The 72,089-nt window shown below is 38.6% G+C and overlaps 1 protein-coding gene across 1 annotated transcript; it reads left to right on the forward strand.

The window, feature by feature from the left end:
* Positions 1 to 14,243: 14,243 nt before the first annotated feature.
* Positions 14,244 to 25,061, forward strand: THOC3 (THO complex subunit 3). The gene is made up of 6 exons (XM_074212349.1): positions 14,244 to 14,678; positions 15,924 to 16,080; positions 17,537 to 17,741; positions 21,700 to 21,861; positions 22,161 to 22,261; positions 23,737 to 25,061. The coding sequence occupies exons 1-6, from the start codon at positions 14,412 to 14,414 to the stop codon at positions 23,898 to 23,900; spliced, it is 1,056 nt and encodes a 351-aa protein (XP_074068450.1). The 5' UTR covers positions 14,244 to 14,411; the 3' UTR covers positions 23,901 to 25,061.
* Positions 25,062 to 72,089: the final 47,028 nt, after the last annotated feature.

The following is a 72,089-nucleotide window of genomic DNA, read 5'->3' on the forward strand; positions in this document are numbered from 1 at the left end:
TCTAAATACTTTTAAGAACTTTATACTTGATTGTAAGGTATGGGAAACACTGACTCCGGACCACCTATCACAGAATGTCCTTATGAGACAAAGTCCTAATTAGGTCAAAGGAAGCTGAGACATAAGTTTAGAGTCATACCCCAGCTTTTCATTTGGGCTTTTTTGCTTCAATTATAGTGATGTCTTGTTGTTCAATGGAAAGACAAGAACCTATCATATCCATATCCTTTAAATCCAATCTCTTCAATTTATGTTCAATCCCTTAATTATCCTTAGAGAACTATAATTCTCAAGAGTTATCAATGTTATATCTTTTCTTATAGGGCTGTATACAATTTGAAGTTCTTGACAATTTTTTTTTTCTCATCTTGTTTACTTTTTTATGCATCCTCTTGAGTCTTATATTTGGAGAGTGAATTCTCTGTTTAGTTTTGGTCTTTTTATCAGAAAATTTTGTCCTTTTTAATCAGAAAATTTGAAGTCCTCTATGTTGTTGAATATCCATCTTTTCCCCTGACAAAATATGCTGAATTTTGTAGGGTAGTAAATTCTTGGTTGTAAGCTAAAGTCCCTTGCCCTCTGATATATGGTGTTCCAGGTCCTACTGTCCTTCAGTGTTGAAGCTGATAAATCCTGTATAAGTCTGATTGTGTTTCCTTTGTATTTAAATTGCTTCTCTTGTTGTTTGCAGTATTTTCTCCTTTTTTTGAGAATTTTGGAATTTGGCTAATCTCCTTGGAGTTTTCATACTGGGATCTCTTTTTTAAGAGGAGTTTTGTGAATTCTTTCAATTGTTAATGTCTTTTTTTTTAGGTTTTTTTTTTTTTTGCAAGGCAATGGGGTTAAGTGGCTTGCCCAAGGCCACACAGCTAGGTAATTATTAAGTGTCTGAGGCAGGATCTGAACTCAGGTACTCCTGACTGCGGGGCTGTGAAGGGAAAAAATCAGTTTACCTATTTTATAAGATCATTTCAAATACTAACCATCCAAGGCCTGATTGACTGATCCATGAACTCTACTGATTATCGGCAGCTGTAATTCCAGGAACTAGCCATTCCAGGAGCTGTTTATCCTTGAAAGAAGTTGGCTACCTCCTTCAGGATAAACGATTTAATTAAGAATATGCCCTTTACGAGTACATGGCCTTCAGCAGGTCACACAATCTACAGATGTTTTTTTTTAAATTTATTACTGAATACTGGAACTTAGCCCAAGCCTTGGCTTTATGCCTTCTTTGTCCTCTAATGTATAAAAATCACTTTCGGGTTAAAAAACACCGAAGCCTCACCCATGGAGCTGACGAGTTGCCTGGGATTCTCCCCTTCGGGTCTCACGCTGGATTGATCCGGGGCTTCCCCAGCATTGACTTTGAGAGACGGTGTTCCCCCGAAGTGGTGATGTTTTCTTTTTCTTTTTCCTCTATCTTAATAATTATTGTAATAGTTTTAATACTCTGTGTAATTGTGTATTGTTTGTGTCAGTGTCGTTCGTCTTATTGTCCTATTCCTTGTTTAGTTTAATAAATCCCTATTAAAATTTGTTGTATGAGAGTGTCATTTTGTGGGAGCAGATCCACGAACACTTAAAATCACAATACAGGCTGGTTGTATCCCCGTGCCACCTAGTCGCCCAGTTAATTTGTCTTCTTGTTCTAGCAGATCTAGCAGATCTAGCAGTTTTCTCTGCAATCTTGAAAGTTGTTTTCCAGTTTCTTATTTTGATCTAGGCTTTCTGGTAGTCCAATAATTTGTAAATTATCTCTTCTGGATCTATTTTTCAGGTCATTTGTTTTTTCTGAAAGGTCTTCAATTTTTTCAGCCTTTTTACTTTGATAGAATCTTGTAGTTTCATTGGTTTCTATTTGTCCAATTCTAATTTTTAGGGTTTTTTCCTTCAGTTAGCTTTTGTGTTTCCTTTTCTAGTTGGTTAATTTTGCTCTTTATTGAGTTGCATTCCTTTTCCAGTTGGTTATTTTTAATTTTTAAAGGAGTTGATTTCTTTGGTCAATTTTTCTTAATTTTTCTGCATGACTCTTTTTTCCATTTTTCTTCTTCCTTTCTTCTTTAGTTTTTAAATTCCTTTTTAAGCTCTTCTGTGAGCTTTTGGATTTGAGTCCAATTCATAGTCTCTTTTGAGACTTCTGGAAGTTCTCCAGGAGCTAATTTTTCACTGCTTTCTTTTTCCAAGGTGGCATTGTTATCTTTTTCCTGCATAGTGGCTTTCTTTAGTGCACACTTTTAGCTTTTTTTGCTCATCTTTTGTTGTTTGAGCTCTGCTCCTGGGGGGGTAGGGAGTATAGATCCAAGCTTTTTATGCTGAGGCAGGGGTCTGATGCCTGGTTTGTCATTGGCTAAGATATTTCCTGTGCAGTCCTGCTTTGCCTTTGCAGGGATTTGTTTCCTCTTTTATGTTCAGGTTTTGTCTATGCAGTGGTTTGTTCCCAACTCTGAACTGTCTTTTGCCCCATTGTTCCCAGGGTTCAGACTTTGTTTGGGTTTGGAACTCTCCCTGCTGGCTTGCTATATACTGTGGAGACCTACACTGTTGTCAAGTTTTTGGGACCCAAACCTGGACTGCACTATGACTGAAAGCCTCTCACTGACTTTTCTGCTCTCCAGCCTAGCTTGGACTTTACTTGCACTTTTTCCCCAAAGAGACAGACCCTCCACAATATCTACCATTGAAAACTTCTTTGGATCTTGTCTTTTTTGGGGTGGTATCTGTAGCTTGAATGTCTGTGCAGAGCCTTCGTTTGGCTTTGTGTAAGGAATAGCTCTGGGAGCACGCTAGCTTCCTGCCACCATCTTGGCTCTGCCCCAGAAGGCCTCCGTGAGTAACCATAAGCTCTCTTTTCTGGACCTGTAGTCTTTGTTCTGCAGCAGCTACAAGCTCTTATATGCTTGTCTCCTCCTCACTCTAGAACTGAGCCTACTCTATGATATAGATCTTTGTTTGGGCAAGGCCCACAAGGTACTTACATCCAACTGGTGGGGGTGTGTGTGTGAAGATAATGCATAAATAAGATTAAAAGTGGGGATAGAGTGAAGAAAGGTATCATCTACCACAAAGCAAGGGATGGTGGTGAAGTCTGAAGAGTAAGCAGATCACCTGGGATGGGAATGAAGCTTGGACCCAAAATGGAGGCTCCCAGGATGAAAATCACCAATAGTGGAAAGGGGCTGACACAGAGGAGGAATGTTCCAGGATGAGAAGGCCTTCAACACTAAGGGAAGTTCTAGGGTGAGAAGACAACTGAGTTGTGGTGGCCAAGTAGAGTTAAGAACACTGCAGGGAAGTGAAGCACCATTAGAAAGGAATCCATAAAGCATTTATTTATTAAGCACCTAGTACAGGATCTGCATTAGGCTAACTATGAAATGGTTGGTCCCTGCCTTCAAGGCATATATATTCATAATGTGCATTCTAAACTTAGGACATTTTGCATGCCTCTACTGTTGCTGGAGGATATTATAACTAGTGGAATGATGACAGGATACCAAATTCCTGCAGGTTTAGTAGAGTTGATGTATTCTTTGAGAGACACTGGAGAAAAAGATTTTGAATACTGCAGATGTATGGGAAGCCAGTTCCTTAACATGTCTTCAGTTTCTACCTTGCCTTCCTACAGATTTTGGAGAGAGAGAGTTTCCTTTTAGGTGAATCAGGATCTCTTTCTCTTGGTTCAAGCTGAAATACTATCTTGCTTCCATCAGATGAAATCATTTACTCTTGTGTGGTTTTCTTATTTATTCTCATTTGTATAACCACCATTTTTTTCTGTTTTGAGTACTTGTTTCTTTTTATGAGGCAAGGGGATTAATGACTTGCCCAAGGTCACACAGCTAGTAAATATCAAGTGTCCAAGACTGGATTTGAACTCAGGTCCTCCTGACTCCAGGGCTGGTGCACTATGCTTTCTAATTACCCCCTAATTACTTGTTATTAAATATCTGTGATAGTCATTACAACCATCCTATGGTGGGAAGGAGCCAAACTGACAGTTGTAAGTTTGAGGATATCTTTGACTCTTAAGGGCTATTGACCAGAGAAATGACCTTTATTTTGAACTTGTTGTACCCTGTACAGCAACATTTAGGTAGACATATAGCTATTTAGTTGATTTTCATAATTTGTGGTAGTTATTGTCTATAAAATCACCGGGGTCAAGGATTATTGAACATTGAACCATGGCTTCTAGAGGCAATATAGGATTAGGTTTTTGAGAGCCTCTGGTCACATCATTTACTTTAGTACTTTCCAAAGCTGCCTCATTTACAGATTAGTGAAGTTACTTTTTCTTTTTCTGGATATATGCTGTTATTGATTCATGAACACAACTTATGACTAATATCTCTGAATTTGCCTGAAGGAAGATTATCTAACACATGTCTTTTCTCCCTCAGGCATATCACAGCCTTTTTTTTTTTTAAGTTTTTGCAAGGCAATGGGGTTTAAGTGGCTTGCCCAAGGCCACACAGCTAGGTCTGTCATTAAGTGTCTGAGGCCGACTTTGAACTCAGGTACTCCTGACTCCAGGGCTGGTGCTCTATCCACTGTGCCACCTAGCCACCCCTTATCACAGCCTTCTTGTGCTTAGGAATACTAGACAGTACTTTGGCACTATCTTAGAGTCATTTTAAACAGTGAAGTCACCAAGAAAACCCACAAAAATGAGAAAAATAAAAAACATTGCATTTAGCAGACAACTAAAAGGATAATTGTTTACAATATAGAACTAAAACATGAAGGCAGAGAGTTGCCTGGAGGTTGTTGTACCTCAGCTGGAAATGTGAGTATAGAGAGATTCAAATTTTTGCCCTTATGTTAATGTTGAGAAATGATTATAAAAGTATGAATATTGATTTTGGAATTACAAATAAATGCAAATATGAAATCTGTAAATCATGGAGATCAATTATAATTCTACTCCACTACTCCTCTCAGGGACTAGGGAGAAAAAATTTGCCCAAACTTATAGCCCTTCTGTTCCTTTCCAGGCAGACAACAATCTCTCTCTTGTATAGGGGGCAATATTCCAGAGATATCACTTGGAGCCTCTGGAGAGAGCTGTATTTTGACACCTTATATCAACATCCATGTCTAACAAGGACACTCATAATCTTATGTATTCCATGGAGGAAATGTAGAGATAAAGGTATATACAAAGTAAATATGAGTTGATTTGTGAAAAGTTCTTTGGGGGTGTGTGGGTTAAGAATCCACTTAAAAAAAATATAGAGACTCCTCTGAGCAAAAAGGAAAGTTTATTTTGGCTTTTTCTCGAGAAAAGGGCACCCCCAAGTCTCACAAAGGTAATGAAGAACGAGGAGCTGCCCCAAGGCGACAGTCAAGCAAGATTATATGGCCTAGCACAATTCCCCCCTCCCTAGCCCCCTCTCCTCCAATCTGATTGGTTAAGGTTTTCAGAGTTACGATCTTTACACAAAAAAATCTACCCAGCAACAAAGAGAAAAATAAAAAGTTTTCATAAAATATTACCTCACCATCCGGATGTTGAGGGTATCAGAAGAGGATTTCTAATGACCTTCTGTGAAAGGAATTAATGTCTGAGTATGCAAGGTGTGCTTAGTTTAGCACTTATCAAACAAGAGACTGTTCTCATAGTCCATTATCAACTAGGTGGCTAACTAAGACTGCAAGTTCTCTTCTCTGGAAGTATTCTACTATTTTCCTCCCTAGCAGAATCGGGAGAGTGTCTGACTGGGAATGCAAGACCTCGCTCCCTCTTTTAAGAATAGTCTAAAGGTAATAGTCTGTCTTTGTTTTAATGATTTTTAACCCTGAGAGGACTTCACTAAGAATATTAACTCTTAAGAGGGAATATTCCACTCAATCCCTCCTCTTCTTTTCTAAATATATATACCTATATATTTTTTGGCATCTGAAGTCCTCTCACACTATCCTTGATACCCTCTCAGGTTCTATTCTCTCTCTCTTCCTGTCCACTTGGCACCCATCTTCTTTTTGGAACCCTGACCAAACAACCCATACACATATATCATAGACACAAGGGGGGAAGATGAACTCATCTGGTTTCTCCCTCTTTTCCCCCTGGAGACATTCAATATCTTTCTTTATCTGCAGAGTCCATTCCAATCTCCAATTGGGATGACTTGTTGAGATCTCCTCCTCTGGTAAAGGAAATTGCAGATTTGCAATCTTAACACAACATCCTATTAGACAGATTCATATTTTCATCATCAGATCATACAATTATAAAGCTATTAAAACTCACATTTCACATTGATATATATACTTTAACAAAAATACAATTTCCATAATTGTTTACTTCACAAGTGAATATGTTGAAAATTATCAAGTTACTTGAGTTTATACTATTTGCATTAGATGACCATCTTTGAACAAGAGTGTCCAGCAAGTGACATACAATCTCTTGCTCTTCATTAACATAACTCAAGTATCCTTAACTAAAATAAATTCTTCTTTCTTCCCAAAATGTTTCTTAACTAAACTATAGGTGATTCTTCTCCTGATATATTCAAATGACTTACATTCCCTTCTCAAAGTAGAATTTGAAACTACTACTGCATAGAAGTGTATCTTGAGATTATATAACCTTTATTCTTCTTATCTAAATATCCTTTCCCTAGCACAAAATAAAATAAAAGAGTCTTAATTCTTCTCTAAACACATAGCTAACAGCAGAGGTTAAAAACACATGCTGGCCTATCTAGTTATTAACTTCCACTTGACCTAAAATTTCTATATCAGATTGACTTTAATGATTTACTATAAAGATCTGGGACATCAAAGGAAAATTCCTTTATAGATATGATTTTGAGTGTCAGTTTCTAGACAGAGGTCATGTGAATAGTCAAATGCCTTAAGTCAAATTTTAGATTTATCTGGTGAGACATTATTCAAATGTCACATTTGGGGAAATCAAGTCAAAAGGGTCCAACCTCAGGCTGCATTAAAAAGTTGCCCCTTAGCCTTTTTCCTCCCAATATACCTGTCACCTGTGTAGTGTTCAAATCTCCTTTGGGCTTCCAGACTTCAAGAGAGCATTGACTCAACAACACTTCCCTTACAGATCATATCAAAGCCAATTAAAAGTCCCATGAGCTAAAATAGTAATTCCATCGAATTAGATCTCCAAGTGAATCCACTTCACAAGGACTAAATGCCAATTCCTTTTATTTAGTTTTTTTTTTCCCAAGGCAAACAGGGTTAAGTGGCTTGCCCAAGGCCACACAGCTATGTAATTATTAAGTATCTAAGACCGAATTTGAACTCAGGTACTCCTGACTCCAGGGCCGGTGCTCTATCCACTGTGCCACCTAGCCATCCCTAAATGCCAATTGTAACCTGGATTGGGGGGGGTCACAATCAATTAGTCCCCTTCCCCACACATATATCACCTATGTCTACTCTGAGTGTCCCTGTCATCAGAATACATTATATAGTGACTTTCTAAACATTCAAAAAGCAGTCAAGTTCCCCCAGCATCTAGAGTACCCTTGACATACAAAAAAAAAAAACTTCCTCACATATGTTTCATAATTCAACTAGAATGTCCATCCTCCTGGTGGCAGTAATTTCTAATCTGCAGACCCACATCCCTTTGAAATCACATCTGTTTATTATTAGACAAAGACGGTATATTAGAGACCTCTTGGCTAACCTGCTGTATTACAATAAATAAACACCTCCTTTGGCTAGGAGATTATTCTAAGAATTCTCACATAACAATTAGCTAGAGACTGTCACAAAAAATCACAAATGATTATCATTATTTTTTTTCCCACATTGCTTAGGTGCTTTTACTTCAAAGCAAACAACCACAACTTTGAGATTATAAATATAAATATATATATATAAATATATATATTTATACACATATTACCACAAAATTCCAATTTATATATATATATCATTTTCAAGTTCTTGTGCAAATAATTCTCTATAATAAACCTGTTTATTAGCCATGTTTGAAATACAAATTATTATTTTTCAGAATTCATTCAACCCATTAGAATATCTCTAAATTTAACAAACCAGTAATAAGTGTAACACAGTAAGAACTAGATTTCACAAAACAATCTTTCCAGCATTACATTTATACCTGGACCTACAGTTCTAGAGCAAGGTCCGATACATCATTTAAAAATTTCAGGGAACCCAGAGGGTATGTGATAGCTTCCTTCATTATTCCTACAAAGCATCAATTCCAGGTTTGACCACATTACAGTAAAATAGTTTATATTTCCAAAAGTAGATCACATGTTTGATAACACTCTTCAACATCTTATTTATTGATGTCATCTAATTAGGATTACATAGTTTTTTAATTTCCTAATCATTTTCCAAAGCCCTTCACATTTATACAACATTATTGGAACGGGTATCTTGCACTTACACTCTCCTTCTGAATCTGCATTTAGCATAGAGGAAGAAATCTGCAATTTTACTTCTTTAAAATTTAAACATTAAATCCTCAACCTGCATGAAACAAAGTTTTCAGGCTGACATCTCATTTTCTTAAAGCAAAACAAAACAACGGGTTTTCTTAAAGTTAACCTTATAATTATCTTTCACAAACCTCTTCTAAATTTGTGCTTTATAAGCTTATTTATCTCTTCTTCAAAATACACTTCTATTTTCAAAACAAAGAAAATAAGTTCTCTATGCATTTTTGCTTTTTATATATGATAATTTCAAAAGCCCAATGTACACTTTTTAACCCATGCTAGTGTTATATTTACATATATAATTTCTTCTTCTTAAATAACAGACCTCAATTCATTCATTGTTCATTATTGTAACACAATTTTCAATTTTCCCCCAAAATTGTTTAAATCTGTTCTTATACAAAGTTCACTAATTCTTTACTACAGATTTCAATTTCATGTAGTTTCCCTTTACTCCCTAGAATTTTGCAACGCAGAAAAATTTTTAAGACCAGTTGTTGCTAAAAATCCCTTTTTATGATTACAAGATTTTCTTTATACTTCTCTCAAATTCCAAAAGCTACATTCAAAACAACCTTAAATCATTTTCTTTTTCAAAGTCCCCCCCCCAAAAGTTGCAAATTCTTTTTTATCTTTATCAGTGCAATTCTAACTTCTCAATGCTCTAACTTAAAAGAGTTTTCTATCCTTACTGATCAACATTTCTTAATATTAAAACATTTTATGTTCTGGGAATTGGAGATTCCCCTCAATTTGAGATATTACAGTAATATATATTAAGTCTGAACCTTTACTATTTATCAGCACTTACTCACCCCTAGATTTTTTCCAGATACATGAACCATATACCCCAAACATATTTTGAATTGATTCCCTTTGTTTAGTAATTATAAAGCTTGATTAAGATAACTCAGTCTATCCTGACTGCCAGCCTCCACCAAGGCCACTCCGTCCCTATCTATTACAGCATTTCCATTAATTCTTTTTCCTCCTATGACTCTGGAGGAGCCATAAAACATTAAAAATAAAAAACCCAAACCCCTTAATTGAATCTGAAATCACCTCCCAAGGCCCCCCAAAATCCCCCAAATTAATCCTTTTACTTACACAATATCAAACCTGCTCAAATCTTCTGTCTATATGCATTAACCAATTTCCATACTTAGCAAATGATTCAAAAACCCCAATTGTCTCTATACCTTGATTCTTTTCCTAGTACTTTCAGAACCTCTTACATTTTTCCTTAATATTTTGTTCTACTATTCATTTTTTTTTTTTTAGGTTTTTGCAAGGCAATGGGGTTAAGTGGCTTGCCCAAGGCCACACAGCTAGGTAATTATTAAGTGTTTGAGACCACATTTGAACCCAGGTCCTCCTGACTCCAGGGCCGGTGCTTTATCCACTTTGCCACTTAGCTGCCCCTCCACTATTCATTTTCATCAACTCTTTTTAACTGTAGTTAATACTGTTCTGAACTGACTATATTAACCACAGACATGGTTCCACTTTCCAGAAAACATTTTCCATTCAAAGCATTTAATGTTTAATACTTCTTGATTTTAATTGGTAAAAACTTTTGAGAAGGGAAACAGCTACTTAAAAAAAATCTCACAGCCCAGTTGGAATCTTAGCTGCTCCCTTCTTCAGACAGAATAAACCACATAATTTTTCTCATAAGGAGGTAGGTCCAAAATCTTTCTTGGGGCTGTTTTGCTTTTAGGTCCCTGCCTTGTTCCATTACTCTCTGTAATAAGTAACATTTCTAGAAAACTATAATGTTGCCATATCATTCTGGTAAAAGATTAATTATTTAGTTTCCCTCTTCTATTTTAGAATTAACCTGACTCTCTTGATTCTCTGGGATTTACTTTCCCAAAACCTTTTTTCCAATTAAAATAACATTTCTATGATTTATTTAACATTTAGTAATTTTCATTGTCTCTTTTAACTTGACTTAACCTGTCTTTTTTTTTTTAAAGGAGGGATACCATTTTAATTTCATTTTGTCTTGTGTTATCTGTTTGCACAGTACTTCAACTTTGGCTTTGTCAAATCAATGAAATCCAGTGCTGAAGCATTTTGTTAGGTTGGTCTTAACCTACTACTTACCCAAAGATTGAAATGGTAACAGAAAATTGATTTGCATACAAGACAGGCACTTTATCTTTAGGCCTCATAATTCATTGTCAGTTGTGATGGTATGACTTCCTGTTCACAGCAAAGGAGGACTAGCAGAGGAGAAATCACTAAGTAAAGATTTCAATAGAGTTGATTGAAAGATTCTTGTACTGTGCCAAGCTCTAGTCTCTTATACCTAGGAAGTGTGTGCCTGAATGTGTCTAGTATAATTAATTTATAAAACTTTTCAGTACCTGAGAGGTCAGTTTTCCCCCCTCACAAACTTACCCACCCTTAATTGACTCTCATTATCCTTCAGTGGTTCTCCTTAACCCCTGCACAAGGCAGATAGACTGTGAAATGAATTGAACATCTAATGAGGAAAACATTCTAATTTGATGTAATATTTTTTAAAACCGTATCATTTATTGTGTTTTAATCAAAAAGTTTTCTACAGGGAGCTGTAAGATATTAAAAATGTGAATTTATTGTGTAAATAAGAATTCTTTGAAACAAAAAAAAACTACATATAGTGTCCTTTTTTGAACACAGATTTGTTTACTTTAAGAAAATATATTTTCTGTATATTTAACTCTGAGGATATTTATATAAAGATCTTTCATATGAAATCTTGACCTTAGTATCCTCTCTCTTTATCTTTTATAAGAAATGTGATAAAGCTTCTGGTGCCCATGGATAATTTTCTAGTTGAAACTCTGATATGGTCTAATTCATTAATAAAGAACTCATTTGATGACTCATCATTAGTTTCAGCAGAACTTGGAATAGCTCACTAAATCCCTTATACTATCCCCTTTTAATACATAAGGAGTCAAGCTTGGATTAGTTCAATTTTAACATGTCTATTAGTATTCATCTAGGTCTTAGCATCATGCAAAAAACTGTGCTACTGGAGCCCCTTGGGCTGTCAGGTCAGTCATAATTTTTCTGGTCCCTTATGTTTCTTATAAGATGGTCAGAATTTTAACCTGTCTTTTTAACTTGAAAATAAGGTCCCTTTGTCTTAATAAATTCCCTTTTGCTCCTGTTTCTCTCCCAAGATTGAGAGATAACAAACCAAAAAAAAAAAAAAAGGCCAGGCAAGCAGCCTGGAGAAAAGCAGCATGGAGGGGAAGGAGAAAGCATTCTAGCAACACAGAATTACAGTGAAAAAGCTGGGAAGAGAAAAAAGTCAACAGCATTTTATCATTTTCTGCACTTTTCCCTGATATTTTAGTTCCTTATTCCAATTACTAAATTGAAGTCCAAGGTTTTATCTCCTGGCACTTCAGGGAGGGATTACAATAATTTACTGCTGCAGCGGTGCTTTAAATTTGACCCTCCCATTTCCCCCCCCCCCCCCCCCCCCCCTCAGCTTAATGCTGTCTCTTGGAATTTCTCCTAGGAAGATTTATTTACTTTGTTTATACCCCAGAGTTCTGTTGGCATTTCCAGACCCTTCACCTTTGTCCTTCAGCCTCTAACTGCTTGGGCTCCCCGGAATCTCTCCCCACAGACCACTGAACAATTCTTGCAGACTCAACTGTCTGAATTGGCCCTTCGGCCTCGAACCGCTTGAGTGTGGCAATTTAATTGTCCTTTTTTTCTGCCCCAAATGAACCCAACCTGCAGATTTTGATCCCTTATTGGAAGTGACAAGAGTAGGGTCACCTAGAACCTGCTAGGCTCATGTACACAAACTTACGGACCCCGGTGCCATGCTGTCACCTGCCTCCGCAGGTCTTCTGGCTTTGTTTTGCTCCAGCTAAGTCTCTCTTTGGGTTCTTTCCCTCACTCCTCAAGGGATCTGCCTGGGCACTAAATCATCAGCTGCTGAAAATATCTCAGCATGGCGCCTGCTTGTGATTATGCCCAACAGAGTCTCAGGGAGGGAGTTAAGATTCCCTGCCAATGCACCATAAACTGTGTGGGATAAGAATCCATTAAAAAAAATATAGGGACTTCTCTGAGCAAAAAGGACTACAAGGCAGTGAAGATCAAGGGGTGACAGTCAAACAAGATTATATAGCCTAGCGTGATACCCCCTCCCTAGCCCCTCTCTTTCAACCTGATTGGTTAAGGTTTTCAGAGTTACAATCTTTACACGAAAAATCTACCCAGCAACAAAGAGAAAAATAAAAGGTTTTCATATAATATTACCTCACCATCCAGATGGTGAGGGTATCAGAATAAGATTTCTAATGATTTTGTTAATTGAATTAATGTCTGAGTATGCAAGGTCTTCTTAGTTTAGCCCTTATCAAACAAGAGAAGGTAGGCTACTGTTCTCACAATCCGTTATCAACTAGGTGGCTAAGACTGCAAGGTCTTTTCTCTGGAAGTATTCCACTATTTTCCTTCTTAACAGAATCAATGCAAGGTCTTTCTGGAAATAGTTCACTGCACTCCCTAGCAGAATTGGGAGAGTGTCTGACTGGGAATGCAAGACCTCTTTCCCTCTTTTAAGAATAGTCTAAGAGTAATAGTTTGTCTTTGTTTTAATGCTTTTTAACCCTGAGAGGACTTCACTCAGAAATTTTTTTTTTTTTAGGTTTTTGCAAGGCAAACGGGGTTAAGTGGCTTTCCCAAGGCCACAGAGCTAGGTGTCTGAGGCCAGATTTGGACTCAGGTACTCCTGACTCCAGGTGCTCTATCACTGTGCCACCCAGCCAACCCTAGAGCTAGAACTTGAGGCCAGGAGGGAAGGTATGCATTTGTGACATGCCAACCCATGTAAAGTTATTGAGACCAGGGGATACAGTCATGGAAGAGGAGAAACAAAGCAAGTTTCACCGGCTTGCAGAACTGTGATGGGGAGGAATATGCAATCTGTAAATTGAGTTTGATAATATAATTAGAAAATAATTATATATTTATAATTTATATTAATTATATAAATATAATTTGTATAATTATCTATAATTATAAAATAATTGTTATTGATGTATTCTTATTTTATAATTTAAATTCTTTCTATATAAAATAAAAACTTTATATATTTTAGTTCTATATATATTAAAAACTATGTAACTATATAAAATAGGCATTAAAAATATATTATTATAAAAATAAGACTACCTCTCCAGGGTTTTAGGGAGGTTAAAATTAAATATTTGTAAAGCACTCTGCTAATTTTCAAGTGCTATGTTAAGATATTATTTTATTATTCATTAATATGTCTTGAAAGTAGCCATTGAAGTTTACTCTCAAATTTGCAATCTTCTGGGTTCACAGGCCTTGCTAGCATAACCTGGGAGGCTTTTTGGCTTCGTCCGCCATCGGCTATTTTTGCCTCTTTGGGCAGGGTCTGGAACTCCCTATTCAATCAGTGCCCTTTTGTTTGCAGGTTGTTTCCAGGTGATTCTCTCCTCTTCACTTTGGGGTACAGGGTTATTCTTAAGACTATCAAAGCAGAAGCTGGGCTTTGAAGTCAGCCAGCAGGATGGTTAATAGAATATCCGGGTCACAGAAGAGAACACTTAAGAATGGGACTCGGAGCCTTTAATGCTTTCCCACGGGGATTGTGAGCGTGCACTTGCGTCACTTGAATTCCGAAGCTTCCGGAATCGGCGCCCCTCCCCGATCTGTGGTTGGGCCGGAGGAGTGCGCTTGCGCATTTTCTGGCGGCGGCGGTTCCTCGCTACTTCCTAGCTGGGGGTTGGGCAGGACGAGTGCGCCTGCGCGCCTGGGGCTCGAAGCCCTTTTTCTTGCTCCTCCCCCCGGTCGGCGGTTGGGAGAAGCGAGTGCGCTTGCGCGACTCCGCCCCAGACTGCCTCGCGGCTCGCGTGTGGCGGTTGGTGTCTCCGTTCTCCGCTCGCAGCCCCGCTCTTCGCCTGTGCAATGGCGAGCGCCTCCGCCCTCGCGGGGAGCTCCGGGCTGGGCCTGGGCGCCGTCGGCGGGGCCGGGTCCTGGGGAAGCTCGAGCGGGGGCCCGTCCCGCTACGTGGCCGGGATGCAGGAGCTGTTTCGGAGCCACAGCAAGACCCGCGAGTTCCCGGCGCACAGCGCCAAGGTGCACTCGGTGGCCTGGAGCTGTGACGGGCGTCGCCTGGCCTCGGGCTCCTTCGACAAGACGGCCAGCGTCTTCCTGCTGGAGAAGGACCGCCTGGTGCGCTCGGCCCCGGGGCGGGGGGCGGCCGGAGGCCGGAGTTGGGGGGCTTAAGGGGCTCCCGGGCTGGGGAGGGAGGCCCGAGCCGGACAGGCCTGCTTGGTTTTCCCTGCAGACGACGACGAGGACGACGGTTGCCCCCCCCCCCACCTCTGCCTCTGCACGAGCCCCCCCCTTCCGTTACCTTCGGGTTCTGGTCAGGTTTCACCTCACAAAACTTCCTTGTACTTCTCGCTCCTTCCCCCCTTTATTCTATTAGTATTTCTCTATTCCTTAACAAGTTGTGAACTTGTATTCCAACCCTCTTCCTGTTCCCCCATAAGAATTTGCGTTCATTGACTTTTTCTTTTGTTATTATATTTTTCGTTATAATCATAAATACTTGCTATTTTCAACAGAAATGGGAAACCTTCACGTTCTTGGACCGTACAAAACTAGCAACTTAAAGATAAACCTGTTATTTTTGGTCAAACATTTTAATTAGCTCCTAGATTTGTCCCATTTCAAGTCCACCTTGGGGAATCAGACCAAATGATTTCCGAGGCATTTACCTGCTCCTGGTAGTAGGTTAATTTTTTTTTACTCCTGCTAGTAGGTTAATTTTTTTTTTACGTTTTTTTTTTGCAAGGCAATGGGGTTAAGTGACTTGCCCAAGGCCAAACTTAGGTAACAAGTGTCTGAGTTCGGATTTGAACTCAGGTACTGTTGATTCCAGGGCCAGTGCTCTATCCACTGTGCCACGTGGCTGCCCTTTGTAGGCTAATTATTAATACTTTAAGGTTTTTTAGATTTTTCAAGGCAATGAGGTTAAGTGGCTTGCCCAAGGCCACACAGCTAGGTAATTATTAAGTGTCTGAGGCTGGATTTGAACTCAGGGACTCCTGATTCCAGGGCCGGTGCTTTATCTACTGCGCCACCTAGCCGTCCCATTAATACTTTTTTTCAAGCTAAATTGAAATATCTGGAGTTTTGGGGAGTTGAAAGTGATGGGGAAAAGTGAAGGAGAAATATTTGGGACCTGAAAATTGTAGGGTGGGAGAATAGGGGAACTGGAAGATTGGAGGAGGGGAGGGGGTACAGGAACTAAAAGAAGTAAGTGGAGGTCATCATTGGAAGAAATCCATATAGAAGAGTCATTGTGGCTATTTTAGCAACCCTACACTATTCTGACTTATAATTATTTTCATTTGACCCATTTCAAGTATTTATGTCTATTTGAGTTAATGGATACCACCCTTATTTTAGGCAAAAGAAAATAACTACCGAGGACATGGGGACAGCGTGGATCAGCTTTGTTGGCATCCCAGTAATCCAGACCTCTTTGTCACTGCATCTGGGGACAAAACTATTCGCATATGGGATGTTAGAACTACAAAATGCATTGCTACTGTGAATACTAAAGGTAATTCTTAAGAGGACGGAAGGTACTGTCATGGTGAAGTACATAGTGTTATAAGAAAATTGGAGCAGAAGACAATAGGGTATAGTCTCAGTTTTGACCTTTTAACAACTCAGTTTGGGGAAAGTAAGTTTAGCTCTGAGTCTTGGATTTCCTTTCATTATTTTCACTCCAACCTCACTTTCTATATTGTAAAGTAATATAGAAATGGGAGCTAATATTTTAATGTGTATTCACAGAACTAATTGATAAAAGATTTTATTTATTTGTCCTGCCTGTACTTCCATCCATACATCTACTTGTCTAGTAGAAGGAACACTGGATTTGGAAGTCAACCAACCTGGGCTCAAATTTCAGGTTTATTGCTTACTACCTGTAACTTGGGATAACTGGGCTTCAGTTCGGTCATCTGTAAATTGAGATTAATATTTGTACAATCCAATTCATAAAATACATGGAAGTCAGGAAGACTTGAGTTCAAATATGGCTTTGAGGTATTTGCTTATGTCATCTGGAGTAAGTCACTTAAACTTAATGCTCCAGGCCCCATGGCATCAAATTGAATGGATTCTCTTTAGGTGTCATATTGATTTAGAACATCATAAACATAATTATCTTTTTAAAATTTTATTAATCATTTCTTAGTTACATTTTAATTTGATTGGGAAGGGGGTTTGACTCTTACTTTAGGTAGTAGTTCTTCAATTCAACCTAAGACAGTAAGTTGTAGAGGAGATGTATTTATAGAAGGAGGCTATTCACCCTTCTTCACTTAATCCTTTCCATTGTGTGCACTATGCCAATGAAATCACAGGTCCAGTCCTTAGCCCTATCTCCGTTTGTTATGAGGAAAGTACTTTGTAAATCTTAAGTCACTGTAAAAGTGAGTTTTGATTTGCCATATTTGATGAGATGATTTAGGATATCTTAAGTTTCTGACTAATACTAAGCTTACTAATGAATGCAGTATTCAGTTTCATGGTGGGTTTTTTTTTAGGCTTTTTTGCAAGGCAAATTAGGGTTAAGTGGCTTGCCCAAGGCCACACATCTAGGTAATTATTAAGTGTCTGAGGCAGGATTTGAACTCAGGTACTCCTGACTCCAGGGCTGGTGCTCTATCCACTGCACCACCTAGCTGGCCCCGAATGCAGTATTAAAAGAAAAATTTTAATCTTGTATTATAATTACCCAACTTGCATTTATATAATGCTTTAAGGGTTATAAATCTCCTTCACATAAACCTTAGGTGTAATACAGTGTCTGCAAAGATTGCTGTCTTCATTTTATTGACTGAGATGTGCCCTAGGGTCACACAGCTCGTAAATATCATAATTGGTATAGGAACCTAGGTCTTTGAACTTCACATCCTGTATCTTTTCCATTTTAGTATAGCTGTTCCTTAGAAAATTTATTTGGTGGATCTTGGTCAAGTCAGTTTGCTTATTTTTTTCCTTTCTAGGGGAGAATATTAACATTTGCTGGAGTCCTGATGGGCAGACCATTGCTGTGGGCAACAAAGATGATGTGGTAACTTTCATTGATGCTAAAACCCATCGTTCAAAAGCAGAGGAACAATTTAAATTCGAAGTAAATGAAATCTCCTGGAATAATGATAACAATATGTTCTTCCTGACAAATGGCAATGGTTGTATCAACATTCTCAGGTAATGGTATCACCCAGCTCAGGGTAATTTCTCCTATTTATAGCTGTTACAGACTTGTAGAATGTTAGAACTGGAAGGAAATTTAGACCTTCGAATATCTTACTGGATTGCTTATAAGTGTCAATTCACATTTAAGGCTATGCTTGTTAGATTTGTTTCCTCTTTGTTTTGTACTGATTTTTAACTTCACTTTTTAAATGAATACTTTTTTCCTGTCATTATTTTTGCTTTTGCTACCTTGAAATAGTCTCTTCCCCCAGCTTCTTCCTCTGCTCCCATTTCTTGAATTTACTTAAAACATAGGATGTTAATTGGAAAAGGGATTACCTACTCCAACTTCCTCATTTTATAGATAAGGAAACATACTGATAAAACTGATTTGCTTTAGGTCATACTTTTGGAGAGTAGTTGAAAGGGAGATTCATACCCAGTGTTCTTTCCCTTATACCATGGAACCTCCTTGGAGGTTGGGATCCATTAGATATTGAACTAGACAATATAAATTCCAATATAAATGGAATGGAATGAGTATCGAGAGATATTTTAGCTCTACTTCCTATCTTGGGTTTCATTTAAATAGTCATTACTTTGGGGAGAGAATATATTCATCAAAGTGATTGATTTGCAAGACAGCATGATGAGAGGTCTAACTCGTGATGAGTTCCAACTCTGCCTAGTTAGCAGTTGTATTCCCTTGGATAATTCTGAACTTCACAGTTTCTGCACTTTTTTTGGTTTATTTAAATCTGGTTCTTTAAAGACTTCTTAAATTACAAATTATTTTTTTTGGGGGGGGTAAGGCAATGAGGTTAAGTGGCTTGCCCAAGGCCCCACAGCTAGGTAATTATTAAGTGTCTGAGACAGGATTTGAACTCAGGTCCTCCTGACTCCAGGGCCAGTGCTCTTATTCTTTGCACCACCTGGGATAATTCTCTAAACCAATTCACTAAAGTATCTATTTCTTCTCTCTAAAATGAAGGAATTTAGTCCTTTTCATTTTGTATCTTGCATTTTGTGGTTTTTTAATTTTTAAAATATTTTTTTAGTTTGTTTGCAAGGCAAATGGGGTTAATTGGCTTGCCCAAGGCCACACAGTTAGGTAATTATTAAGTGTCTGAGGTCGGATTTGAACTCTGGTACTCCTGACTCCAGGGCCTGTGCTTTATCCACTGTGTCACCTAGCTCCCCCATGGTTGTATTTTTTTAAAGAATTCATAACATGAAGACATTCTCATCTCATTATCATAACTTAGATTTGTATGGTATTTTATTAACTACTTTTTGTGCTACTCTGAGCAAGTCACTTAACTGCTCTGGACCTGTTTCTTCATCTGTAAAATAAAAGCATTAGGTTCCTCCTAGCTCTAAATATATCAACCTAAATCTAATCTAAACTCCTCATTTAACAAAAGAGGAAACTCAACACCACAGGGAGGAAGTTTTTATTAAAAAATCCTGTGAGATAGGCCTAGAGCCAGCATTTTCATCCCTAATTTGACATGTATAATAAAGGTCCAGAATGGTTCAGGATCACTACAGTTACTCTAAGTGAATGAATTGCATTTTGAATCCATCCTGATTCCCGAGTCCATTGTTCAGACTACTTGGCCAAGGTATAACTCTTACTCATAAAATATTGGAGAGCTTAATGTGTAAATTGTACTGTGCTAGGTTCTGAAGAGAATATGTAAAATAAGTACTGATTCTTATTCTCAGGGAGTCTAGGAAATTAAATGAAATGTGAACACACTTTTAAGTACCATGTGAATAATAGGATGTGTGCTTCATTGTTCAAGAGGAGTGAATGAAAACTAACTACATGTTGATACTATTAAAGGAGTACAAACTAAATGGCAGGTGAAGTCCAGGGAAGCAAACTTATGTTCTTTTGAATGAAGGCATGCTCCCTTATTGACAGGTGAAAGAAGCAAAGACACAGATCTAATACTTGTATTGATAGCTTGAGTGGTGCACTTCCTCCTGTGGTGTTCAGTTCCCTCTTCTGTTAAATGAGGGGTTTAGATTAGATTTAGGTTGATATATTTAGAACTGGGAGGGACCTAATTTTATTTTACAGATGAAGAAACAGGGCCAGAATAGTTGTGACTTGCTCAAAGTAGCATAATAAGTAATAGACCTAGAATTTGAACCCAAATGCTTTGACTTCAAATCCAGTGCAGCTTCTCCAGTACCTTGCTAAAGTGTCCTGTAACTTTTATATTCTGTGCTGCTGTATCTTGTATTTCCCTGTTAGTCCTAAGAGCACCACTGTCCTTGCAATTACATAGTTTTACAACCTAGGATTTTTTCTTGATTTCCTTCCCTGGTTTTCCTCTTTTTCTCTCCCCTCTACTCTCAGAAATTTTCAAGTTCTGTTGCTTTCACATTCAGAGAATCTTTTGCACTCATTATCTATTCCCATCAGATAAATTAACATTTTTATTGTGTCCTGTTATATTTGCCTCACAAACATTTCTCACTCTAGTCTCTCCTTTCTGAAGAGCAATCCTTTATAATTAAAAATAAATAAGGAGAAAAAGTTCGGGAAAATGAACCAGCATATTGTGAAAGCTAATATTTTCTGAAGTGTTCCCTACCTATATAGTCCCCCACCTCTACAAAGCAGTTGAGGGGGAAAGAAGTGTCTTGTCATATTTCTTCTTTGAGACCAGGCTTAGTCATAATTTTGAGCATTCATTTTCTATTGTTTTCCAGCAAGCATTTGAGGGACTTAAATTCTTAGTCACCAAACATTTATTATTTGCTTGTTATGTGCTAAGCACCATGGTAAATGTTGGAGCTACAAAGGCAAAAATAGCCCTCAAGAGAACTCTCTTTATAATGGGGGGAAAACCAAGTAAATTATCACCAAAGGAAGAGATATAGAAGAGATGAAAGGCATTTTGAGAGGGAAAGGTAGGCATGGGGTGCTGGAGGGAGAGGCCTTCTCCAGAAGGTGACCAGAGATACCAGTGGTGAAGTTGGAGATTGAATCTTAGTTCTGGTGAGAGCCTGTGAAAAAGAAGGGAGTTTGTGGTGAGAGCCTGTGAAAAAGAAGGGAGTTTGGTAGATGGGAGCAAGTAGACCTATAGAGAGATCTTGTCACACTCATACCACTACCACCATGGTTCAGGTCTAAATTTTCTCTTGCTTGAATTATTTAATGACATGAATTGAGGAAACTAGGTTAATAGAGCTGGATTTGGAGTTAGGAGAACCTGATTTCAAGTCTAATCTCAAGTGCTAACTCAGTGACTTTAGGCAATCCATTCAACCTTTCTTAGCCTTACTTTCTTCACTTGCAAAATGGAGATAATGATGTACCCTCCCTCCTGTGGATGTTGTGAAGACAAAATGAGGTATAAAGTATGAGATAAAATAGAAGGTTTAGGTTTAGTGAGAGATGCAGGCAAAGGATACTGAGAAAAATGGAAGGGAAAAATTAGTTTGATTTGTATATAAGAAATAGCTTTTATAAGCTCATCCTAAGATAGTGGTAATTGATGAACAAACATTTATTAAATACCTACTATGTGCTAGATAATGGATTTGAAGGTAATGGGAGTTTCCTGTGCCTTAGTGCAGAGACAACATGGACATTTAAAGTATCTGCAGAATAAATGCAAACTAGTTGTGGAGAGGGGAGGGATGAGTAGGTGATGCCTGAAATAAACTTGGAGAGATGAACTATATATGGAATACTTAGTATGTGCCAGAGAGGATTTTAAGTGATGGAGGTAATGAGAGAGTAGACTCCAGTCCTGGGAAGAAATGAGGGGAGGTATAAACAGGATAAGAATTATAAATGTGCAGAAAGGTAGAATACAATTTATCTGGTTGTCACACAGTTAATTAGAATTTGAGTCAACTCCTAGTCCAGTGTCAGCCTTGTCACTGGGGTTGTACTTTGAGTATGTGGATAAATGGTCAACGTTCCTTGTGTGTTTTTTCTTTCTAGTTACCCTGAGCTGAAACCTGTGCAATCAATCAATGCTCATCCTTCCAACTGCATCTGTATCAAATTTGACCCCACGGGAAAGTACTTTGCCACAGGAAGTGCTGATGCACTGGTTAGCCTTTGGGATGTTGATGAGTTAGTGTGTGTGAGATGTTTTTCCAGGTTAGTAGCATTTCCTGACTGTTCATTTGGTAACCCCTCCTTCATTCTATTCTCCTTTGTTCTTTACATTTCTTAGGTGACGTTTACACAGTATGCTGGAGGCTTTTAGGGTCTATTTAATGTGTGTAATATTTTGTGAATATCAACCTATCACTCAAACTGTCCATCTGTTCTTGCTCTGGGACTAGCCCATTTCCTCTCTCTCTCTCTCTCTCACACACAACACACACACACACACACACTACATAAAAGAATTGTATTTAATTATGAGTAAAAATTCTATTTTCTTTATGCTATAGATTGGATTGGCCAGTTAGAACCCTCAGCTTTAGCCATGATGGGAAGATGCTTGCATCAGCATCTGAAGATCACTTTATTGACATTGCTGAAGTAGAGACAGGTAAGAAAGTTATGCTTAAAATTTAGCATCATTTCCAGTGATACATGTTTAGTAAAGCCATTTCACAGAATCACAGAAAGTATTTCTGAAAACAACCTTAGGTCTCTGTTCTAGCTTTCATTTATTCAGATAAAAACTGATGTGAAAAACTTGTCCAGGATATCACAACTAGTAGGTGGTAGAGCTGACTTTGAAAGACTTTTTAAAATTAACCTGAGACCTGAGTCACTTTCTGAGAGAGCAGTATTTTCTAAACTCTGTTCCTCCACCCCCAATGTTTTTACACTTAATATAAACAAATTTGTGGTAGTGGAAAGGTAAGATGTCTAATTATGTCTAGAGTTGCATTTTGTAGTCATTAAGAACCTCTCTTAGTCACTGATTTAATTTGGAAATGCCTTTCACTTATGTTTCTAAAGCTTGAAAATAGTATTTTTAGATAAGAGATTATATAAAGTTATTTTGACACCCTTTTAAAGTACTATTGATGGATAGGCAAATTTAGAGTTTCAGAGGTTGATAAAAGCCACAATCAAAGATATAAAATAAGTTAAAGAACTTTGAGATAACCCTTTGAAATGCTTATACAATGATGACCAGCCAGTAACTTAAAATTCATACTGATTTATTGTTATAGTTAGAGAAAACCGACCTTTTATGGTTCTCAAGAAGTCAAATTGAAGAAAACTTTGAGGCAGCTTTACTTTATATAAACCCTTTGCTTCACCTTAATTTGAGGAAATGACTGAAAAACATTGGGAGGAGGATTTTTTTTAATTAATACAGATTTTTGAATCTGGGTGAAAACCCAAAAGGAAAGCTACAGATCAATTTGTCAGATGCCTCATCTACAAAATGAGGAATGATATATGTAGTACCTACTTAATAGAATTATGAGGAAAACATTTTGTAAATGTGGATTTATTTTGACTCATACTTTATTTTGGGAAAATTTAAATCTTTAAATATTGTCAAAATTCATTTTTTTATTATATAAATATTTGTTTTCCAGTTATATACAATGGTATGTCAAAATTTATTTGAAAAAATTTTAGTTCTTCAATTCTTTTTTGGTGCCCTTATTTTTCAAAGGAGAGAAAACTCACCTTTTTCATTCTTGCAAGTTTTGTAATGGAATAATATGTTCAGAATCATTTAGTCTACCAATCTATGTTTTAGAAATGGACTGAAGTGGAAAGGGTAATGGATTTTGTCAGGATTCTTGAGTTTAGATCCTAATTGTGGTGTTTCCTAGTCCTAGCTCTTGAATTTGGGCAAGTGGTTTTCACCTCTCCGAGCCTTATTTTTTTCCATCTTTAAAATGAGAATAATCCTTAACATATTATGGAGCTCACAGGGTGATTGTGAGAAGGTATTTGTTAGGTCTCAAGAGTGCTGTAGGAATGTGAAACATTGATTTCTAATAAATCTGTATGTGAAATCTGACTTTTGCTTTCTGTGTATGTTGATTTCAGGTGATAAGCTCTGGGAGGTACAGTGCGAGTCCCCAACATTCACGGTGGCCTGGCATCCCAAGAGACCTCTGCTGGCATTTGCTTGTGATGACAAAGATGGCAAATATGACAGCAGCCGAGAAGCAGGGACTGTGAAGTTATTTGGACTTCCTAACGACTCTTAAAAAGGAGTTTGGAGGGGCTAATGTAAGAGGGGAATACGGATTCAGAAGAGAGGCTGGGTTAAAGACCTGGGAAAGTTAGGGATCATTTTGTCTGTTTATTTTGTCTGTTTTTCCCTGATAAAACTTCCCTTGTCCCCAAACATGCCTATAGGGAAAAAAAAGTTGTTTCCATGTCCATGTGTTTTGAATATAATACCATGTTTGTTTGCATTATGTTTGTGGAAGTGGTAGGGTGGTAAGAGTTTCCATTGTAATCTGTTAATGCAAAGAGCACACTGAACTGAGTTGTGGAGTCAGTGCAGTAGAATTCTTTGTTTGAGGTTGGGGGTCTTTGTTCACAGCTTAGTTCTGTTATTTTGGAACTTTGCCTCTCTGGGCCTTATTTTTCTCATTTTTAAAATGAAGGATTTGGATTATTAAATCCTATTACCTTTCTTTCTTAGGGGCTTGCCCCTGTGCACTTTAAAGAGTCCTAGGAGTTTCTTCAGGTAGCTGAATAGTGTTCCCCTTCTCCTTTTTTTCTTAAAGTATTTAATTTGGAGAAGGTTTTGTAAAGGTGTACATTTCATAACCTTTGCAGACTCTAAAAGTTTGTTGATCTTGAGGTGACCTCACTTCCTTGATCAAAAATTTCATGACCCATATTATAATTTCATTTATTCATCTTGAATAGAGATGAAAAAGAATGATGCTTTAGTGCCACATTTCCTGAAAATAATAGCTCCCTCCTCTGTAAGCGGGGGAGGGGGTTAGATTAGATGACTTCTAAATTACTATGATCCATTTTTTTTATAGCATTTGGCTTACAAAATAATTTCCTCACAATAACCCTAAGGGGGAGAGTACAGAGATTATCACCCCCATTTGATAGATGATGTAATTGTGGCATAAAGAGGCTAAGTAATTAACCCAAGGGTTACATAGTTAAGTAGATATTTCTGCCTGAGTGACTGTAGGTGGTATAGCATAACTTCAAAATTCAAATTGCTACCTCATTTGGGTATCCTCATATATGGTGTGTCTTGACAGCTCTCCTCTGCTTATTATACTCATTGTACTTGTTGGGTCCAGGGTGGTTAAGAGGAATGTAACATTTTGGGAAAGTATTTCTTTAAGTTTTGATATTTCAACTTTAAATAAAAGTTAAATTTTTGGACATTCTTAGTAAGGTGTTGAATTTCATGTTTCTTTGTGAGAAATGGATACAATCTTTGTTATTTACCACTTTGAATTCCTGATTTGAATCTCTGAGAAGCTGAAGCTGATCAGTGATCTTTTAAGCTGTTGCTGCTACCTTTTGCTAATACTGGTTCACAGTTCTTTAATGAAAGTTTTCAATGTGCTGTGAAGGATTCAGGTTAGAGATTGTTATCTTTAATATTACAGGGTGGGTCTATTTCAACCTGGCCAAGAAATTCCAGTGCAATACCTAGGAACCTATTTTCGGTCTTGTACTTTAAAAATAAAGAACAAGGATTTTATTATACATCATTGAGATTTTCCTTGGTACTCTACCCCCCCCCTAGGATTTAGAGTTAAAAAGGAAAAAAATAAAAATTGATTAATACATTTAAAATACTTCACCCTCTGAAAAAGAATAAAAGATGTCTTTTTAATATTGTCAGTGACTTAAAGGTATATAGGACATTTATCAGATTTGCTGATGACACAAAGTTGGAAGACAGAATAAGTTAAAAAGATGTTGACAAATAATTGAAACGACTTACTTTGAAATTTAAAAAAGGATAAATGTAAAATCTTACACTTGTAAATCAATTTCATCACAAGATGGGGAAGCATGGTTGGAAGGAAGTTTGAAAAATCTGTTGAGTTTAAATAGCACTGCAGTTCAGTATGAATTAGTAGGGTGACATAGCCAGAAAAAGTTAATGTTTTGGGGTTGTGTTGAGAAGCAGTGGGAGACCATCATTAATAAAATTTAGATACCACAAAGTATTCAGATACTCTATCCTGTTAAGATTGCATTTTAAATATTGTATTCATTTCTGGGCATCATAGAAAATGAGGCAAAAGGTATGGTTGGAGAGGGAGGGGCACCCAGGCTGATTTCCTGCTATATATGAGAACTGGGTAAGGAACTATGAAAACTGGAAGGATGTAATTTTTTTTTTGAATTTAAAGATGGAGTTTTACAATTTTTCCCCTAATCTTTCTTCCCTCCCCCCACCCCCCACAGAGGGCAATTTGCCAGTCTTTACATTGTTTCCATGGTATACATTGGTCCAAATTGAATGTGATGAGAGAAATCTCAGCATCAGAAATCTGTCGGTATCAGTTCATACAAATCCTTCCAGGCTTCCTTGAATTCTCAGGCCCTCCTGCTTTCTAACAGGACAAATAGTGTTCCATGACATATATACCACAGTTTGTTAAGCCATCCCCCAATTGAAGGACATTTACTTGATTTCCAATTCTTTGCCACCACAAACAGGGCTGCTATGAATATTTTTGTACAAGTGATGTTTTTACCCTTTTTCATCATCTCTTTAGAGTATAGACCCAGTAGTGGTATTGCTGGATCAAAGGGTATGCACATTTTTGTTGCCTTTTGGGTTTAGCTCCAAATTGCTCTCCAGAAAGGTTGGATAGTTCACAACTCCACCAACAGTGTAATAATGTCCCAGATTTCCCACAACACTTCCAACCAATGATTATTCTCCTTTTTGGCCATATTGGCCAGTTTGAGAGGTGTGAGGGTGGTACCTCAGAGAAGCTTTAATTTGCATTTATCTAATAAGTAATGATTTAGAGCAACTTATCATATGACTGGATTGCTTTGATCTCATCTGTAAATTGCCTTTGCATATCCTTTGATCATTTGTCAGTTGGGGAAAGGATGTAATTTCTAAAGCATTTAAAGGACTTTTGTGGAAAAGATTACGCTTGTTTCATTTGATCCCAGAGGACAGAATGAGGAACATCCCCCCCCCCCCCCACTTGTCCAAATCATTGGAAAGAACATTGGATTTGGAGTCAAAGGACTTGGGTTCAAAACGATTCCATGTCATTTACTACTAGTGGGTGCTGTGATACACCCTTTTACTGGCCTGGGTCTCAATTTTTTCTCCATTAAGTGAAGGTCAACCAACCCCTGAGGTTTGGATTATATCATAGCTATTCTTGCTTCAACAATAATGAAAAGAACAAGACTAACACTTTCTAAACTGTTTTAAAATGCTTCTCTTATACAATCCTTTGAGTTATGGGTAGGTAACCCCCCCCCCCCCCCCCCGCCTGAGATGCACTTTCTTCTTATATGACCCTTTGAAACCTCTTCAGCTCCAGAGCCATTTCTCCAGGACACATTTTGAGAGTAACCCTCTTCCTCCAATTAAAAGTATAATCTTCCTGAAATGGAAATATTTGGTTAGATCTTCTTTTGACCCTTATCACACACTAATCATTTGTATACAATAAAATGCCTACTATGTGCCAGGAAAGGCATGGGAGTACAGTGGATGGAGTGCTGAGCCTGGACCCAGGAAAAATCTACTTGAGTTCAAATTTGTCCTTAGACACTTGTGAGACCCTGGACAAGTCACTTTACCCTGTGTGCTTGTTTCTTTACATGTAAAATGAGAGAAGAAAATGGCAAATCACTTCAGGATCTTTGAAGATACCTCAAATGGGAGCACAAAGAATTGGAAACTTAAAAGCCTGGAACAGAATGTGCCTGTATCAGATTCTGTGCTAACACCAAGATCCTTGTGGGGGGGGGGGGCTTCCAATCCAACAGGGGAGACAACATGCAAACAAATCTGTATGAAACAAACCATATACGTGATAAATAGGAAATAACTGAGGGAAAACATTGCAATTAAGAAAGGTTGGGGGAAGGGCAGGGAGGTCAGTAGTTGGCAGAGGAGGGGAGAGTGTCCCAGGGATGAGAGAGCTTCCAGGGTTGAGAAATGGAGTGCTTTGCTTGTGGAATGTCACTAAATCAAAAGATAAGGCTGGAAAGGCAGGAGGGGCCTTGAATGCCAAACAGCATTTTGCATTTGCTTCTCTGAAAGGCAATAGGAAACCACTGGAGTTTGTTGTTATTGAGTAGGAGGGTGAAATGACTGGACCTATATTGTAGGAAAATCAATTTGGTGATCAACGATTGGATTGGAGTGGGGAAAAGATGAGGTAGGACTACCAACAAACATTATTGTAAGTGTAAAGGTTTGAGGCCCTGCAGTAAAATGGTGACAGTGTTAGAGGCCAGAAAAGAGAGTCTTTGAGAGATGTTGCAAAAGTCAGATCATCAGATCTTGCAAACCTAAGGGGGAGAGAGAGTGAGGAATCTAGGATAACTCCTAGAAAGCAAGCCTGGGTACCTGGGTATTGCTGTCCTCAGTCATTGGGAAGGTAGGAAATAAAGTTGAGTGTTAAGACAAATTTGAGATATCTGAAAGGCAGAGATGCAAGATAGATCAGCGGAGAGATTGGGGGAGGAAAAACAGTTATTTGTGCTAATTAAATAAATCCATGGGAGCCGATGAGAGCACTAAATGAAGAACTTTAGAGGGAGAATAGAAGGTCCAGGACAGAACCTTAAGGGACATCTAGGTTAGAGGAAGTGATCTGTACTAGATAGTGTAGGTTCATCAAATGACCCACAATTTATATAGGAAACTTGAGTCTCAGTTGAATATAAACTCCATGAGGGAGTGTTTAATGTTTTTCTTTTTTATATTCCTAGGACATTCATATCTGTGTGTGTGTGTGTGTGTGTGTGTGTGTGTATACACACGCATGTATTTTTGTATATATGTGTGTAGGTATATACACATTTTAATGAATTAGAATATAAAGAAAAAAAAGCACAAAGATGACTGACTTGCCATGAGTCACAAAACAAGAGGAATAGATTATAGTGCAAATAAAAATCTTCATATATTTCCTCAGGGTATCTTGGGTTGGCAAGAGGGATATTAAGTGATAATATGTTGTGATGGTGAAAATACAGTCGACATGAGTTTGAATTCCAGCTCTGATGTTTACTACTTGTGAGACCTCAGCAATGGCTCATCTTTTGTGGACTTCAGTTTCTTTCTCTATAAAATAGAGGGGTTGGACTTAGATGGTGTCTAACATCTCATATATGTCTAAATCTGACCCCACTTTTCTTCTTTCTTGAGTAGGGCAGAATGTCTGAGTTTTAAGTATGGATCCACAGAATTTCAAAGAAAATTTATTCGGGTTACACAGGGATCATGAATACACAGTGCTACAACGAAATGATGTTCTGTATAATATATTATACAGCATCTGCCTAAGGTCATTTTGTAGAACCCTCATCAACTACTGGACAGGATTGCCATGGCAACCATGAATTTTACCTGTTATTTCAGTATTGGCTGCTCTTTGTTGGGGAGAAGGCAGGGATGGATTTTTAAAGAGGTTCCCTGATTCACAAAAGTATTTGATGTCAAAGTTCCTAAGGCCTTTATTTATGAGAGAAATCTTGAAAGTTTAAAAGAGTAGTCTTTGCTAAATTCCTATCTTATATCTTGTCTGGAAAACACCTATTTTTAAACTACTATGCATACCTCGTATGCATCACTCTTAGACCTTTAATTCCAAATAACTCTCTGAACCTGAGAATAGTTTAAGGATCTCTTCTCCTTTCTTCTTTACCCTAAGTGCAGGAGAAGTAAAATGAATGCATTATTACAATTAAGAAAAGTAGAGAGTTGACCTTGGAAAGAATGATATCCCCTTTGTTTAATCAGGTGTTTAATCAGAATACTTTCTGGATGGATGTTTGCTTTTTGAGATATTGGTAGTCTAGAGACAACAGCATTAAAATTTTGGCTTTGACATAGCACTATACCCCTTTACAAATTATTTAACTTCATTGATCTGCAGGTTTTTTTTTTTAGGTTTTTGGAAGGCAAACGGGGTTAAGTGGCTTGCCCAAGGCCACACAGCTAGGTAATTATTAAGTGTTTGAGACCGGATTTGAACCCAGGTACTCCTGATTACAGGGCCGGTGTTTTATCCACTACGCCACCTAGCCACCCCTGATCTGCGGTTTCTTATGTAAAATATAGATCCTTCTGTGACCAAGCTCACAAGGTCATAGGATGAAGGAACAAAATTCTGGTCTGCACCTCTAATTTTACTGGTGAGAAAACTGAGACCCTAAAAGACAGATGGGGAAGAAGGGGCTTTATAAACCTAAATGCACCATATAAATAGGAACTACTATTACTCATGTTGGGGAAGGAATTATTTTTCAGGAAGGTTTTGTTAGGCTAGATGGATGCCCTTTGAAGTCCTCTCATCAGTTCTGATTCCTTGAACCCTGATGGTGAGAACTGTAACTTTAGCTCCAAGCCACTGACATCCAGGCCCAGCTCAGCTCATCTGAGAAGTGCTTGCCACCAGAGGGCAGCATAGGCACAGCAACCAACAGCAGGTTGTCAGGAGATTATAGATCTGGGGGCCCCAGATTCTGGTCATAGTCCCTGCACTGTGAACAATGTGACAGTGACAGCCTCCTCTCTGCGTGTCTCCCACATTCCCCTTGCGTCTTGCTGTCGCTGTATGGATAGATTCTCCTTTGCCCTTCCAGCTTAGGCTTTGCTTGATGCTCTTGGCTGGGGCCAGAGCTTTCTGAATGCAAACAGCTGTGTTTATTTCTCAAGGGCAGCCGAGAAAACAAGGCGCTTTTTGCCTCATCGCTCCCAAGTCAAAAAATAACCAACAGTTGCTCTTCTCCCAGTGGAAAACTTGGATTAGTTTGTGTTAAGCCCAGATTCCCTAGAGATCAGGACTGCCCTTCTTTGATCCTATGGGTAGAGGGAAAGGGAGAGGAAGAAAGAATCTTATCTTAAATCTTAAATGGGAAGTTTTGGAGTGGACTGAACTATGTAGGTGGGATGGGGTAATGTAAAGAGCTCTGAGCTGGAGTCAGGAGGATGGGATTCAAGTTGGGTATCTGCCAGTTTGCTTCCCATATGACCCTGTCAAACTATTGGTTTTCTTTTTTCTTTCCTTCCTTCCTTCCTTCCTTCCTTCCTTCCTTCCTTCCTTCCTTCCTTCCTTCCTTCCTTCCTTCCTTCCTTTCTTTTTTTTTCTTTTGTTTTTAGGATTTTGCAAGGCAATGGGGTTAAGTGAATTCCCTAAGGTCATACAACTAGGTAATTTTATTAAGTGTCTGAGGTTGGATTTGAAACTCAGGTCCTCCTGACTCCAGGGCCGGTGCTCTATTCACTGCACCACCTAGCTGCTCTCAAAGTATTGGTTTTCTTATTCATCTCCAGTCTAACAAAACTGTTGAGTAAGCATAAAATGAGGGAGCCAGATGATTGAAAAGGGCTTTATTTGTCTTCTTTAGGCTGTGGTCATCTTCTCTATGAAATGAAGTTGTTCAGACTATATGGAATCTAGTGGAAAAGAATGTATTCAGAATCAGAATTCCTGGGTTCTAATCTAATTCTACCATTTTGATTGTGTGACCTTATATAATTCATATCATGTGAGCCATGTGAAATAGGAATAACATTTATCTCATCTCCTTCACAGGTTTATTGTAATCTTAAAACACTAGAGATATGCAACTGGATCATTTTTAAGGTCTCTTGTAGTTCTAATATTCTATGACTACATCTTTTAAAAGCTGAGGGAGTAAGATTTCTGGCCCTTGATGAATAAGGAAAAGAATAATTACTCACCATCAAATCTGTTACGGCATTGTCTGTCCAGTTTTCTCTGGAAATGGTCTGCACTGCAGAATATTAGATCTAGAAAGGCCCTTTAGAGGTCAGTAAGTCTAATGCTCTCATTTTACAGAAGAGTAAATAGAGGTCCCAAGTGAAGAAGGGTCTTGCTCAAGGTCATAAAGTGAGTTAATAGTAGAATTGAGATAGGAACCTAGGACCCCTGACTCCCAGAACAGAGCTTTTTCTATTCTACCATGACCTTAATGTCAATGAGGTTGAGACTTAACCAGCAGCTATTCTTTCTTGTTTGCTACCACTTTTGGGGGCTTGTGCTGTGGCATGGAGAACTAGGGGTTCCCTTCTCTGCCATCTCACCAGAAACAGTGGGATATGGGAGATGGTGATCTAAGAGGGCAGGTGCCAGCGGAGGGAGACTGTAAGGTAGGGCAGATGTTCCTGGCTGTGAAAACAATTAGAGCCATATCAATATGGATTCAGAGCTGGTTTGGCAGGTGGCCCATGTACCCAAAGAACAATTTCTCCTGGCTCAGGTTACTAACTGCCTCCATCTAGGGTGAAGCCACTTTGAAGTTTCATCTTTTTCTATTAATTATCGTTCGAACTTTACAACCAGCCTGCTTTTCTTTGCCACAGTAAGGATTTAAGCCAGAATGTTTGAACAGAATATTGTTTTTTCCATGTTAACTGTTCCTCCCAGTTGCTGGCAAAGAGCTCCGGCTTAGCTCTGGCTTAGGACAAGTTGTAAGTAAACATGGACTTATTCCCAGCACAGACACTCCCATCCCAGCCTCACCCTCACCCTGTCTTTGGATATGCAGTACAGTTTCTAAGCTTAGAATCATACCATCTTAGAACTGGAAAGAATCCTTGATTCAGTTTAATTCAGCTCATAGTTATGGTGATGACTAGACTCTAAGTTCTTCAAGGTCATGTCTTAGCTAACCTTTTACCTTTCCTATACTTAGCACATTGCTTTGTATACAACAGACAATAAATATATGGTAAAAGAGTAAGTGCTCATTGTATACTGGGCTTAAATATCATCTAACCCTGGTCACTTATGTACAGATGAGGAAGCTCAGGTTCAGAGATTGGTAGGAACTAATTTACAGCTGAAGAGCCAGGATCAGAAGCTAGATTTCTGGACTCCCCATGGCAGCCTTTCTCTATGACAAGTTGTCTCCCATTTGCAAATTTGAACTAGAACTTTCCTGTGTCTTCACTTACCTCCACATGAATGAATCTAAAATCTCTGTATTCACCACTGACTTCTGTTCCTGAACTTGAGACCTGATTCTTGAACTATTTATTGGATTCAGACTCATCATGTTAAAATACAAGTTTTCTCCTAAATTTGCTCTTCACAACTTCACTGTTACTGTCTGTGGTGTAAACCTTCACTCTGTACCCTATATTTAAAAGCTTGGGATTCCCTGTGACTTTCCCTTTTCCCAAACCATGTTTTAGCTTCACATCAATCTGGTTCCCCAGCCATCTACCCAGGCCATCTTACCCTTTGCCTGTTGCCTCAGTCCTGCTCCTCCTCATCTGGGCAAGCACTTTCTACACTGAATCCCAACAATGGGACTTCCAGAATAGATGCCCTCAATACTCAAGTTAATTTACTCATTTTTGGAGCTACTACACTAACTAAGCTCCTATCCAGTTGATTGATGACTGTGTACAAATTAATCCATTTAGCCCAATATATCTACTGGCTGCTCTTAGACATCCAAATATACTTCAATTTTCCATCATATTCAGCCATCCAACCAGGCTATCTCATCATCTGCCTGTGTTTCTACCTTCTGAGACTAAAATCTTATCACCACTCCCCTTTATGTTATTCCTATTTAGTAAGTAAATTCTCTCTGTCTCTGTCTCTCTCTCTCTCTCTTTCTCTCCCTATTTTCAATTCTCTCCTTTCAGTTCATCCTTCACATGTTGCCACAGATCTAGTCATATCTTCTCTTTCAAACATTCATTGTAGTTTCCTGTTGGCCTGAGTCAAGTTCAAATTCCTTATCCTGGCATTCGGGGTTGACTATAATCCGGTGCCATCCTATTTTTTCAATTTTATTTCGTATTACTCTCATATGAGAATTCTATGTACCAGACAGACTAGACTACTGAATTACCCTCTACTTCTGAACATCATACTTTCCTCCCCCCCCACCTCTCCACCATCTCTGTACTTTCTTCTTCCTATGCTGTGGCTCATACTTTCCTCTAAACCTAGAATAACTTCCCTTCTCTTTGCTTATCCTTTAAGTGAAATTCAGACACATGCCTTTCAGGAAGAGTTAGTCAATATTTCAAAAAAGTAATGACTTTTCTCACTTTCCATCACATAAAACACTTTGCTTGGTACCTCTCTGATGATGTTATTCTGCATAATTTGTTATTGGGTATAGTAATCTGTGAATGTGTCATATCCTCCTACGAAACTATAAGCTTTGTGAGAACAGGGATCATAAATCCACCTTAGCTCAGCTGAGCAAAGTGTTCTGCAAACAGTGGATACTTAGTAGATGCTTATGAATTTGAATCCCATGTCCTTACCTAGTCAGGTAAGTGGCTGTCATAGTGGATAGTGAGCTGTAGCTGGAATCTGAATAACCCGAGTTCCAATTCTAGTCTTTGACATGCACTCATTAGATGTGTGAACCTGGGCAAGTCACTTCATCTCTGTTTTCCTTAATTTTCTCATCTGTAAAATGAAGATAATAATAGTACCCACCTACCAGAGGTGTTGTGAGAATCAAATGAGATAATATTTGTAAGGTTAAAGTGTTATATAAATATATAAAATGCTATTAATGCTCTTCCAACTGAGCTATCTAGAGTCTAGAAGCAAAGTCTAGTTCTTGTCAAGTGGGAGAATTTAGATGACTTAGTCATGTCTTTTGCTTAATCTATCTGGACTTAATCTGTTAATAGGAGGTTGGTTTGGGTAATTTTTAAGATCACCTTTGATTTTCTTTGGAGGGGAGGGATGATATTACATAGTCTATACCTACTTTATCTTTTTATAAAAACCATCAATCCATTCTCTCATACCTTCCCCTTCCCTTCTTCCCCGCAAATAAATCAAGGGGAATAATTCACATTCTGGTTCACAGGGGAAAATTGAGGTATAAAGGAAAGATATTTTTGAGACAATGCATCAGAACATCACAAAAGCAGTACGAATGATGTTTTAAATGGCTGCAGAGGTTTAGAACTGTCCTTTTGAATGACTTTGTGAGTTATCTCTGTAGTCGTGGGGAGCTACAATCACTGCCTGGTTGGGGAGTCAGTGGTGTGTGTGTGTGTGTGTGGGGGGGAAGGCCAGAAGGAAGAACGTGGCCTTAGAGGGCTGGCTGAGCAGTCACTGAGCTGGGCAGGGGCATCAAGTGGGGAGGGAGGCTGGCACAGACCCTACCTACTCTATTCTCTCAAGTTCCCATCATAGCCCTTTTAAAATGCTCCTATCTCCTTCCCCTCCCCTTCATTAAAAAGGGGTGGTGGTGGGGAGAGTGAATTGGAGAGAGCTAGGAGCAGTGAGTAGGTGAGGTGTTAAGGAGACAGCTTGATTGGGTGGGCAGTGCAGATGACAGGCGGCTTGGAGGGAGAGGGAAGTGGGTGGCGTATGCTCTGCCTTGCACCAGTGGGGGCTGTTTGCAGGCATGGCCCAGGCTTTGTCCCTAAGAGATACCTCCCCAATAGAAGGGGATTGGGTTTGGAGAGGAGAGGGAGCAAATCCTTGGAAAGAGTGGGATTCAGACCACTATGAAATGGGCAAGAAAAGGAGAGACCTTTAAAGGTTAATGACCTTTTAGCACCTTTAGAAGTCAAAAAAATTCATATCACATTAAAATTTTGGGGGGTTTGAGAGAAGGAAAGGGATTTCATATCATAAGGAAGATAGGTTTTAAGTACACATATAAATGGGGGAGAGACTCTATAGAAAATAATGGTTATCTATGTACAAATGTTCTGTAGGTAGTTACAAGAATGATCTTTCAGGTGGGGACCTTCATCAGATATCCATCTAATTATGAACTGACCAACAAATATGTTAAAGTTCTGCAATTTCATCAGGGTGGGCTTTCTGTCCACTCAGTAGATTGTATTACTCATTTAGTATATAGTTGTTTGAGAGATACAAAGGCTAAAAAATTAATCTCCCTAAAGCCAACCTGGTGGCAATTCTTTCTAAAGTTAGGGTGATCCTCAGTCAGCAGATCATCACATTATTTTTAATGAATTGATTAATATTTTTTAATAAATCAATTAATAGTTTTGAGTGCTTTCTAAGTGCTATCTAATCATATAGAAAGTTTGTAATCTGTATCAGTAGAGAAAATAAGAATTACAGAAGTTTAGAGCCAGAAGAGACCTCAGACGGCTCTTGTCTGGCCCCTTACCTGAATATGAATTCTTGACAAGGGATCACTTAGCCTTTGCTTGTTGATCTCTAGTCATGTGGAACCCTTTGCTTCTCTAATTCCAGAGAGTTCTTAATTGTGAAGGAGGAGTATTTTTTTTAAATTAAGTTGAACATATGATAACCCACATGGATGAAATCACAAATTCAGGTAGTATTAATGAGTCCAGAGTTCCAGACTCAGCTCTGTAATTAATTAGCTGTGTAATTATAGACAGGTTCCTTAATCTTCCAAGGTCTAGGTTTTCTTACGTGTTCTATGGCAGTAACATATGCTAATAAAACAGAATATGTCCTGCCTGCCACTTAAGGTTACCAATCAGATGAATGAAATCATAGATATGGGAAACACAATGTAATGTGTAAAATGTTCTGTACAAGCAGGGCAGCATGTGATTTGGGAAATAACCCTGACTCTGGAATAAAAAAAACTGAGATTGCAATCTTACCTTTGCTACTTATTTTGTGACTTTGGGTCAGGCACTTCAATTATCTGGATCTCTGTGGCCTTTGTAAAAAGAGTGGATTGTCCTAGGATAGGATGAAGGGATGGGTGGAGATGATGCTGAGTTTGTAGAAGACTCAGGGGGGACAGGATAGCTGTATTCAAGTCTTTGAAGGACTGTCACGTGGCAGAGAAAAATCTCCTTGATTTATTTGCGGGGAAGATGGGAAGGGGAAGGTATGAGAACATTTGTTCTATTTGACCCTAGTGAACAGAACTAGGAGTAATGGGTGGATGTCAAATTTAAATATCTGAAAAAGTTTCCAAACAATAACAGTTATCCAAAAGTCTGATGGACTGCCCTAGGCTTACTCCTCACTGGAGTCTTCAAAGGAAGGCTTGGATGAGCATTTGTCGGGTATGTTGGAGTAGGGACTCCTTTTTTGGTATGGGTTGGACAAAATGGTTATTGAGGTTACTTTCACCTCTCATATTCTGTTATTCTGTGATAAGATCTCTAAGGTCCCTTCTAGCTTGAAATCTTATAATACTATGTAAAGGCATAAATTAATATTTAAAAAATAATTTTTTGTCCATGTGAACATTTCTTTCCAATAATGTGGATTGCAATTCCCTTGATTCCTGTGTAGTTCATTTAATCAGTTGCTTTAAACAAAGAATCAGGTTTGAAGTTGGAAGAACAGTGAGAAGATCAGTAAAAATTTAGCTGTAGACTATAGAATGAAAAAGCATTTATTAAGACTTGCTGTGCTTGAAACATTGTACTGAGTGCTGGGGATATAATTAGAAATTTTTTTTTATAGCTAGAAAATTGAGACAGGTTCTTGCTCTCCAGTTTCTACTTGGGGGAGCCACACACACAAATCAATTAGTAGTTAGGCAGGGAAAGCAGCTGGGCAGATATTAAAACCTGAAAGACCTTGGGGAGTAATATTGCTATGAAGAAAAAGAATCTTGTCATTGACAAGTAGGACAAAGACTAAGATACTGAAGACTGGAAAAAGTAATGATCGATGAAGCTTACTTTTCATTTAAGGTATACTAAAACATTGTCAAACGAAATCCTGATGAGGTTGGGCATTTTCATCAGACCATAAATCATCCACTCAAAAAGTATTTGGGAGATTTTTTTTTCCATTGGGTCTGAAGGCCTTGTCTCCATTTAGGAAATGACAAATTCTTATAAATATAATGATATAATAAGAACATTAATTGTTTCAGAATTACGGGAATTCCTAGGTGGAAATGACATCAGATCCTACATTGTGAAAAGTTAGGAAATTTATCGAAGAGATCAAGATAAACATTCTTTAATGGCCTGGGATTTCACCTAATTTAAACCCCCATTGAAAACCGTAAGTGAGAATCAAAACTACTTTCCATTTTTGAAGTGTAGTTTCATGATGGACTTAAAGAGTATATTATATTTTATGAACTTTAATCTCAAAGTGATTTAACAGAAAAGATAGTTTATGTTAAATTTTTAAAAAAATAATAAAAATGTTTGAGTTATTGTATTGTCAATAAATTTAATTATTTCACTTTTCCCTCTTGATTTCAATATCACTGTAACTAATATAAGATAGTAGTTTATCAGCCTGCTTGATTGAGAGATGGTCTGGGTAAAATACATGATGGTAAGGGGTGGGGCTTAGGCTAGTTTGGGGAGGGAGGAAGGACAGATCAGATATAAAACTCAGAGTTCAACCTATTCTGGAACACAGTTATGCTTGGAGGACTGGCCTGCATCAGGAATTAGGGCCAGTAAAAGTGAGAGGATCATCATGGAATAAATAGAATATTAGAGTCTTTTTTAGGTCATCTAGGTGGCTCATGGATAGAGTGTCAAACCTTGAGTCAGGAAGACCTGAATTCAAATTTAACTTTAGAAACTTATTAGCTGTGTGACCCTGGGCAAGTCACTTAACCCTTTAGCCTCAATTTCCTTATCTGTAAAATAAACTGGAGAAGAAAATGGCAAACCACTCCAGTTCTTTGGCCAAGAAAACTGAATATGGAATTATGAAGAGTTGGACTCCACTGAAACGACTAAACAGCAAAGATTTTAGAGGACTTACAAAAATGGAGCCCTAGAGAATTGTGGTGATTTATCCCTGGTAGAAAGAGTAGAAGAGGGACCTTAGGAGACCATGCTCCCAGAGAAGGGTTCTTTCCCCTAAAGAGCAGGCATTTTTGTTTTACAAGTGGAGCAAATTCAGGAGTGAATTTCTTCAGGGTGTGGTGGATCTGGGACAAAATTGGTAACTGAGTCTAGGTTGAGTCTTTATCTCTGGAGAGAACCCCACCCTTCCTCCAGGACACATGTAGGTTATAGGCCCTGATTCATATCCTTCATAGAAACCAGGACTAGTGTCCTGTCCTTTCTGGCCGGTGATCAGACCTGCAGATTTTCTGGATATGCTGGCTTCGAATAAGAAATATACTTTCTCTCCGCAATTCCTGCTGCAATTCCTGCTTCATGAGTTTCCATGTTAGGGAAGACTGGACTCTGGGAAGGAGCTCCAGGGGACAGAAGCCAGAAGGGTCTGGTGTGAGAAGAGAGCAGCATTCTGAGGCCTAAACTTGCTCTCTCTCTCTTTTGGAGACCCCTTTGATCTTCTCTTGTTTTGGACCATGGGCTGTGGACTGTGAGTGAGACTTGCTTGGCAATAGCCCAAACACATCATTAAGGGGAAGATTAGTCTGTGGGCAGACAATTAGCTCAGCAGCTGAGGGCTGAGGGGAGCTCCCCCTCCCTCCAATAGTCCTATTTACTCAGGGCTGGTTGAACGGCTCCTGTAGAAGGTTGCCTGTATTTAACCCTCCCTGTGTGGTTCCCTCTTGGTCTGGAAGATGCCTGAAGGGATTTGATATTAGGCTGTTTTTCAGTGTCATCTTGTGTTGGAGGAGGCCAGAGGAAGGAGGGAAGAAAGAAGGGGAGGAGAAAGGAGAGAGAAGGAATAGGGAGGGGAGGAAGCTAGAAAGTAAAGAGGAAAGGAATAGGGGAAGGAGGAAAGTAGAAGGGAAAGAGGACAGAAGGAGAGAGAGAGAAGGGAAGAAGGAAAAATAGAGGGAGAAGGGAGAAGGAAAGAGTGGGGAAGAGAGAGAGAGAGAGAGAGAGAGAGAGAGAGAGAGAGAGAGAGAGAGAGAGGAAGGGAGGAGGTGGAGGGAGGAGAGGAAGAGAAAAGAAGGAGGGAGGGAGGAATGAAAGGAGGGAAAAAGAGAGAAAGGAGAAATGAGGAAGAGGAGGAAATGAAGGAGGTTGGAGGGAAAGGTGAAGGAAGAAAGGAGGAAAGGGAAAGAGTGTTAAGAGGGGGATAATGTATAGAGGGAGAAGGAAGTAAGAGAGAAAGGCTCTTCCTCCCTATTTGGTCATTGTAGGATTGTAAGACCCTTGTTCACAGGGTTGTGATTTGCAGCAGTCATAACCTGCCTGGGAAGAGATGAATTGCTCAGGCCTATAAAGACTCTTGGTTAATCAGTCTTAGATTTATTTCATAGGTTTTTATGAGAATAGGTTTAAGCAAGGCAAATGGACAAGAAGAATCAAAAATGAGTAGCAGATCTGAGTGAGAATAGTTCAATTATTATACTTTTCTTGCATCTTCTTCCCTGTCTCCTCTTCATTCATCCTTTCTTTCCCTTTTTTATTTCATCCATAAAATAAAGAACTGGACTATAAGGTTTCCTAGATTCCTTTTATTTTAGCCTTTTTCAGCACTGGAGAAAACAAGTTTTTTTGTGTTCCTAGAATGTCACAGCAGGTCTCAACAAGGGTTAGTGGTTCTTTGGTCAGCACCTTTCCCATGAAGGGAGCACACCACATGGAGAATGGAAAATGGAACCCCCAAACTGAAATTGGGGCTGTGCTTATTTGACAACTTTCCTGCCTCCCGTGCAACCCTTACCTCTCTGGACTGCAGGAGAGTTCTGGGGGGGGGGTGGTCAGAAGTAGATTTATCCTTCAGCATCTAGCTAAGGTCTCCTCAGGGAACAACACCAGGGAGATATAGTAGGAGACATGCTTGGGGAGGGGATGGGGGCCATCTGAATTCTGGGCTTCCATGAATATACTTACTATCATGCTCAGAGACTGACCTCTTTGAGTGAAGTACTCTCCTGGAGGCCAAATAATGATAATAACTCCATTCAATGAACATTTATTAAATGGTTCCTATGTGTAGAAAACACTCCTAGGGGCTAGTAGAGCTATTGTTTAAATAAAGCACAAAATTTATGCCTCACATTTCCATAGCTCTTTACAAGTTACTTGATACTTTCCTCAAAATAACCCTATGAAGTAGGAACCAACTTATTATTGTTACTCAGATTTTAGATGGGGAGGTGGAGGCTGATGGAGAGGAAGTGATTTGTTCTTGTACAAGTATAGCTTGCAGTTGACAGAACCAGGATGGGATCCAAAGAACCAAAGAGCTTAGGTATTCAGGAATTCTGGCTCCAAGTACCAGTCTCTTTGCACTCTTACCATTTGGCGAAACGGAAAGTAGTGAGTGCATTGTGATGAGTGACTGGGATTTCATGGTAACTGTTACGTTTTTTTCCTTTTTTTCCCGGATTTTTGGAGGGACTCCTCTGTAGTCACAACCAGGAAGGTAGCAACTATTGTCTATTACACTGAAGATGGAGCATCAGCCCCTCTCCTCCTCTTCAGAGGCTGCTGGTAGTTAGCTATGGTCTCCAGATCAAAGCATAAATGATGTTGCTAGGAGGGAGAACAAGAGAACTGGAGCATGGTAGTGCTTCACAGCTCTGGGGAGTCTGGTTACCTGGGAATCTTTCCCTGAATGTCTTTGTTTGTGTTCTCCTGTGTCGTGTGTGTGTGTGTGTGTGTGTGTGTGTGTGTGTGTGTGTGTGTGTGTGTGTATTTGTGCGAATGTGTATGTGTGCATGCCAGTGTGCATGTATGTCTCCAAGGAGAGTCACGTACAGAGAGCTCTGTACTAAAAACTACTGGAGGTCTTCAAAGTACTTATGCTGTTATATGACCAAGTCTTTCATTACTGCTTCTTTGAAAGCACTAATTCATTAGGTGTGGGCCAAGGTTATGACACCCTCTGGAAAGCCAGACCTGACTTAGACCAATCTACTGGATTGGGATTAAAATAGAAAAGAAACACTTAGAGCTAATCTACAAAAAGGTGATACTATCTTGGATAGCACTGATTCAGCTGATCGGTTTCCTTGCCTCTGCAGGGCCATTTTTGTGTGATAGTTTTTATATTTAGATCACCAAGAAGTCAATGGTTGAAGCTTAATCCTCTAGACCAATTAAGAATGATTATATAGTGGATAGAGCACTGGCCCTGGAGTCAGGAGTACCTGAGTTCAAATCCGACCTCAGACACTTAATAATTACCTAGCTGTGTGGCTTTGGGAAAGCTACTTAACCCCATTGCCTTGTAAAAGAAAAAACCCTAAAAAAAAGAATGATTATATAAAACCTAGACCAAACAGTATCTCATAGCTCTATGAAGCAGGTGTCTTCCCTATTATAGTTCCCCAAATCAATTTTTTAGAAGGAGGAGACCCATTTTCTCCATCACTTCCTTCTTTTCCCTTCTTTCCTTTCCTAACACCTTTTCTCTTTTCTTTCTTCTCCCCCCCTTTTCTTTTTTTTTAAAGTTTTTATTTATTTATTTAAGGCAATGGGGTTTGAGTGACTTGCCCAAGGTTACACAAGTAGGCAATTATTAAGTGTCTGAGGTCGGATTTGAACTCAGGTCTTCCTGACTCCAGGGCCAGTGCTCTATCCACTGTACCACCTAGCTGCCCCTTCCCTTCTTCTTTATATCCCTCCATCCTTCTTTCTTTTTCCATTTTCCTTCTTTCTCTTTCTCACATTGCTTCTTTCTTTCCCTTCATTCTTTCCAATTAAGTCTTTTTTTTTTTTTGCAAGGCAAATGGGGTTAAGTGGCTTGTCCAAGGCCACACAACTAGGTAATTATTAAGTGTCTGAGGCTCAATTTGAACTCAGGTACTCCTGACTCCAGGGCCAGTGCTCTATTCACTGCGCCACCTAGCTGTTCCCAATTAAGTCTTTTTAAAGATTTTATTTTTATCTTCAGTTTCTAATTCTCTCCCTACCCCCACCATCTTCCCCTTGAAAAGGCAAGGAATACAATACCCTTTACACATATGATGTCATGTTAATATGAAAACATATTAGCCATGTTCCAAAAAAATTTAAGAAAAATAAAGAAATGAAAAAAAGCATACTTTGTTCTGCACTTTGAGTCCATGAAGGAGGTAGATAGGACTTTACTTTATGTCTTTAGTAGTTGTGGTGGATCTTTGAATTGAACAGAGTTTCTAAGTTTCACATAAACTGTGTTGCTGTGTATTTTGTAGATTGTTTTCTGGTTCTATTTATTTCACATCAGTTCCTATAAATTTTCCCATGTTTTTCCTGAAATTATCTCCTTCATAATTTCTTATAGCAAAATAATATTCTATCATATTCATAAACTTCTACTTGTTCAGCCATTGTCCAATTTATGGATATCACCTTTAATTTTTTGTCATCACAAAAGAGCTGCTATAAATATTTTCATACATATGGGTCCTTGTCTTTTTTCTTTGATTTCCTTCGGGGTGTAGGCTTAGTAGAAGTAGCTGGATCAAAGGCTATGCATAGTTTTATAGCTTTTTGGGCATAGTTCCCAGTACAGTTGTTCTAATTCAGAGCTCCAACAGTGCATATTTTCCAATATCCCAGCTGTAATTATTTTCCCCAAATTCCTGATTTTCTCTAATTTTGACTGTATTCATTTTATTTGTAAAAAGTTTTTAAATTTTATGTAGCCAAAATTATCTACTTTATCTCCCATGAACCTCTCTCTTTCTTGTTTGATTGTGAACTCTTCCCCTAATTTTCTTATATCACCCTTTATTTCTAAATCATGTGCCCATTTGGAATTTTTCTGGTATGTGTGAAATGTTGTGGATCAATTAAGTGTTGTTAGTTACATGGAAACTAGACTAGGCACTATCACTCCCCATCTCTTGGTCACAAGGCCCAAAGATCTTCTAGAGGACCTTCCAACACTTAAAAGACCTTAAGACTTATTGGACAGTCTTGTTTTTAGGGAATATGAGAAACCTGGCATGGGCAGTTTGAGAAGAGGAAAAGAAAAATTAAAGCAGAAAAATAATTAAAAAAAAACACACAAGTATTGCATTGGCCCTTGAAGGAATAAGAAAATATTGAGGAAAATAAATATCATAAATAATAGACTTACCTTCTCTTTTTCCTACATGTATAGTGAGGATGATAAACAGGAGTAGCATCAGGAATATTAAGACCACTTTACAGATAGATGACTCTTCTGGTAGTCACAGATCCTCATCATAGAATAAGGTCATCTGTAGTAAGGTAGCTAAGAGGTCATTAATCTTTTTCCTGTCCTACTGCCAGGGTTCAAATCAAGACTTTCTCTTTATCATCATCTTCTCCATCAGTTAGAATCTTCTTTTCTATGGCAGGGGTATGGAGACAGGGGTTGGGAGAATACTAAATATTTGCCCCTGTAGAATCCCTTGCGAGGGCCTGCTTCCGTTGTTCTGCATGAACTGGGTAGAAGTTTCATTTTCCCCTCCCCCAGAAATCAAGAGTCCCCATTTCTTGATCCACCAACCCTTTTCTGAGAAATATATTTCCTGTACATTAAGCATGGGGAACTATACAGGGAGCAATATGGAAGGACCTTTATCAGTTCTAGATTAGCAAAGAGCTACAGAGGGCCTGTGTGCCCTATTGCTCATGTCAATGCCAATTCCTCTGGGATTTGCTAGTGTTGTCATCATTATCCACTCTGCTGCCACTGGAGTGGGTTGCTGCCCACTTCCTTTAGGGTTCTTGATTCTGGTTGTAGTTGCTGGACCTCAGGGTCCTCCTGTACTCAAGCCTGTCCCTCCATGCTTAGGCCATCCTGCTATCATGAACACTGTCATTGATGAGGCCTGAGACATGCTCTCATATTCTAGGTCTTAGGGATGTCACCTTTTATCAGGACTGTACTTTATAATTCTGGGGCAATAGATCTGGATGTCTTTGCTCCTGACTGGACCAAGATATTGAAGAGACCAGGAATGACCATGCAGGATGGCTCAGACAATTCCTAGGCATCTGGCTAAGTAGACCAGGACTAGGACTCCTCTAGTCAAGGGGCATTTTCTTCAATGCAGACAATTCTTCCTGTTTCTCACAGTCACACAGCTTGTACTTGTCAGAGCCCATTCATCTCCACCTGAGAAGTTATGGAGTTCTTGATGTCTCAGACTCACAAGACTAGAGATAATGAGTGTCTATCTCAAGGTTACTTGCCTATGCTTGAGAAAAGGAACAGAGAAAAAAGAGTTGGCTAGTGATTCATTGTGGCCCATACATGTGTTCTAGCTATCATGTATAAGCTGTCTCACTTTGCCTTGGTGGGTAGGATATTCAGGTTTGTGCTGGAGTTCAATTGATAGATATCCTTCACCTATTTTCATTGGAAGTCTTAGTGAGACAGAAAGTGATAGTTCATAGAGCTAGAATGGAAGCTGTCTCTTTTAAACTGATAATGCCTCCCCTGTCTTCAGCAGATCAGCTGGAATAAATTAGGTATGTTTGTCTCTATTTCCAATTCTAGATGGATCTCTAGCATCATAGAAGAGATTTAGTGTTATCTTTTGAAGTGCCTTACCTACTTCCTGGCACCAAAGAGTGCAAGTAAAGTGCACATGACAAAAGTCCATAGTGACCCAAACAATTCACTGAGCACAATTCTTAGACAATACTAATATTTCTGGAAGGAAAGTTATCACAGTTGGTGGGTCTAGAGATCACTATAATAACCAAATAGAAAAGTTATGCAAATAAACAAACCACAATTTACCGAATTTATCTTCTTCAGAACATGTTTCTTAAAGATGCAGAGCACATTCAGATCTACCTCTAGTTGCTGATTGTTCACAGACAGTTTACTTTCTAATTCTGCCCTGTTAGTGGGAGGCCCTTCTTGGTATGTGGCCAGAATCACTGCCAGAAACAATGGAACCTCAGAGTGGAGAATTTCATAACAGGGCTTACAATCAACCAAGGTTCCCCCTTTTTGCATTCCCCTTCTCCAACCTCAACAAAGACCATTCTGTTCCAAATCTTCTGACTAAAGCCAAATGTTTCAGTGTAGGTCTGAATTTAGGCTAGTTCAGGGACTCAGGTTTGGGATGGAAAAAAACTAAAACACTCCTAAACCATCTAGCAGTTAACAAAAGGAGGTTTACTAGCCATATCCCTTCTTAATTCCAATGCCTTCACTCTTATGTATCTTCTATTAATTTGATATGTGACTTACTTTGTATGTATTTGCATATTGTCTCCCCCATTAGAGTAAACTCCCTAAGGTCAGAAACTGTCTTTTGTCACTATTTATAATCCCAGTACTTAACACATGGTTGACAGTTAATAAAAATTTATTGATCGATTGAAAGGATGCAGTTTTGATTCAATTGACCAAAGTTTCTATTTCTTTGTGTTGGCACACCTGTACCTGTCAAAGTGTACCTCTCCAGCCCCAGTGGGGCTGTCTCACTCATTATGATATTTCTCAAAGAAGACTATGACATCAGGAAGGTGATGCCATGACATGCACATGAATTGGATTTCAATGAGGGGGTCCTGTGCTGTTTCCAGCTTCATTTTCTCCTTGGAGTAATTTGAATCCAGTGGCCAGATATGAATCAGAACAACTGGAGATGGTCCTGGATGTGAGGTAATCAAGGTTTAGTGACTTGCTTGAGGTCAGACACAATTAATAAGTGACTGAGGTTGGTTTTGAATTCAGGTCTTCCTGACTTTAGGGTTGGTGCACTACCTACTGTGCCATTTAAAACAGTATGCTATAAGTCAGATGTGATGAAGGCAATGGGCTATGAGAGAATATCAGAAAAAATTACTTTTGATTTAGAGGAGCAGGGAAAGTTTTGTGAAGGAGAGGTCATCTGAATTGACCTTCAAAGAAAGAAATGGATTTTTATGAAGCAGAGATGTGGAAAGAGTACCTTCTAGGTATGGAGGATGCCTGTGGAAATGCACAGACATGGGAAGGAAAGAAATAAAGAAAAATGAAGAATGTAGCTGGAGAATAGCTATTTTAGATGAAATAAACACACACGAAGAGAAGTGACAAGAAGTAAGACAGGGGAGGAGGTTGGAGTAAGACTGAAGAAGGTCTTATTGCTTATAATGTCTTGGTCTCATTGACCTCAAAGGGTCAGTAGTATTTTGACAAGTGAAGAGAGGGGGAAGGGCATGTTGGGCAAAGAAAACAGCATATAAAAAGAAAACAGCTAAGGTGTGGAAATGAGAGTAATATCTGTATACTCCTGTTCAACTAGATGGCATGCCCCAAGCCTTAAACTCCTCCCTTAAAAAAGAGGTAACAGACACTCTGTCTCCACAACTCCTCAGTCCTGGTCCCTTCTCTTCAAATGCACAGACTTCCACATCCTTGATTTCCCCATGCCTGGATTATTTTAATAGACGTTGAACTGCTCTCCATGTCTCTAGCCTTCCCTCTTCAATTCATTTTTCACACATTTGCCAAAATAATGTTGCTATGAATGAGTCTGACCATGATGTTCCTTCGCTTGGAAACTTCCTTTGGCTCCTTATTGCTTCTAAGATAAACTCTGCTCAGTACTGAAAACCCTCCAAAATCTGGTGCCAAATGATTTTTTCAGTCTTACTTCACATGACTTTACTTCATATATTCTATATTCCAATTGAACTGAATTCATTCCTGGATGTTTGCTGTCTCCTCCTTCTTCTAGGCTTTCATATTGCCTGACCCTATGCTAGAATTTATTAATGGTGTTGTGATAGGCATTACTGCATTGTGATAAACTCTGGAGATCCAAAGAAAAGCAAAAAATAACCTCTGCCCTTGAGAAGCTCACAATCTAATAGGGGAGCCACATCCAAATAACTATGTTCAAATAAGATATAGAAAGAATAGATTAAGACAAACTCAGTGGGAAGGGGTGTGCTGGAACCAGCTCATACTGGCTTGTGAATATCATTGTTAAATTTTTATTGTATTTATATATTGGAAATCAGCAAGGGCCACAGATCAGGGATTGATGTATTGTTGGAGCTGTTGAGTGTCTAAGATTAAAAAACCAATAAAATGTTAATAATGCAGATTAAGGTATGTCTTGCATCTAAGGTATTTATTTTGGAGAGCCAGTTGTTAATACTTCTTAGTAAGGGAGATTAGAGAGGTTTCTTGTAGAAGTTGAACTGTTGTCACCTTGAGCAAGTCACTTAACTCTGATTGCCTTGAATCCAGGACCATCTTCAGTCATCCTGTTTCATATCTGTTCACTGGACCCAGATATCTCTGGAGGAAAAAGTGAGGCTAAGGCCTTAACAAAGCACTCCTTCACTCAAAACCAATTCATGTGCTTGTCATGGCATCACCTCCCTGATGTCATGGTCTTTTTTTGAGAATGAAGGACAAACACCACATTAATAAATGTTTATTCACTTGAATAAAATTGAATCTGGTTTGGAACTGTCAGAGTTAGGACTTGAACACTAAGAACCTGAACTCCAGGCCTTTAACTCTAAGACTGCTTTATGTCTGGTGTGAGGTATGAGAAGAGTTGCGGTAGACTGAGAGTTTTAGGCTCAATTTGATCAGGACATTTAGAGTAGCTGATGTTTTTGAACCACATGACCAAAATCACATTTATAGGAAATTAGTGCAGTAGGTGGGTGGGGGCAAAGTCGGGTTCTTTTGCCTTCTTATGTCATACTTAATCTCCTTTATACTTTTCCAGCTTTGATGACAGATGAATAATCATATGTCTGGCTGACGCTGGTCAGAAACTCTGACCCTCTTTAGAAAACTGGGTTCTGGAACTCTCAGATTTGGAGATGTTGGTGTGATCTGCATTCACTCTGACTCCAGTCTCTGAGAGATAGATGTATTACATTTCACCTATCAACCTAACCCTGGGTTCTCTAGAACCCTGAGAAGGGTATGGTAAGGGGGTCTTCTTCTTCATTGACTAGAGTTCTTACTAATTGTGTTCTCAAGTTTAACCAAGTCAGAATTAGCACTCTGGTTCCACTTAACCACATCATTAGATTAGCTTTTACAGAAGAATATTGACTTCAAAGGAATAGCAAGAACAAATATGCAAATATTTTCCTCAACATTTCAGGGTTGTAATTCTCCTTATCATTTCCATCTCTTAGAATGGGATTGATTTTAGATTTGGTTCCTACATAGTACTAGTCCCACCTCAAGCTCAAGTCCAAAGCACATTGGGCTAGTATCTAGAGATACTGTCTTCTCATGATTTTGCTGCTGGATTGACTGCAACATCTGTCCTAGCATTCTAAGCTCCAAAATCTTCATGGCTTGATTCCCAAATCAGGGAGTTCATTCTCTATACCACAAACTGAAAAGGACAAGTCAAACAAGACTAAAATTCTATTTCTTGAAATCACATGGCTCAAAGTAGGGAGAGCTCTTCCTTCACTTCATGATGTCATTTACTGTGAGTGACTGAACTCCTAACCCCCTAGACTTGAATTCTGGAAAGAGAATGACTGTGCTTTTATGATTGTCAGGTAGATTTAAAGAAGCAGATGATTCTAGCTATATAAACAATGGAAAAAGGCTGCTCCCAACCTCATGGTAGACTGACACAGAACATTTAGTTCTCTTTTCTCCCAAGAGCAGATTTAGGCATCTCCCATGCAGATGATGCCATTTTAGGTGGTTTGGGTATGCAAAATGTCAATCTTGAAACTAGTGCTACCCAGGAATTCCCCTTTCTTGAGAAGGCTGAATTCTGGGATCATTGCTTCCTACAAGCTGTTCTCTCTTTTATCCAGGAGGCTGGTGCTTTAGGAATACCCACCACTCCTTTAGAAAGATGTGGTTCAAGAATTCCCACCATTTGGATCATAGGTTTTCCACAGATGAAATATATTGCGGAGTATGTGTGCTTCCACTCTATTGCTGGGACTGGGCCCTCAGTGTCCAGAACTTGATCCAGTGACTCAACACTCCCACTCCCATTCTGACTTCTGCCAGCTCTGAGGTTAAAGGGCAAACAACCTTTGAAGGCTTCTGTCAATGCCCAAGGGTCACCAAAGAGACCAAAATTCCCTATTAAGTCTCTGATCCTGACTTGTGGTCAGAAAGAGGAAAAAGGCAGAAAGGCAAAACAAGGCTATGTTGAAGACTCCTTTTAATAGATCAACACAAAGGGATAGATTCCATCATATCCCAACAAGTCTATCCCATCACAATCCCAGCTAATTTCTTTCCAATACCTGAGACTTTGATGTTGCAACCCTGCTTCTTCAATCGTCTATTGGACATTTCAAACTGCTATATTCTGTAGGTATCTCATATTCAGCATGTCCAAGAAACGAACTTGTTATCTTTCCCCTCAAGCCCAACCTTTTTTTCAATGTTCTCATTTATTTTGGATGCAATGCCATTCTTACAACCCCACAGGGACATCATAGTATCTTTCTCACTCACTCAGCATATCCAATCAGTAGTCAGATCTGGTTGATTCTACCACCACAAAATCACTTGTGTCTCTTCCCTCCCCACTCATTTCACAACTTCTCTAATTTGGGCAGCTCATCACTTTGTTCTTGGACTATTGACAAAATCGCTTCATTGATCTCCCTGCGTCAAATCTCTTCTTTCTCTAATCCATCCTCTACTTAGCTACCAAAGTGATTTTGCTAAAATGCTGACCTGACCATATCACTCTAATGCTCAATAACCCCTAGTGACTCCCTATTACAACTAGGGTCAAATACATGCTCTTTTGTTTGACATATAAAGCCTTTCATAACCTGACTCCATTGTACTTTTCTAGATTTATTGGATGTTACTTCTCTTCACAAGTCTACAATCCAATCAAATTGTTCTTCATATTCCTCGCATATAGTATTCTATCTGCTAATGCCTTTGCACAGGTTGACCCCCCAGACCTGGAACTCACTCTTTCCTCTCTTGCTTCTTAGAATCCCCAGGTTTCTTTCAAGCTTCAGCTTGTTTCACCTATTCTATAAGCTATTTTCTGATTCCCCATTTGCTAGTGACTCTCTCCTCAAATACCTTCTGTATACTTTATATGTACTTATATATGTAAACTTTATTTCTCTCTCTAGAAAAACTCCTAGTTTTTCTAGTTTTTTCTTTGTGTCTCCATCTTTTTTTTTTTTTGCAAGGCAAATGGGGTTAAGTGGCTTGCCCAAGGCCACACAGCGAGGCAATTATTAAGTGTCTGAGATCGGATTTGAACCCAGGTACTCCTGACTCCAAGGCAAGTGCTTTATCCACTACACCACCTAGCCGCCCCTGTCTCCATCTTTTAGTATAGAGCTTGGGACGTAGTAGGTGCTTAACAAAAGTTTGTTGATTGACCCTTCCTCCATGAAATGCCAAGGGATGTGTGCATACCCTTGCATAGGGAAATAAAATTAAAAATTCCAAATAAAAGCTTGTCAGCTGTAAGCTCATCAAGTTGATTAGACAATTCTCTTGATTATCCCCATACTGTGCATTAGAAAAATTACTTTGGCAGTCATATGAAAATAGATTGGAAGGGAGAGAACCAGAGTCAGGATAATCAATTGAGAGGCTATTAAAAAGCCCAGAAATGAAGTGATGGATACCTTTACTGAAGGTGGAGGGACCATGGAAACAGAGAAGAGGGGAATGTTATAATAGAGACTGAGGTAGAATAGAAGAAGGATTTATTAACTAATTGGATGAGAGGAATGGTGAGTCTGGTATCTAGAGGTTGGGATGATGTTGGTGCCATTAATAGAAAAATGAAGTTTTTTTTTGTTGTTTTTTGCAAGGCAAATGGGGTTAAAGTGGCTTGCCCAAGGCCACAGAGCTAGGTAATTATTAAGTGTCTGAGGTCGGATTTGAAGTCAGGTACTCCTGACTCCAGAGCCAGTGCTCTATCCACTGTGCCACCTAGCTGCCCCTGAAAAATGAAGTTTGGAGGGACAAGGAATACAATAATGATGAATTCAATTTTGGACATCTTGAATTTAAGGAGAAGATGTCCAGCAGGTAGTGGTAATTGTAGGACTAGAGTTCAGTGATAAGAGTGAGACTGAATATATAGATTTGAGAGATATCCACATAGGGGTGATAATTGAAGCCATGGGAAAAAGTTAACTTGCCAAGAGGCAGAGAAGATGGCTGACTACAGGGCCTCAGGAGAATGTCTAATTTTAAGGGGGTAGGAAGGGAACAACAAACCAGTGGAGTATCCCAGGAAGGAACAGTCAATTGGGAAAATAAGAGGAGAAAACCTGGTTGTGAGAAGACAAAGAATCAGGGAGGAGGTGTTCAATGATGTTAAAGACTGGAGTGCTCATGGAAGATTAGTGTTGAGAAAAGACAATTAGCTTGGTCCTTGTGGCTTGGAGATTTGGGGGTGGGATGAGGCATCATGAAGGATGAGATGATGGGAGTTTTTGTCAGATCTTACTTCCCTCCTTCCTTTTTTTAATTGGTAGGGCAACAGAAGGGAGAGATTCATAGTCAAATTTACCTTTTTTTCACCAACCGTTTCCATGGAGGTTATTTTAAATCACTTGAATCTGTTTGGCTGTGCATGTTAAATGCTGGCTACCCTAGACCTTGGAGATGATAGAACCAAATACACCCCTTGGGTCTCAGAAATAATTGTAGGTTCAACATTGGCCTTCCCTGGGATGAGTAAATTCATTTCCTCCCCCTTTCCTGGAGTCCTTCTCTTCTCTGATAATGACTGTGATGATAAGAATTCCTAATGTTAAAGTCAAAATGAGAGCAGGCTTATTAGTGCAGGAATGGGTGATGGCTAAGTGATGAATGACAAGAGTGCCAGTCCTGAAATCAGGAGGACCTGAGTTCATACTCAGCCTCAAACTCTTATTAGCTTTGTGACCCTGGGCAAGTCACTTAACCTTGATTACTTAAAAAAAAATAGACTAGAATGGACCTTAGAAGTCATTGTTTTATAGGTGAAACTTTTTTTTTGGCAAGGCCATGGGGTTAAGTGACTTGTCTAAGGTCACACAGCTAGGCAATTATTAAGTGTCTGAGGCCAGATTTGAACTCAAGTCCTCCTGACTCCAGGGCCAGTGCTCTATCCACTGTGTCACCTAGCTGCCCTGACAGGTGAAATTTTTTTTACATTTTACAAAAACTGAGACCTAGATTGATTAAGAGCCTAGTCAAATGTCACTCAACTAATAAATGGCAGAGTTCAGATTTGAATACAGGCCCTTTAACTTGAGAGCTATAATCTTTTCTCAAAGCATTGGACCACATTCCTTCTTACATGTTAAGATTTTTCCAAGTCATTTCCTTATGGGTTCTCTGGATGGAGGGAAAGGAAAGGAAAGAGCTTATCCTAGTATTACTAGCATATTACCATAGTGCTAGAATTTTACTAACAGTATTGCTGTTCACATTTTACAGAGGAGGAAAGAGTTTCAAACAGGTGAGGTGACTTGCCTAGAACTGGAAGGATTAGAGCTGGGACTTAAACCCAAGTTAAATGGAAGAGAGGCATTATGGAGTAGAGTAGAGGTCACAGGATCCGGGAACAGGAGATTTGAATTTGCTTTCTGATGAATCTGCTTTCTCTGGGCAGGTCCATTATGAGGATAGACACAGAGCAGGAGGTTGGTCAAAGAGCCCAGTCTTATGAGCTGGAGCAGAGAGCTCCTGATGCAGTACTTGGGTTAACCTGACCACTTGTGCCGACATTCTAAACCTGGTGCTGGTTTGCTGACCCTATGATGAGGAGTATACAGCTAATTGCATAGCTGGAATTGGGATGCATTCAGAGGCCCTAGTTAGCCAGGGCCCAGCCCTTGCTTTGCTTTGTTTCTTACTGGCCTAAGTGACATTTTGGACAAGTGAAACAGTGATATAAGAGAAAAGGACCCAGGCCTCCTCTCTGAAGATTGAAATGCCTCCATGAGAATGGACCTTTTTTTCCCCCCTTCTTTTCACTTATTCTTTCTTTTTTTGGTGAAGGAAGTTTAGATGTCTATGATCCTGTGAGCTTTGAAAAGTTAGGAGACTAAACCCAGAAGTCTGGAAGTCGAGTTTATGTTAGTTTTGTAACCAGTACATCTGGCCCTGAGGGTTTTGAGGAAAGACCTTTGAAACCCAGTCCAGTGAGAGCTGAGAGGGGGACTTGTCCAGCAGTCATGTTGCTTTTAGATGGAAATTTGGTGGGACTAATGCTGTGTAGCAATTGAATTGTCTGGGCCCACTCTCCCCAGGGACCACAAAGGCATAGGAGAGAATGTCCTGCTTTTCCTGTATCTTCACTGTAAATATCCCTTTGTACAAGACTGGGGGGAGGGGGAGAAATAAGCATTTATGTGACATCTACTTTATGCCAAATACTCTTAAATGCCTTAAAAATATCTCATTTGTTCTTCACAACAACTCTGCAAAGTGTTATTATTATTATTGTTATTATTATTATTATTGTTGCAGTTGAGGAAACAGAGCTAAATAGGTCTGTTTCCTCAGACCAAGGTCACTCAGCCAAAAAGGATCTGTGAGACTGGATTTGAACTTGAGTCTTCCAGAATCCAGCCCCAGCACTCTATCTACTGTGTCCCTAGGTAGCTCTAAAATGCTATTTAATAAATGGAGTCCTAATCACTGGCAGTTGAATATGTGTGTAAGGTGTGTGTGTGTGTGTGTGTGTGTGTGTGTGTGTGTACACACCAGAATAAGAATTTCAGCTGATATGATTGGAGAAGAGGCTTCCCATTGCCCGGCATGTGTACCCTAGAATCCTGGGGGGTACTCTAAGGCTAGTCTAGGAGAGTGAGGACAAGTCATCACTACAATCACATTTGCTCTAACAAGGTTATAGTGGAGAACGGGCTTTATAAATTTTAAAGCATTATAGAAATGGTGCATAGAGAATACATATGTAGTTCTCAAGTCCATGTTTGTCCCTTCTGGGCTCCTTCCCCCCTCCCCCTCATGGCAGACTCAGCCTCTGGTTTGGGGTGGGGTGGGGTGAGCAGGAACTGAGTGAGGGGGAGGAAGGAGAGGGACCCCCAGATCACACCTCCTTTGTTGTTGTTCACAGGCCGTCATCGCCTTGCCATGAGTCCCCTTGAGCAGCTCGTTAGCAGAGGACAGCCTCCTCCAATTGAGCATATGTAGAGGTATTTTTAGGCCGTTAGCCGCCCGCCACGGAGCGTTTGTTTGGCATGTCGTCGGTAAACAAAAAGCATTTGTCAAAAGGAGATGTTCCAGTTTCCCTCCTCCGCCCTGGCAGGCGGGCAGCTGAGCCGGGAGCCCCTCTTCGATGGACCGCGCTGATTGGATCCCCGCCCGGGAGGCAGCCCTGGATCCCAAGGAAGATGACTGGGTACAGTCCGGGTTAACCCGGGGCAACTGCGCCCGGTCTGGGCTTCAGATTTCCTCCCTCTGATCGGAAGGGTTTAGACTGGATGATCTCTAGGGTCCCTTCCAGCTCCAAACCCTGCAGGCTTAGGGTCTTGTCGCAGCCTTTGGAGCAGAGTCCTCCTCACCTGCCTGATCGTCCTGGCGCTCTCAGCCCTGACCCTGCTCAATCCCGGTCCACCCTTCATCCTCCTCCCTTTTTCGGATCGGCTCCGCCGTACTCTGCAGAGCCCTTCTTCGGTAGTAGAAGCAATGTATTGTGGTGGGAAAAGAAAGCAGAGCATCAAGAACCAGGAGCTCTGGGTCACTTAGGAGGCATATCCTCCTGGGCGAGTCACTTCCCTACAGGTTGTGTGCCCTTTGACAACAGAGACCAGAGGAGGAATTTTTGTGTCTGGAGAAAAAAGCATAAACTGTGCCTGGCTCAGGTGACCATCAAGTTACTTGATCTTCAGAGTGAAGTGGGACAACTGGGGTACCACTCTTTAAAAGTGGTAGAGATCAGAGACCCTGGGAGAACAAGGGAAGACTTATTGGAAGGGGTTGGCAGGAGCAGGTAGGGCACTTTGCCTAGAACTCTTCTCCACTTCAATTATTTGTGTACTAAGTCTTTTTTCTTTAGTGGCAACTAGAAGGCATAGTATCTGAACAGGAATTACAGGGTCCCACCTGGAGTCGAATTCAAATCCAACCTCAAATACTTATTAGTTATGGGACCCTGGGTCAGTACCATAACCCTTTGTCTGCCTCAGCTGTAAGATGGAGATAATAATACTGCTCAAGGTTGTGTTGGAGTATAGATTGAGATCATATTGATAAAGTGCTTCGCCCTGGACCTGTATACAGGAGGCACTTAATAAATGCCTATTTCCTTTCTTCTTTTCTTCACTGTAAGTAGCATTAGAACAGGGACAACAATCCTACTTAACTTTATATATCCCATGTTGAGCATACTGCCTTCCCACTGTGGTTGCTTAGTAAATGTTTGTTGGAGTAAATTGAATTTAATCCCTTGAAGAATTTAGTTAATGGCTCACAATCTTCTCCACTCTCTCTTTTGTCATAATTCTTCATAATTTCTTGAACTTCAGCATTGATGGAGGTGAGTCTTTCAGCCCCTTGCTGTCAGAGCTTTTCAATATCTTCAACTTTGTCACCTTCACTTCCATCCTAGTAATATTAATTAAGCTTTAGATCTCTTCCATTTTTTAAAGTCCTGAAATTTCCTTCTCAGACCATGTTATTCCTTCATTCCTCAAATATTTATTAAGCAACTGCTGCATAAAGAGCATTATTCTTGATGCTGGGATTTAGAGACCATGTTGGGTTAGGACTGATTAAACAACAGAAAATATTTAGGAGAGACCAGAAAGTTCAATATTTGAAGGTTACTTATGTGGAAGAGAGATTATAATTGCTTTCCTCATTCCAGAAGTTAGGAGTAATAGGAGCAATAGGATGGAAGCAGGGAGATTTTGCAGAAAGAGCAGATCTCAGTTAAATAGCAAGAAAAATTTCCTCACAATTAGAATTCTTCCAAAGTGAACTAATGGACTTCTTCAAGAAGTAGCAGGTTCCCCATCAATAAAAATCTTCAAGCAAAGACTGGATCACCAAGTGTCAGAGTCTAGTCACTTCTATCTCAATGTGGAACTGAAGAAATTCCCCTTCTCTTGTTCTCCTTTGTTATCTGCTGTATTAAAAACCTGGATCAGTTGCCTCTACAGGCCCCAGAGTGGAGAACAATAAACCTTCTCCAACCCACCAATGGGAAGCAGGAAGACAGACCAGTAATACCTTTTGCCTATTTGTGTCCTCAGCTCATAATGTGATGTCTGGAATAGGCTACATTCTTATTTGTGCTTTTCCATTCACTTCTATGTTCCAAAGGGAGCTTATGAATGGATCAGATTCTAGGACCACCTGAAGTATATAGAAACTTCGAGATTTTGTAGTTCAGTGTGATTCTGTGATAAAAATTCAGTTCACAAAGCTTTCAGTTTAATAGACACAAATATAGTAACCATAATATATTATATTGTAGGATAATATAGGCAGCATGGGTGTAATGGATAGAAGCCTGGCCCAAGAGTCAGGAAGACCTGGGTTTTTAAGTCATGATGCTAACAAATACTAGCTATTTTCATTGTCCCCCGGTAACTCTTACAGACTGTAAGTTTATAGATGAATTGCCAATTTATATCACTGAAGATTTTTTCAACACTGAGAATGGAAGATTTGAAATGTATATTTGGGAGTCAAGAGAAACATAAAAAGGTAATTTTATTTGATCATTTGAAAGGGACTACATGATGACACATTGTTCATATTCCAATGTAGGAGGAAAAAAAGTGTCCTTTCAGAACCCTAATGTCTGGAAGTGCCATAGAGAAAATTAAATAGGTGTAAAGTCTGAAAGAAGAATATACCAGGGAAGGATAAAAGGAGGAAGAGTCATGGAGAATTGGACACAACTAAAAACAACTCAATAACAACTATAACAATAACAACAGCAACACAACTAGTAAGTGGTATGCTTTGCCTAAGAACCCAGGTGCCCAAACTCTTGTCACAATGCATGACTGCAATGAGGGTGAAGATGGAAACATTTATCTATAATACTCTCTCTCTGTCTTTTACAATCACACAATTTATCCCATGATCTTGGGTTAATCCCTTCTTTTTTTGGACCTGTTTTCAAATGACAGGGTTCAAATTGATGAGCCCCAAGGCTTCCTTCCAGTTCCAATATTCTAGGTTTTATGTTTTAAGATCCCTACTAGATTTGTTATTCTCTATTATAGCACATAGAACTCAGCTCTGTCTTCCTTTAAATGGGAAAAGGAGTGTAGGCCATTCAAGATACTTTATGACCTGATGTTCAACTCACATATCTAGTAGAACTGGGTGATGAAACTGGACCAAAAATTCATGTATCTGGGAGATGGAACTAGGGAGACTCAATGGGATAAGGTTGTTGTCATGGTTGATGCTTTTATTGATTTTGGCTGTCCTTTCCCAACAGGGACCTCCAACCTTTTTTGGGTGGAGCTAATTAATGGCTTATGTACCTGCTGCAATGCTATTCCTTTGCCATATTCTTTTGTCATTTTATTTCCTTTCTTACTCTCTTATTGTGCCAAATCTCTGCCTCCTTATAAGGCAGAGAGCAAGGGCAGGTAGAATGAAGCTGACAATGCATTTTTGCTTGGTGAAAAACTAGTGGACGATGCAAAGAGGTGGCACAAGAGATACAGTGCTGGACTTTGAGAGATGAAGACCTGAGTTAAATCTGGCTATGGGCACTTACTACCTGTGTGATCTCCAGGCAATTTAGCCTTTGTTTGCCTCAGTTTACTCATCTGTTAAATGAGATAAAATACTTCTGTTAAAATGAGATAAAATACTTCTCAGGGTTGTTATGAAAACCAAGTGAGATAATAGCTTTTGCAAAGACTCTGACATAATTAGCATTATATAGCTATGATGATGATGATGATGTAAAAAGCATTAAATTCTGTGTTGGAAAGCCTGGGTTTGAATTTTGGCTCCATTACTTAACTAAGTCTGTTACCTTGACCAAATTATTTCCTCTTTCTCAGCCTCAGTTTCCTCCTCTATAAAAACAAGGAAGTTAGAATTGGTAATCTCCAAGGTCTTTTCTGCCTCTTAACCCTTATGATTTACTTTATATATGGGGGAAATAATAAATATAGCTGGTACTTACATAGAATTTTAAAGTTTGTGAAGCACTTTTTAGAAGCATCATTCATTTGAGCCTCACCATGATCTTGGGAGATAGGTGCATTTTACAGATGAGGAAACTGAGGCAGAGAGAAGTTAGGTAATTTGCCTGAAATCACAAAACTAGTAAGGGTATGAAGGTAGGTTTGAGCTCAAGTTGTCTTGACTCTAGGTCCAGTTCTCTTTTTACTCCCCTACTTGACTGCTGACACTGAGGTCCAAAGATAGGCAAGATCTGGCTCATTGTTAATCAGTGAGATGGTTGCAGAACTCCTAGATGTTGCCTCCTTGTGATGGTTGTGATGGCTTTGGAGGTAGTACCCTCCACCTCTTGGCTCCTCATCAGTGGCATCGAATTTCTCTTCTATCATTAAAGGTAGAGGAGACACCAGTAAAACTGAGTCCTCCAAATTTTAAGATCAGAGTCCCTGGGGTGGGGGCTCGAAGGAGGACCTGGAGGGGTGGGAGGAGGGCGGGGAAAGGAGGGGCTCAGGAATCCTGGGCTCCAGTTGAGGGGGAGGGAGGCAGGCAGCTTCATTAGTTTGTTCCCAGGGGGGCCCTGACAGCCTGTTATTAAATGTGTATGGAGATGCTGAGCTAAGGAGACTGAAGGAAGTTCCTGCAATCTGGAGGAAGGGGAGTAATAGTAGTGAGAATAATAAGAAATGACCTGTGTTGCTTTTCCTCATATCAGCCCTGTGAGAAGAGTGGAGTTAAAGCTCAGAGAGGTCAATTGCTCAAGGTCATAGAACTAATAAGTTCTTGGATGGGGTTCAAATCTATGTCTAATTATCTTTCTGCTATGCTGTTAGATTCTGTTGGGCCTGGGCCTGAGTTGTATGGGACTCCAAAGAAGACACTGTGGAGTTTTGGAAAAACATCCTGGACTTTGAGTCAGGAGACTTGAGTTTTAGTCTTTGTTTTACCTCTTACAAGCTGTGTGACTTTGGACAAATCACTTCCCACCCCTCTAAGTTTTAATTATTTTTTTCTTCTTCCTCAAAATGTATATAATAATACTTGTGCCACTCAGAGTATGAAGCTTTTGTGAATAATCTTTATAAACTTTAAAATATTACATGAATGGCAGTTATTCTTTTTTGTTTTTTTTAGGTTTTTGAAAGGCAAAAGGGGTTAAGTGTCTTGCCCAAGGCCACACAGCTAGGTAATTATTAAGTCTTTGAGACTGGATTTGAACCTAGGTACTCCTGACTCCAGGGCCGGTGCTTTATCCAATTGGCAGTTATTCTTACTGAATCCATTTTACAGAGGGGAAAAATTGAGTCGAAATGGAAACACTAGGGATAAAACTCATAATGGGGATTGGGAGAAGGAAGAAATCTGCATTAGAAAAGAGAGTATCACCTTTGACCTGGGATGTGATGGATTAGAGCTGGAAGGGTCCTCAATTTTCCCCTTTGTAAAATGATGATGTAGAACTGGATATTATTTAGTTCTAAGGCGCTTATGATTTTAGGATTCCAAAAACAGGCATTCTAGCCTAGTGTAGTGGAAAGAGCACTGGATGTGAGTTGGATGACCTTGGTTCAAATCCTGTTTTCACTAATGATTAGATGAATGCAAGTCATTCACCCTTTAAAAATAAGTTAGATTTGATCAATGAATTTTTTTTTGATAAACAAGTTAGTTAAATAAAAAATAGGTTAAGTTATATGTGATTCTTAAACTCTCTCTTAGATTTAAATTTAGGGATTCTAGGATTGCATAAGGAAAAAGATGAGGGAGAGTCATTTGCTTTTCAGATCAGGATAGGGAAGGTTAATTCTCAGTATAAAGTTTGATGATGGGGCCGCTAGGTGGTACAGTGGATAAAGCACCAGCCCTGGAGTCAGGAGTATCTGAGTTCAAATCCGGTCTCAGACACTTAATAATTACCTAGCTGTGTGGCCTTGGGCAAGCCACTTAATCCCATTTGCCTTGCAAAAACCTAAAAAAAGATAAAGTTTGATGATGCAGAGGATTAAGTTCCAGATCTGGAGTCAGAAGACCTGAGTTCGAATATGACCTTACACACTTAGACTAGCTGTGTTGGCCTTGGGCAAGCCACCCTGCTCGTCTCAGTTTCCTTTTCTGTAAAATGAACTAAAGAAGGAAAAAGCAAACCACCATATTATCTTTATCAAAGGGGTCATGAAGAGTTGGACACAACTGAAAATGCCTAATTAACAGCAACAAAGTTTCTAGTAATGGCATTCTCAGAGCCCAGGAATACAAGATTTATCAATGATCTGAAATGGCAATAGTATCAGAATTATAGGATTTAAGAGCTGAAAGGGATGATCCAGTCAAATTTTACCTCCTCCCAACCTCATTTCCAACACTTTTTTGATGCAGAGACTGAGGACCAGAAGAGTTGTTCTTACCCAAAATCACATTGCTACTTGATGGCAGAATGAGGATTCCAATGCATGTTGTCCATTACCATCATTATTTCATAGTTGTCATCGTGACCAGCAGCTTCATGATCACCACTGCATACTAGTTTTGCCAGAATGCCATTTGCCAGTATCTTACGGCTCCCATTAGGCTTCTTTACAGGTATTGAAGCCATCCCAGGAAACATAAAGTCTCCACGATAGGTCATTCTATTTTCTTAGTCCCACAGGAAAGATAATGGGTTGGGCCTTGATCCTTAAATTTAAAAACAGTGTTTTAAATAGATGTTTCCATATCAAATAATCATCACCCCCAGCCTCTGTGGAATGAATGAAAAACTTTCAAGATATAAAGGATTAGTGGGAGAAAAAAAATAAATAAAACCTGTTGGAACAAGATGAAATGCATGTTCTCATCATTCTAATATTGTAGTTTTTTGTAATCTTCCATTGGGTTTCTAGAAGATGAGCTTACATTTGGACACTTTTATTTAATGACAAAGAAGCTTATCCACTTTGCAACACTCTGCAGAATATTATATTTGTTATTTATGTTCAGTTATTTTCAGTTATATCCAATTTTTCATTTCATCACTTGGGATTTTCTTGGCAAAGATACCGGCATGGCTTGCTATTTCCTTTTCCAGCTCATTTTGTAGATTAAAAAATTGAGGCAAAGGGTAAAGGGACCTGACCAGTTCATACAACTAGTGTCTGAAGACTTAAACTCAGGGAGATGTGTCTTCCTGACTGTAGGTCCAGCACTCTATCCATTTTGCCACCTAGAATTCCTAGAACATCATAGATAAAAGAATAATAGTGTGATAGAGATTTGTCCTAGCACCATCTCCACATGAATTTTTTAAAAATGAGAATGCTGCTACTACTACTACTACTACTACTACTACTACTACTACTACTACTACTACTACTACTACTACTAAAAGATATAGTCTTTTACATTCATGATTTTGCTTGATGATCACAATATCCCTGGGAGGTAGTGAAATAATATTGTCCCTGTTACTAGAGGAAGAAACAGGTTTAAAGGGAGGCTTATTCAAGGTTCACTTAATGAGTAAGTTCTTGAACCCACTCCTGTTATTCCAGATGCAGTTCTGGTACCAAGTGTCTGCCTTAATAGAGAAACCTCAGGAATCAGTCTAGTATTATCCTTCTCATCCCCATAGTCTTTTTTTCCCCCATGACAGATCATAGTCATCTCAGTACTTATTTGGTTTGAGAACTTCCCTGCCTCAAGCCTCCCTTTTTAGCATAGATCTTTCTCCTCTCGTTCTCATTCCCTCCCCTTCTAAAACCAAGTTGTGTCTCCACTCCCATCTAAAAGCCAAGTAAATCCTCCTCTTTTGAGACTTTTTCCTAAAGAATCCCACACACTGGTCCTGAATTTAGGGTATCTCCTCAATTAGATTATGACCTTATGAAGGCAAGTCTAGATAGGCAAGTCTAGAGTCAAGACCTTTTGTTTTTTTTTAAAAAAAGTTTAAATTAATTTTTTTAATTCCATAATCAAGTTTTTTTTCCCCTCCCACCAACTTCCCCTGCCTCCAGAGTGAGAAAAAAAGTCAAGAAAAATAAATTCCTTAAGCAAAACAAATGTCCATATTGGTCATATCTAAAAGTGGGGTTCTCGTTCTATAAATTTAGTCCCTCACCTACCCATAATAAAGTGGAGAGTTTTGTTTATCATTGATTTTCTGGAATTATGATTGATAGTTGAACTGATCAGAGTTTTCAAGTCTGTCAAAAGCATTCCTTTTTACAATGTTGTCATTACAATATCAATTCTCCGGTTTTATTTTTCTAAACTTAAACTGGACAAGTGCAACATGGGGAAGAAATGACTTTGATGCACGAAATATGGAATGTTTGTGGAATAAAACTTCAGGCTGAACTGACAAAGGGCATTGGCAGTGATATTTATAGTTCTCTCATCCTAGACCCCACAAGCTTAGTATGTTGTTGTTGTCCTTCATTCTTGAATAGGATCATGACATGCAAGTGAAGAAAACTGTAATGAAAGATGCAAAGTGTTCACAGGAGAGAAGGGTTAGTGTGTGTGTGGGGGGGGGTGGGGGGGGTGGGAGTGGGAGATTGATAAAAGACCTAGAGGTCATTCCATGTGAATATTGATTAAAGGAATGGTGGATGTTTAGTCCTGAGAAGAGAAGGCCCAGGAGCACATAAGGATGCCTTTAAGAATCTGAAGCCTTGTCCTATGAATAGGGGTGGGGTTAGACTAGGTTTTTTTTTTTTTTTTTTTTTTTTAGTCCTAGAAGGCAGAAACAGGGGGAGTTGCAGAGACGTATATATCTAGGCTTGAAGTAAATGTAATTATCTCTGCTTCATAAGGGGAAACTTCATAATGATCAGAACTGTCTAAAAATGGAATGGGATGCATCAGGAGATAGGAGCTCTCTCTCTCTCTCTCTCTCTCTCTCTCTGTCAGTAGAAGTATTCAAAAAGAGGAATGAGAGTGGGACAGGGAGCCATGTTTTTTTTTTTTTTTTTTTTTTTTGTCTTTGTGCCTTTCAGCACTTAACACTTAGTAGATGTTGTTGAATTGAATGACTCCAGTTGGAATGTGGTTAGGGGCTGGGGAAGGGGTTCTGACTCAGATATGGCCTTGACTATAATCTTTGGGGCCATCTCTTCTAGGTCTGAACAGAGGGTGGGGAAAGAGGAACATGGAAGGGAGACTAGATGAATCAGAAAGACAGGAAATGAAAGAGACTATTGAAAATTCTTAGGATAGAAATTGTGAATGATGAGAGTGACAGATATGCAGTATGACACAGAATAAATGTGACATGAGTTATGGTGCGATATAACAAGGTCTGTCACCCACATGACTGGGCTATAGGCACAGATTTTATCTATTATTGTCTTTGTCACCCACCAATGTACTCTGCTTAAAGTATTTGTTGAATTTTTTGTTGTGTACTTGTGTGAGAAATAGAAGTAGTATGGCGTGTTGGAAAGTATAGTCCTATCAGAAACCTTTTTCTTACTCTGTGACCTTGGGCAAGTAGATTCACTCCCCTGGATTTAGTTTACTAATTTGTAAATTGAAAAGATTGAATGAAATGACCTTTTCTTTGACTAAATTCTATGATCCTATATGTGAGTGCCTTTGGAGAAAGGCCTCTAGATTTTATGTGTATATATATAATATATATATATGTGTGTGTGTGTGTGTGTGTGTGTGTGTATGTATTTTGGGGGAGAAATATTCTAGATCATATGTGAGTGTCTTTATATACGTGTAGAGGGCTTTGAGCAGGATGAGTAAGCAGAAGAGCTATTTGAAGTCATTAAGTCAGAGTCTGAGAACTGGAGGGAAAATCCTTTGGATCCACCTTTAGTGGGAAGAACTGGTAGAGGTGAGGAATGTAGAACCTTATATCTCTTTTGTTTTCATTTATCTCCTGTATTACCAATTCTGATCTCCCACAGCCTTTCTTAAACTCAGCCAAATTTAGCTTTCTTTGTTCATTCCTACCATCTTAGGGCTTTCCTGTCTTAACTCTTCTAGCCTCTATGGTGTCATTTGCTCCTGAACTTTGGATATGGAGCAGCTAAAGCCAGAATGATGATGACACAGTTTTATTGTTATTAATTATATTGATAACAATGCTCATCTACAGAGGACTTTGTGGTTTCTTTTTTTTTTTAACAGTTGTCCCCTGAACTTTATTAAGATTTTATTTATTTTGAGTTTTACAATTTTTCCCCTAATCTTACTTCCCTCCCCCTACCTCCACAGAAGGCAATTTGTCAATCTTTACATTGTTTCCATGGTATAGATTGATCCAAATTGAGTGTGATGAGAGAGAAATCATATCCTTAAGGAAGAAACAAAGTATAAGATATCAGTTTTCCCCCCTAAATTTAAGGTGATAGTCCTTGGTCTTTGTTCAAATTCTACAGTTGTTTCTCTGGATACAGATGGTATTCTCCATTGCAGACATCCCCAAATTGTCCCTGATTGTTGCACTGATAGAATGAGCGAGTCCATCAAGGTTGATCATCACCCCCATGTTGCTGTTAGGGTGTATAGTGTTTTTCTGGTTCTGCTCATCTCACTCAGCATCAGTTCATGCAAATCCCTCCAGGCTTCCCTGAATTCCCATCCCTCCTGGTTTCTAATAGAACAATAGTGTTCCATGACATACTTATACCACAGTTTGCTAAACCATTCCCCAACTGAAGGACATTTACTTAATTTCCAATTCTTTGCCACCACAAACAGGGCTGCTATGAATATTTTTGTACAAGTGATGCTTTTTTACCCTTTTTCATCATCTTTTCAGGGTATAGACCAGTAGTGGTATTGCTGGATCAAAGGGGGTGCACATTTTTGTTGCCCTTTAGGCATAGTTCCAAATTGCTCTCCAGAAAGGTTGGATGAGTTCACAGCTCCACCAACAATGTAATAGTGTCCCAGATTTCCCACAACCCTTCCAACAATGATCATTATCCTTTTTGGTCATATCGGCCAATCTGAGAGGTGTGAGGTGGTACCTCAGAGAAACTTTAATTTGCATTTCTCTAATAAGTGATGACTTAGAGCAATTTTTCATATGACTATGGATTGCTTTGATCTCCTCATCTGTAAATTGCCTTTACATATCATTTGACCATTTGTCAATTGGGGAATAGCTTTCTTTTTTTTAAAGTATGACTCAGTTAGGGGCGGCTAGGTGGTGTAGTGGATAAAATACCAGCCTTGGAGTCAGGAGTACGTGGGTTCAAATCCAGTCTCAGACACTTAATAATTACCTAGCTGTGTGGCCTTGGGCAAGCCATTTAACCCCATGTGCCTTGCAAAAACCTAAAAAAATATGACTCAGTTCAATGTATATTTTAGAAATGGGTCCTTTGTCAGAAACATTAGTTGTAAAGATTATTTCCCAGTTTACTACATTTCTTTTGATCTTGGTTACAGTGGTTTTATCTGTGCAAAAACTTTTTAATTTAATGTAAATGAAATCATCTAGTTTGTTTTTAGTGATGTTATCCATCTCTTCCTTAGTCATAAACTGTTTCCCTTTCCATAGATCTGACAGGTAAACTTGACCTTGATCTTCTGATTTGCTTATAGTATTGTTTTTTATGTTTAAGTCCTGTAACAATTTGGATCCTATCTTGGTAAAGGGTGTGAGGTATTGGTCTAATCTAAGTTTCTTCCATACTAACTTCCAATTTTTCCCAGCATATTTTTATCAAAGAGAGAGTTTTTATCCCAATAGCTGGACTCTTTGGGTTTATCAAACAGCAGATTACTATAATTATTTCCTGCTATTTTACCTAGTCTATTCCACTGGTCCACCACTCTGTTTCTTAGCCAATACCAGACAGTTTTGATGACTGATGCTTTATAATATAATTTTAGATCGGGTAGGGCTAAACCCCCTTCTTTTGCAATTTTTTCCCCATTAAATCCCTGGAAATTATTGACTTTTTATTTCTCCATATGAATTTACTTACAACTTTTTCTAACTCATTAAAATATTTTTTTGGAATTTTGATTGGTATGGCACTAAACATGTAGTTTAGTTTTGGTAGAATTGTCATTTTTATTATATTAGCTCTACCAGTTATTTAAATCTGATTTAATTTGTGTGAGAAGTGTTGTTTTCAAAAATTTCTGAATGTGCCTTGGCAAATAGACTCCCAGGTATTTTATATTGTCTGAGGTTGCTTTAAATGGGATTTCTCTTTCTAGCTCTTCCTGCTTGTATCTTGCTAGTCATATATAGAAAAGTTGAGGATTTATGAGGGTTTATTTTATATCCTGACTTTGCTAAAATTGCTAATTGTTTCCAGTAGTTTTTTGGATGATTTCTTGGGATTCTCTAGGTAGACTAACATGTCATCTGCAAAGAGTGAGTTTTGTTTCTTCCTTCCCAGTTCTAATTCCTTCAATTTCCTTTTCTTCTCTAATTGCTGAAGCTAACATTTCTAATACGATATTGAATAGTAGTGGTGATAATGGGCATCCTTGTTTCACCACTGATCTTACTGGGAATGCCTCTAGCCTCTCCCCATTAATATATTAATTAATTAGTATATAATATACTAATTAATTAATATATTTAATGCTTGTTGATGGTTTCAGATAAGATACTGCTTATTATTCTAAGGAACAGTCCATTTATTCCTATGTTCTCTAGTGTTTTTAGTAGGAATGGGTGCTGTATTTTGTCCAAAGCTTTTTCAGCATCTATTGATATGATCATAAAATTTCTGATAGGTTTGTTATTGATATAATTGATTATACTAACAGTTTTCCTAATATTGAACCAACCCTGCATTCCTGGGATGAATCCTACTTGGTAAAAATGTACTATCCTACTGGGTAACTTGTTGTAATCATTTTGCTAAGATTTTATTTAAGATTTTTGCATCTATATTCATCAAGGAGATAGGTCTATAATTTTCTTTCTCTGTTTTAACTCTTCCTGGTTTAGGTATTAGCACCATATTGGTTTCCTAGAAAGAGTTAGGCAGAGTTCCATCTTCCCCTATTTTTCCAAAGAATTTATGTAGAATTGGAACCAATTGTTCCTTAAATGTTTGGTAGAATTCACTTGTGAATCCATCAGGCCCTGGAGACTTTTTCTTAGGGAGGTCAGACTTTGTGATTTCAAAAACTTTATTCATATTTCATTTGATCTTCATGCTCTTCATTTTAGTCAGTGTTTTAAAGGTGAGGAAACTAAGGCTCAGAATTCCAAGACCATAAAATTTACAAAGCCATTTTATTTTAGGTTTTTAGGCAAACAGGGTTAAGTGGCTTGCCCAAGGCCACACAGCTAGGTAATTATTAAATGTCTGAGACCGGATTTGAACCCAGGTACTCCTGACTCCAGGGCCGGTGCTCTATCCACTACACCACCTAGCTGCCCCCTCAAAGCCATTTTCTTTATAATAGTTCTGTAAAATAGCTCTGTGCAGTGCAAGTAATGTTATGTATACTGTATAGAGGAGGAATATGAGACACTGAAGGATGAAGGATCTTGGTCAAAATCATATAACTAGAGCCAGAGCAAAATTCATTTCTTCCCCACCATAATGAGTAAATTTCTAGGTCCTACATATGACTATGCCAAAACATTTTTCTTCCTTCTTCAACTCAATTTGAATTCTCTGTGGAGACTCCATTTCTGACCAATTGTCTCCTAGTTTCTAGTTCTCCTCCTGTCATTTTCTTTGGAACTTACCCCTGCAAAGGTTTTATTCTTGGTCTTCTCCATCTTTCCCTCTGTTCTGGTGATTCTCAGATTGATTAACTCTTGCCTCAGTGTCTCTCTTGTTCTACAACCTTTTGAGGACATGGCAATCACCTTAATCTCTCAGGTTCATAATCTTGACTTTATTCTTAAACCTTTACTATCCTGTACTTTATGTAGCTTTTTAGTTTTCAGAGCTTATCATTTCTATCTCTATAATCTTTTTTTGCATCTATTCCATTCTCTCTACTCAAATGATCACCACTTTTGTTCAGGTTCTCGTGATCTTTTACCGGGCTTTTAAAATAACCTTTAAAAAATTCAGTTCTTAGATGGCACAGTGGATAGAGCACTGATTCTGGGGCCAGGAGGACCTGAGTTCAAATTTGTCTCAGACACTTAATAATTAAGTAGTTGTGTGATCTTGAGCAAGTCACTTAATCCCACTGCTTGCAAAAAGACAAAAAAAGAAAAAAAAAAGAAAAAAAATTCTGTTCTTGGCAAACACTAATTAAGATGATAACTTCCATATTCAAAGAACAAAAAAAAAGAGAATTTGACACGAAACTATAAAGCTTGTCCTTACCTTAAAAAAATATCATAAATTCAACATATTAGTTTTAAAGCTGTCCAGCTGGTCTGTGTCTCCTTCTGAATCTGCTTTTGTTCTATTCTTTATGGGTTCAATCTGGATTACAATTATGCTTCAATGACTTTTTTCTTTACTTCTTTTTTTACATCACTATCACTCACTTCCTTCTTTCAAATCACACTTCCTCAAATTAAAAAAAACAAAACAACAAATCTTCCTTTTGACAAATAAACATAGTAAAGTACTCCTATGTCTAAAAATGTACATCTAATTTTGCATCATATATGCATCCCTTCTCTTATCATTGTTTCTCTAGAGTCATGGTTAGTCACATAACCAGGTTTTCCTAATTGGTTTACCTGTTCTAGGTCTTTCCCCCTCTCCAGTATATCCTCCACCTAGGTTCCAAAGTGATATTCCTGAAGAACAAATCTAACCATACAACTCCTCTATTAAATGAATTGGAGTGGTTCCCTATTCCTCTAGGAAAAAAAGAAAAAGAAACTCTTCTTAAAGCACTTCACAATCTGGCTTCAACCTACCTTCTCATTACGTTATTACCTTTCCCACACTCTACTGTCAAGACAAACTGGTCTTATGGCTGTTCCTTCCATATGATGCTCCATCTGCTGTCTCCATGTTTTTGCTATCTCACATGCGTTTTGTACTTTCTACCTTTGAGAATCTCTTGGTTTTTTCTTTTTAAGACTCAATTCAAAGGTTACTTTTTTTGTATACAGCCTTTCTTAATTCTCTAGCTCTTAATTACCTTGCATTTATTATATATTTATTTTGCATATGCTATATATTATCCCCCCCCCCCATTAGGATATAAATTCTTTGAGGGCAGAGATTGTTTCATTTTTTTGGTCTCATTTCACTAGTACTTAAAATAGTTCCTGGCACAAAGTAGGAGTTTAATAAACACTCATGGATTGATTGATTAGACACAAGTTTCTATTAGCTAACTTGACTTAAAATTAGGACATGAAGAGATAATTTAAGATTTATAGGTCTTCAAGAGAAATATGATGAAACAAATACATATATTATCATACATTACCATACATATCACACTTTAGGGAATATTGCAGGAAAGTTGGCCAGAAATATTATAAAAAGAGAAAATTCAGCTCTATAGAATCTAGAAGAATCAACAGAGAGAAATTTCAAGTTTTACTTGATCAAGCTTTAGAATTTAATACAATATTAAGCAATAAATGTGTCAGGAAGCCAAGAGAAAGCACTTCACTTATAAAAAAAATAAGTCAGAACCATGAGTATTACTTCTCAGGTGCCAAAAGAAAGAAAGAAAAGATTGGAATATGTTTTTTTTCCAAGAAGCAAATGAAATTAGTTTGGAACTTGAAGCAATATGATTTTGCCAAGCTAGCTTAATTATTAATATAAAAAGATAAACTTTCAGCAAAAGAAAAGAATCAAAATCAGTTCTTCAGAACAATCCAGGGAATTTGACATGCAAACTAATAAAACATAAGAAAAATAAAAAAGACATGCAGGTAAACTTAGGAAGAAAAAACTAAGGAATGATACAAATGTTTTATGCAATCAAGGACTAAACAAGATCAGAGCAATAACTAGAAATTCTGACATTTGGGGCAAAGTAGAGGGTAGAAGGCAGACAGGTGGGAACCTAGAGAGACACCATGAGCCCAGATATGATAATGGAGTGGGGTGCTCCAAGATGGGGAGGAACTAATCTGTGATGTTTGAAGGCCTGAAATTCCATTTCTAGCATGTGCTGGCCTTTATTTTTATTGTGTCACCTCTTGCATTCCTGTAAGCTACTTGTGGTTGAATATATTTATGCCTAGAAGGAGTTCCTGAGGGAATTCAACTTCTGTCCCTTGAAAAAACAGCTGATAATTTTTGAGAATGCTTGGCATCCTAGTCAAGAGTAGTAGGGAAAGAAGGCATGACAATAATCTCCTTTGATTTTTGGGATTAGTGGTCACAAAGATGGTGGGTCTCTAGTCCAAGGTTAGATAATCAGTGTTGGGGTGCTAACTCTGCCTAACTAAAGGCATTGGGGCAGTTGTTGGTTCAGGGCCAATGGCACTGGAGCTAGTGGCACTGGGAGGATGAGTTGGACATGTTCATCAGATTTGTAGATCATTTAAAATAACTATGAACAGGGTCTGGTGGTGTTGATTATGTTAATAGAGAGAAAAGATCTGACAAAATTTATTTTTGTTAAAAATAGAAAAAAAATAGAATTAGAAAGGTTCTTCTTAAAAATGATGAAAAGCATGGTTTCAAAATCATGAGCTAGCTTATTTTCAATAGAAAAATGCTGGAAGTTTTTCAAGTAAGTTCAGAGTAAAATAAAGATGTCCATTCCCTTCACTGATATATATGTTACTAAAAAGACTAATTTTAACAATAAGATAAGTGAAAGTAAGAAAAGAATAAATATTGGCAAAGTGGAAGCAAAATTATCCCTATTTGCCAATGATTTGATAGTTTGTGTAGAAAATATTAGAGTATCAGTAAAAAACTACTATGATGATTAATTTCAGCAAAGGAGCAACAAGATTCAAAATAAATGTACAAAAATCACAAGCATTTCTTTATATAACAAAATATAACTAGCAAAATCAAGAAGGTATTAAAATTCATTCCAAATAAATTCAAAAGACAAAAAATTGCTAATTACCTTATCAAGATAAATTCAACTTGGAAGTCACAAGTCTTAAATACTCTTTACAGAACTAAAGAAGACTTGAGTAATGGAAAAGAAATTAACTATTCATAGCTGGGCCATATTAATGTAATATAATCTGATAATATTATTTAAATTTTATAGATTTTTATTAATAAAACTACCAAGGAATTTAGTTTTTTGAATTAGACAAAATAATCATGAAATTTGTTTGGATGGGCAAAAGGTCAAGAATTTTAAGAAAAATAATTTAAAGCAAAATAGAAATTAAAGAGGCCTAGCATGATCAGATTTGAAGCTACATTTTAAAGGAAAATAATAAAAATTATTTGTTACTGATTAATGCAGAAAATTTGCTCAATGGGACAGATAAGATAAATGAGAACTAGAAACAGATGAACATTGTGTTCAATAAATAAGAAAGAACAAAAC

The sequence above is a fragment of the Macrotis lagotis genome, chromosome 1, assembly GCF_037893015.1.
Source record: "Macrotis lagotis isolate mMagLag1 chromosome 1, bilby.v1.9.chrom.fasta, whole genome shotgun sequence".
Taxonomy (NCBI): domain Eukaryota; kingdom Metazoa; phylum Chordata; class Mammalia; order Peramelemorphia; family Peramelidae; genus Macrotis; species Macrotis lagotis.

Excerpts from the sequence above, each read along its gene's own strand:
- THOC3 (XM_074212349.1), top strand. The coding sequence starts at position 14,412 with ATGGCGAGCGCCTCCGCCCTCGCGGGGAGCTCCGGGCTGGGCCTGGGC. Across the intron at positions 14,679-15,923 it reads TGCTGGAGAAGGACCGCCTG|GCAAAAGAAAATAACTACCG; the intron begins GTGCGCTCGGCC and ends CCCTTATTTTAG. Across the intron at positions 22,262-23,736 it reads CATTGCTGAAGTAGAGACAG|GTGATAAGCTCTGGGAGGTA; the intron begins GTAAGAAAGTTA and ends TGTTGATTTCAG.